Genomic DNA, 64,984 nt, shown 5'->3' on the forward strand with positions numbered 1-64,984 from the left:
TCTTGGTCTTGCTTGGCTGCCCCTTGCGACCTTTTAGCGCCGTCTTGAATCTCTTGATGATGAGAGCCATCTCTTCATCATTAAGTCCGGCCGCCCAATTTGTGCCACCTTGCTCGGTAGCGTCTCCTTGCTTCTTGTTGCCTTGAGAGCAAGAGGTTGAGGCTCATTGATTGGACCATTTAATGCGTCGTCCACGTATCTTGCTTCCTTGATCATCATTCGCCCGCTCACGAACTTTCCAAGTATCTCCTCGGGCGTCATCTTGGTGTACCTAGGATTCTCACGAATATTGTTTACAAGATGAGGATCAAGGACAGTAAAAGACCTTAGCATTAGGCGGACGACGTCGTGGTCCGTCCATCGTGTGCTTCCATAGCTTCTTATCTTGTTGACAAGGGTCTTTAGCCGGTTGTACGTTTGAGTTGGCTCTTCTCCCCTTATCATAGCGAATCTCCCAAGTTCGCCTTCCACCAACTCCATCTTGGTGAGCATTGTGACATCATTCCCCTCATGTGAGATCTTGAGGGTGTCCCAGATCTGCTTGGCATTGTCCAAGCCGCTCACTTTGTGGTACTCATCCCTGCACAATGAGGCTAGCAACACAGTAGTAGCTTGTGCGTTTTTATGAATTTGCTCATTGATAAACATGGGACTATCACTACTATCAAAATGCATTCCATTTTCTACTATCTCCCATATGCTAGGATGGAGAGAGAACAAGTGACTACGCATTTTGTGACTCCAAAATCCGTAGTCTTCTCCATCAAAATGAGGAGGTTTACCAAGTGGAATGGATAATAAATGAGCATTTGTACTTTGCGGAATACGAGAGTAGTCAAAAGAAAAGTTTGAATTAACCGGTTTCCTTCTCTCACAGTCGTTGTCGTCGTTGTCCTTTTGGGAAGAAGTGGACTCATCGTTGTCGTCGTAGTAGACGATCTCCTTGATGCGTCTTGTCTTCTTCTTCTTCCCATCTTTGCGTCTGTGGCCCGAGCCCGAGTCGGTAGGCTTGTCATCCTTCGGCTCGTTGACGAAGGACTCCTCCTTGTCGTTGATCATGATTCCCTTCCCCTTAGGATCCATCTCTTCGGGCGGTTAGTCCCTTTCTTGAAGAGAACGGCTCTGATACCAATTGAGAGCACCTAGAGGGGGGGGTGAATAGGTGATCCTATAAAACTTTAGACTTAAGCCACAAAACTTGGTTAGACGTTAGCACAGTAATCGCCAAGTGGCTAGAGAGAAGTCTTAGCAAAACACAATAACCACAAGAGAATAATCACATAGATGACACAGTGGTTTATCTCGTGGTTCGGCCAAGACCAACGCTTGCCTACTCCACGTTGTGGCGTCCCAACGGACGAGAGTTGCACTCAACTCCTCTCAAGTGATCCAATGATCAACTTGAATACCACGGTGTTTTGCTTTTCTTTTCTTATCCCGTTCGCGAGGAATCTCCACAACTTGGAGCCTCTCGCCCTTACACTTTTGATGTTCACAAAGAATCACAGAGTAAGGGAGGGATGAGCAACTCACACAAGACACAAAGATCACAGCAAATACGCACACACAAGACCCAGACTTGAGCTCAAAAAGACTAGCACACTAGAACGGGGCTCAAATCACTAGAATGTCGAACAAGTGCGCAAGAGTGGAGTGTGAGTGATCAAAAATGCTCAAAGGATGCTTGGTTATCTCCTCCATGCGCCTAGGGGTCCCTTTTATAGCCCCAAGGCATCTAGGAGCCGTTGAGAGCAATCTGGGAAGGCAATTCTTGCCTTCTGTCGCATGGCGCACCGGACAGTCCGGTGCACACCGGACACTGTCCGGTGCCCGATTTCTTTCCTTAACTGGCGCAGCCGACCGTTGGCAGCCAGAGAGCCGTTGGCGCACCGGACATGTCCGGTGCACACCGGACAGTCCGGTGCCCCCTTCTAGCCGTTGGCTCGGCCACGTGTCCCGCGCAGATCGCGCGGCCGACCGTTGGCCCGGCCGATCGTTGGCTCACCGGACAGTCCGGTGCACACCGGACAGTCCGGTGAATTATAGTCGTACGTCGCCGGTGAATTCCCGAGAGCGGCCACTTCGCTCGAACCAGCCTGGCGCACCGGACACTGTCCGGTGCACCACCTGACAGTCCGGTGCTCCCAGACTGAGCAGAGTCTTGGCTGCTCGAGCCAAGACAATTTCAATTGGATTTTTCCTGTTTCCAGCACTTAGACACAATACATTAGTCCGTAAAACAATGTACTAAGTCTGAGAAATATACCTTTATCCTTGGTTTGTACTTTGTCCACCATTTTACATTTTAGCACTTGTGTTAGACACTAAATCACCAAAATACTTAGAAATGGCCCAAGGGCACATTTCCCTTTCAGCACCGGACAGTGTCCGGTGCGCCAGGCTGGCTCGAGCGAACTGGCCGCTCTCGGGAATTCACCGGCGACGTACGACTATAATTCACCGGACTGTCCGGTGTGCACCGGACTGTCCGGTGAGCCAACGGTCGGCCGGGCCAACGGTCGGCCGCGCGATCTGCGTGGGACACGTGGCTGAGCCAACGACTAGAAGGGGCACCGGACTGTCCGGTGTGCACCGGACATGTCCGGTGCGCCAACGGCTCTCTGGCTGCCAACGGTCGGCCGCGCCATTTAAGGAAGGAAATTGGGCACCGGACAGTGTCCGGTGCGCCAGTCGACAGAAGGCAAGATCAGCCTTCCCAGATTGCTCTCAACAGCTCCTAGCTGCCTTGGGGCTATAAAAGGGACCCCTAGGCGTATGGAGGAGAAACCTAAGCATCCTTTGAGCATTCTTGATCCCTCACACTCCACTCTTGCACACTTGTTCGACATTCTAGTGATTTGAGCCCCGTTCTAGTGTGCTAGTCTTTTTGAGCTCAAGTCTGGGTCTTGTGTGTGCGTATTTGCTATGATCTTTGTGTCTTGTGTGAGTTGCTCATCCCTCCCTTACTCCGTGATTCTTTGTGAACATCAAAAGTGTAAGGGCGAGAGGCTCCAAGTTGTGGAGATTCCTCGCGAACGGGATAAGAAAAGAAAAGCAAAACTACGTGGTATTCAAGTTGATCATTGGATCACATGAGAGGAGTTGAGTGCAACTCTCGTCCGTTGGGACGCCACAACGTGGAGTAGGCAAGTGTTGTACTTGGCCGAACCACGGGATAAACCACTGTGTCATCTCTGTGTTGAACTCTTTGTGGTTATTGTTTTGTGCAAGATCTTCTCTCTAGCCACTTGGTGATTATTGTGCTAACACCTAACCAAGTTTTGTGGCTTAAGTTTTAAGTATTACAGGATCACCTATTCACCCCCCCTCTAGGTGCTCTCAATTGGTATCGGAGTCGTTCTCTTCAACAAAGGGACTAACTGCCCAAAGAGATGGATCCTAAGGGGAAGGGAATCGTGATCAACGACAAGGAGAAGGAGTCCTTCGTCAATGAGCCAAAGGATGACAAGCCTACCGACTCGGGCTCGGGCCACAGACGCAAAGATGGGAAGAAGAAGAAGACAAGACGCATCAAGGAGATTGTCTACTACGACGACAGCGATGAGTCCACTTCTTCCCAAAAGGACAACGACAACAACGACTGCGAGAGAAGGAAACCGGTTAATTCAAACTTTTCTTTTGACTACTCTCGTATTCCGCATAGTACAAATGCTCATTTATTATCCATTCCACTTGGTAAACCTCCTCACTTTGATGGAGAAGACTACGGATTTTGGAGTCACAAAATGCGTAGCCATTTGTTCTCTCTCCATCCAAGCATATGGGAGATAGTTGAGAATGGAATGCATTTTGATAGTAATGACAGTCCCATGTTTATCAATGAGCAAATTCATAAAAATGCACAAGCTACTACTGTTCTTCTAGCTTCCTTGTGCAGGGATGAATACCACAAAGTGAGCGGCTTGGATAACGCCAAGCAAATTTGGGATACCCTCAAGATCTCTCATGAGGGGAATGATGTCACAATGCTCACCAAGATGGAGTTGGTGGAAGGCGAACTCGGGAGATTTGCTATGATAAGGGGAGAAGAGCCAACTCAAACGTACAACCGGCTCAAGACCCTTGTCAACAAGATAAGAAGCTATGGAAGCACGCGATGGACGGACCACGACGTCGTCCACCTAATGCTAAGGTATTTTATTGTCCTTTATCCTCATCTTGTGAACAATATTCGTGAGAATCCTAGGTACACCAAGATGACGCCCGAGGAGATACTTGGAAAGTTCATGAGCGGGCGAATGATGATCAAGGAAGCAAGATACGTGGACGACGCATTGAATGGTCCAATCAATGAACCTCAACCTCTTGCTCTCAAGGCAACAAGAAGCAAGGAGACACTACCTAGCAAGGTGGCACAAATTGAGGCGGCCGGACTTAATGATGAAGAGATGGCTCTCATCATCAAGAGATTCAAGACGGCGCTAAAAGGTCGCAAGGGGCAGCCAAGCAAGACCAAGACAAAGGGGAAGCGCTCATGCTTCAAATGTGGTAAGCTTGGTCATTTTATTGCTAACTGTCCTGACAATGATAGTGATCAGGATCAAGGGAACAAGAGGGAGAAGAAGAAGAACTATAAGAAGGCAAAGGGCGAGGCGCATCTAGGCAAGGAATGGGATTCGGATTGCTCCTCTTCCGACTCCGACAATGAGGGACTCGCCGCCACCGCCTTCAACAAGTCATCCCTCTTCCCCAACGAGCGTGACACTTGCCTTATGGCAAGGGAGAAGAAGGTATATACTCGAAACTCTACCTATGCTTCTTCAAGTGAGGACGAATCTAGTGATGAGGATGAAATAGACTATCCATGTTTATTTAAGGGCCTAGATAGAACCAAGGTAGATAAAATTAATGAATTGATTGATGCCTTGAATGATAAGAATAGGCTTTTAGAAAAGCAAGAGGATTTGTTGTATGAAGAACATGACAAATTTGTAGAAGCACAAAAATCTCATGCTCTAGAAGTTAAAAGAAATGAAATGCTTTCTTGTGAATTATCTTCTTGCCATGAAACAATTTCTAACTTAAGAAGCATTAATGATGATTTGAATGCTAAGTTAGAAATAGCTAGTAAATCAACATCTTGTGTAGAAATTGTTGCAACTTGTAATAGGTGTAAAGATTTTGACATTGATGCTTGTAGTGAACACCTAGTTTCAATTTCCAAACTTAATGATGAATTGACTAGTCTTAGTGCTCAACTTAAGACTAGCAAGAGCGAATTTGATAAGCTAAAATTTGCAAGGGATGCCTACACAATTGGTAGACACCCCTCAATTAAGGATGGACTTGGCTTCAAGAGGGAAGTCAAGAACTTAACAAGCCATAAGGTTCCCATCCCCGCCAAGGAGAAAGGGAAGGCTCCTATGGCAAGTAGTACTAAAAAGAACCATGCTTTTATGTATCATAATAGGAGACATGCTAGAAATAACCATAGAAGTTATGATTCACATGCTTATGATTCACATGCTATGTTTGCTTCTAGTTCTTCTTATATGCATGATAGAGATATGTCTAGGAGTTATGTTCATCATGTGCCTAGAAAGAATAATGTTCATGTTTCTAGGAAAGCTATGGATGGTCCTTCTACAATATATCATGCTTTAAATGCTTCCTTTGCTATTTGTAGAAAGGATAGGAAGATAGTTGCTAGGAAATTAGGGGCAAAATGCAAGGGTGATAAAACTTGCATTTGGGTCCCTAAGACAATTGTGACTAACCTTGTAGGACCCAACAAGAGTTGGGTACCTAAGTCCCAAGCCTAAATTTGCCTTGCAGGTTTATGCATCCGGGGGTTCAAGCTGGATTATCGACAGCGGATGCACGAACCATATGACGGGGGAAAAGAAGATGTTCACCTCCTACGTCAAGAATAAGGATTCCCAAGATTCAATCATATTCGGTGATGGGAACCAAGGCAAGGTGAAAGGTTTAGGCAAGATTGCAATATCAAATGAGCACTCTATCTCTAATGTGTTTTTAGTTGAGTCTCTTGGATATAATTTACTATCTGTCAGTCAATTATGTAATATGGGATATAATTGTTTATTTACAAATGTAGATGTGTCTGTCTTTAGAAGATGTGATGGTTCACTAGCTTTTAAGGGTGTACTAGACGGCAAACTTTATTTAGTTGATTTTGCAAAAGAGGAGGCCGGTCTAGATGCATGCTTAATTGCTAAGACTAGCATGGGCTGGCTGTGGCATCGCCGCTTAGCACATGTGGGGATGAAGAACCTTCACAAGCTTCTAAAGGGAGAACACGTGATAGGTTTGACTAACGTGCAATTCGAAAAAGATAGACCTTGTGCAGCTTGTCAAGCAGGTAAACAAGTGGGAGGAGCACATCACAGCAAGAATGTGATGACCACTTCAAGACCTCTGGAGCTGATGCATATGGACCTCTTCGGACCTGTCGCCTATCTGAGCATAGGAGGAAGTAAGTATGGTCTAGTTATTGTTGATGACTTTTCCCGCTTCACTTGGGTGTTATTTTTGCAGGATAAGTCTGAAACCCAAGGGACCCTCAAGCGCTTTCTAAGGAGAGCTAAAAATGAGTTTGAGCTCAAGGTGAAGAAGATAAGAAGCGACAACGGGTCCGAATTCAAGAATCTTCAAGTGGAGGAGTTCCTTGAGGAGGAGGGGATCAAGCACGAGTTCTCCGCTCCCTACACACCTCAGCAAAATGGTGTGGTAGAGAGGAATAACAGGACGCTCATTGATATGGCAAGGACTATGCTTGGAGAGTTCAAGACCCCCGAGCGTTTTTGGTCGGAAGCCGTGAACACGGCTTGCCACACCATCAACAGGGTCTATCTTCACCGCCTCCTCAAGAAGACTTCATACGAACTGCTAACTGGTAACAAACCCAATGTATCGTACTTTCGTGCATTTGGGAGTAAATGCTACATTCTAGTGAAGAATGGTAGGAATTCCAAATTCGCTCCCAAAGCTGTAGAAGGGTTTTTATTAGGTTATGACTCAAATACAAAGGCGTATAGGGTCTTCAACAAATCATCGGGTTTGGTTGAAGTCTCTAGCGACGTTGTATTTGATGAGACTAATGGCTCTCCAAGAGAGCAAGTTGTTGATCTTGATGATGTAGATGAAGAAGATGTTCCAACGGCCGCGATACGCACCATGGCGATTGGTGAAGTACGACCACAGGAACAAAAGGAGCAAGATCAACCCTCTTCCTCAACTATGGTGATTCCCCCAACTCAAGACGATGAACAGGTTCATCAACAGGAGGCGTGTGATCAAGGGGGAGCACAAGATGATCATGTGATGGAGGAAGAAACTCAACCGGCACCTCCAACCCAAGTTCGAGCAATGATTCAAAGGGATCATCCTGTCGATCAAATTCTTGGTGATATTAGCAAGGGAGTAACTACTCGATCTCGATTAGTTAATTTTTGTGAGCATTACTCCTTTGTCTCTTCTATTGAGCCTTTCAGGGTAGAGGAGGCCTTGCTAGATCCGGACTGGGTGTTGGCCATGCAAGAGGAGCTCAACAACTTCAAGAGAAATGAAGTTTGGACGCTGGTGCCTCGTCCTAAGCAAAATGTTGTGGGAACCAAGTGGGTGTTCCGCAACAAACAAGACGAGCACGGAGTGGTGACAAGGAACAAGGCTCGACTTGTGGCAAAAGGTTATGCCCAAGTCGCAGGATTGGACTTTGAGGAGACTTTTGCTCCTATGGCTAGGCTAGAGTCCATTCGTATTTTGCTAGCATATGCCGCTCACCATTCTTTCAGGTTGTTCCAAATGGATGTGAAGAGTGTGTTCCTCAATGGGCCAATCAAGGAGGAGGTGTACGTAGAGCAACCCCCTGGCTTCGAGGATGAACAGTACCCCGACCACGTGTGTAAGCTCTCTAAGGCGCTCTATGGACTTAAGCAAGCCCCAAGAGCATGGTATGAATGCCTTAGAGATTTCTTAATTGATAACGCTTTCAAGGTTGGGAAAGCCGATCCAACTCTTTTCACTAAGACTTGTGACGGTGATCTTTTTGTGTGCCAAATTTATGTCGATGACATAATATTTGGTTCTACTAATAAAAAGTCTTGTGAAGAGTTTAGCAGGGTGATGACGCAGAAATTCGAGATGTCGATGATGGGAGAGTTGAACTACTTCCTTGGGTTCCAAGTGAAGCAACTCAAGAACGGCACCTTCATCTCCCAAACGAAGTACACGCAAGACTTGCTAAAGCGGTTTGGGATGAAGGACGCCAAGCCCGCAAAGACTCCGATGGGAACCGACGGACACACCGACCTAAACAAAGGAGGTAAGTCCGTTGATCAAAAGGCATACCGGTCAATGATAGGGTCATTACTTTACTTATGTGCTAGTAGACCGGATATTATGCTTAGCGTATGCATGTGTGCTAGATTTCAATCCGATCCTAAGGAGTGTCACTTAGTGGCAGTGAAGCGAATCCTTATATATTTAGTTGCTACGCCTTGCTTCGGGCTCTGGTATCCAAAGGGGTCTACTTTTGACTTGATTGGATATTCAGATTCCGACTATACTAGATGTAAGGTCGATAGGAAGAGTACATCGGGGACGTGCCAATTCTTAGGAAGGTCCCTGGTGTCATGGAATTCTAAGAAACAAACCTCCGTTGCCCTATCCACCGATGAGGCCGAGTATGTTGCCGCAGGACAGTGTTGCGTGCAACTACTTTGGATGAGGCAAACCCTCAGGGACTTTGGCTACAATCTGAGCAAAGTCCCACTCCTATGTGATAATGAGAGTGCTATCCGCATGGCGGACAATCCTGTTGAACACAGCCGCACAAAGCACATAGACATCCGGCATCACTTTTTGAGAGACCACCAGCAAAAGGGAGATATCGAAGTGTTTCATGTTAGCACCGAGAACCAGCTAGCCGATATCTTTACCAAGCCTCTAGATGAGAAGACCTTTTGCAGGTTGTGTAGTGAGCTAAATGTCTTAGATTCGCGGAACTTGGATTGATTTATAGCATACATGTGTTTATGCCCTTGATCATGTTCCTTATGCATTTTGTTGCTTAATAATGGTGCTCAAGTTGTACAAACACTCCCTGGACCTCACAAGTCCGTTGCAAAGTGATGCACATATTTAGGGGGAGCTGTGCTACAACTTGACCCTTTGAGACTAACCATGTGCTTGAGTTTACTTGTTTTAGTCTCAAAGGAGGTTTGAAAGGGAAAAGGTGGACTTGGACCATGCAAGACTTCCACTGCACTCCGATGAAAGAGTAACTTCTTCCAAGTTCATCTTCGTACTCTTATTGCCTTTTTACTCTTAGTTGAAGATTTTGGTGAAGCAATGGGGTTAAAAGGGCCAAGATTGATCCCGTTTTGGTGCTTGATGCCAAAGGGGGAGAAAATAAAGGCCAAAGCAATAGATGGATCAGCTACCACTTGAGAATTTTGAAAATAGTAGATTGGAGCTTTAGGTTTGTCAAAACTCTTTTATTATCTCTTATGCCAAAAGTTGGCCTCTTGTGGGGAGAAGTGTTGATTATGGGAAAAAGGGGGAGTTTTTTTTGAAATCCTTTATCAAATTTCTTTGGAAAACCTCTCTTTATGTCTCTACAAGTGAATTTGACTTAGAGATAGGAATTTGAGTTTGATTTGCAAAAACAAACCAAGTGGTGGCATAGAGTGATCCATATATGTCAAATTTGAATCAAAACAATTTTGAGTTCTTAGTTGAATTGATTTTGTACTTGTTCTACTTGCTTTATGTTGTGTTGGCATAAATCACCAAAAAGGGGGAGATTGAAAGGGAAATGGTCCCTTGGGCCATTTCTAAGTATTTTGGTGATTTAGTGTCCAACACAAGTGCCTAAGTGTAAAAGGTGGACAAAGTACAAATCAAGAATAAAGGTACGTTTCTCAGACTTAGTACATTGTTTTATGGACTAATGTATTGTGTCTAAGTGCTGGAAACAGGAAAAATCCAATTGAAAATGCCTTGGCTCGAGTAGCCAAGACTTTGCTCAGTCTGGAGCACCGGACTGTCCGGTGGTGCACCGAACAGTGTCCGGTGCGCCAGGCTGGCTCGAGCGAACTGGCCGCTCTCGGGAATTCACCGGCGACGTATGGCTATAATTCACCGGACTGTCCGGTGTGCACCGGACTGTCCGGTGAGCCAAAGGTCGGCCGCGCGATCTGCGCGGAACACGTGGCTGAGCCAACGGCTAGAAGGGGGCACCGGACTGTCCGGTGTGCACCGGACATGTCCGGTGCGCCAACGGCTCTCTGGCTGCCAACGGTCGGCCGCGCCATTTAAGGAAGGAAATTAGGCACCGGACAGTGTCCGGTGTGCACCGGACTGTCCGGTGCGCCAGTCGACAGAAAGCAAGATCAGCCTTCCCAGATTGCTCTCAACGGTTCCTAGCTGCCTTGGGGCTATAAAAGGGACCCCTAGGCGCATGGAGGAGAAACCTAAGCATCCTTTGAGCATTCTTGATCACTCACACTCCACTCTTGCGCACTTGTTCGACATTCTAGTGATTTGAGCCCCGTTCTAGTGTGCTAGTCTTTTTGAGCTCAAGTCTGGGTCTTGTGTGTGCGTATTTGCTGTGATCTTTGTGTCTTGTGTGAGTTGCTCATCCCTCCCTTACTCTGTGATTCTTTGTGAACATCAAAAGTGTAAGGGCGAGAGGCTCCAAGTTGTGGAGATTCCTCGCGAACGGGATAAGAAAAGAAAAGCAAAACACCGTGGTATTCAAGTTGATCATTGGATCACTTGAGAGGAGTTGAGTGCAACTCTCGTCCGTTGGGACGCCACAACGTGGAGTAGGCAAGTGTTGTACTTGGCCGAACCACGGGATAAACCACTGTGTCATCTCTGTGTTGAACTCTTTGTGGTTATCGTTTTGTGCAAGATCTTCTCTCTAGCCACTTGGTGATTATTGTGCTAACACCTAACCAAGTTTTGTGGCTTAAGTTTTAAGTATTACAGGATCACCTATTCACCCCCCCTCTAGGTGCTCTCAGAAACAATAACATATAGATTATTCCCATCATAGTAGTGCATAAAATGGTCTCAAACGTTTAATCCATAAATTGGCTCGTTATGTTTTTGTCCAATGGCAATTGCGGGTAATTTCGATCAAACTTTAAGGGGAGGTCCATATTTGGTTGGTTGAGGAGCTGTTTTAAGGGAGGGTGGAGCAGGTTTTTTTAGATCCCACCTTTCTTCACAAAAACGACTCCCGATCTTTCGGCTCCACACGAGAATCAGTTTAAAAAAATACCCGTTTGACACGGCTCCTCCAGATCCTCGCTTAGAATCAGGAGCTGGAGCTGTGCCAAACGGGCCCAAAGTCTAATCCCCGTCCTCTGAACGGCCAAGGCTTGATGATAGGATGTAATTCGGCTCCAGGGACCAACTGTAGGTCGCCGAATTTTTGACATACTTGGCAACCCTTGTAGTACTTGAAACAATCAGCTATCATACTAGGCCAATAAAAATCAGACCTTCGCAACAACCACTTCATCTTTGGAGCTGATTGATGAGTACCACAAATTCCTTCATGTACTTCGGCCATGGCTAATATAGCATCATCTGGGCCCAAGCACTTAAGCAGGATGTCATTGACTGTTCGGCGGTAAAGTTCATCACTCATCAAAACATACTTGAAAGCTGTTCGTCGAATGTTCTTATCTGTCCTGATATTGGGATCTCGTAAATAATTAAGTATAGGTGTCCTCCAATCACTTACATCGGCTTCATTGTCAGCCGAATCAATTAAGAGAACATTTCTGGTAACCCCGGACGGTTCGGCGTCATCACGCGGACGGTCCGCGACCTAGGAATTTGGCTCTGCACTGGTCATCAGATTTTCAGTTTTGTGAAATTTCCCTCTCTTTATCCGATAACCTAATGCATCTTGTGCTAAATTGTTAGCTCTATGATTCTCAACTCTAGAGATATGCCGAATACTGAATTCGTCAAAAGAATGGATTATGCTCCAACATTTCTCAAGGTAACTATTTAGAGTACCATCAAAACATTGATATTCTTCTAACACTTGTTGGACAACCAGCTGAGAATCACCAAATATCTTCACATGTTTTACTCCCATACCATTTAAAAGTTCTAAGCCGAATAGGAGGGCCTCATAATCAGCTTGATTATTAGTGCAATAAGTTTTCAATCGGCTAGAGAAGTCAAAGGAGACATTACTTGGTGAAACAAGCACAATGCCAATTCCTTGCCCTTCATTGCAAACCGATCCATCAAAATATAAAGTCCAAGGAGTAATAGTGAGGTATGACATGTCTAGTTCATGAATATCATTAACCCGATGTTCTACAATGAAATCCGCTACGACTTGGCCTTTCATAGATTTCAATGGTTCATAGGCCAAATCATATTCTATGAGTGCATAAGCCCACTTACCAATTCTACCACTCATAATTGGGTTATGCAACATGTATTTGATCACATCGGCTTGACCAGAAACAGTGCAATGACTAGACAGTAAATAACATCTACATTTGGTGCATGCATAAAACAAGCATAAGCATAACTTTTCAATAAAAGTGTACCTTGTTTCAGCATCCACCAACCTTCGGCTTAGATATGTCACCACATGCTCCTTCCCCTCAGTTTCTTGTGTCAGAACAGCCCCAATGACCTTATCCTTAGCTGCAATGTATAATCGGAATGGTACTCCTGCTCGTGGTGCTTTTAATACGGGAGCCGAAGATAAGTATTTTTTGATGAGATCAAATGCTTCTTGTTGTTCTGCCCCCAAGCGAATTCGGCATCATTCTTAAGCCGAAGAATAGGGGTGAACGCATTAATCTTCTCGGCTAGGTTAGAAATAAACCTTCGTAAATAATTCACCTTGCCGAGAAACCTCTGTACCTCGACCTTACAAGTCGGAGGTCCCACATTCCGAATAGACTTGATTCGGTCAGGGTCTATCTCTATACCATGTTCATGTATGACAAATCCTAAAAACTTATCAGCCGACACTCCAAAGGCACATTTACGTGGGTTCATTTTCAAACCATACTGACGCATTTTATCAAAGGCTTTGCGCAAATCAGCTATATGAGAACTAAACTCAGTCGATTTGACTACAATATCATCAATGTAAACTTCCATAGTGTTTCCTAACAATTCATGGAAGATCAAATTCATAGCCCTCTGATAAGTAGCACCAGCATTTTTCAGACCAAATGTCATGACAACCCACTCAAATAAACCAATGAAGCCTGGACATATAAAGACCGTTTTAGACGCATCTTCTTCGGCCATGAAAATCTGATTATATCCGGCATTACCATCAAGGAAGCTAATAATTCTATTCCCTGATGCATTATTGATTAATGTGTCGGCTATGGGCGTGGGATATTCGTCTTTAGGAGTTGCTCTATTTAAATTGCAAAAATCAATGCATACTCTAAGCTTACCTAACTCCTTCTCCACCGGTACAATATTGGAGACCCACTCTGCATATCTGCAAGGTCTGATAAAATCAGCTTCTAGCAGCCGGTGGATTTCGTCCTTGATGCGTGGGAGAAGATCTGGACGAAATGTTCTAGCTCTTTGCTTGAAAGGTCTGAAACCAGACTTAATAGGTAGTCGATGCTCTACGATCTCTCGGCTTAATCCAGGCATTTCAGTGTAATTCCAAGCAAAGCAATCTGAATATTCCTTCAATAGACCGATCATCTCATCTCTAGGATCGGTCTCCAGGGTCTTGTTTACAAAAGTCGGCCTTGGAGTTTTACCATCTCCTATGTCAATCTCCTCCAAAGGATCGGCCGATGTAAACCCCTGTCCTAGTTTATCAAGATCTCTGAATTCCTCTATCATGTTCCCCACAGAGGAATTAGATGATCTTTGTATGACGACGGACTTTCCAGTCTCGGGGACCGGATCATCCATAATACTATCCTTTTGATGTGATATATGTTCGGTCTTAAAGTCCGAACCCTTCTGTGAAAGACCAGACCATCTGGCCTTGGAAGCCGAACTGTCCGTGACCAGGGACTCATGAACTTTGTGTGTATTCATCATTTAAACTTTATTTAGGATTTAGCCGATTCTCCATCGGCTCTAGCATTACATGAATGAAACCTTTCTTATCTATACTTATGAATTGATAGTCAGAAAAATCTACTCCTGTGAGACATGTAGCAGTCTCATAAGTCCAGAGTACAGGGGCATCGGCCACAGCGATGCAGGCCGATACATCAGCATGTACTTGTTCTATGTCATCGCCTACCCATTGTATTAGCATTTGATGTAATGTAGAAGGTATACATTGATTGGCGTGAATCCAATCTCTGCCTAGGATTAAACTGTAATTTCCTTCTACATCAGCAACGAAGAATGCAGCGGCAAGGGTCTTAGTCCCGATGGTTAATTCAACGGACGTGACTCCCCTGGCTTTGATCGAACTATCAGTTCCAACACCGTTGAGGGTCATGTTGGTTTTGACAAGTTCGTCATCTTATTTACCTAATTTTCTGTACAATGAATAAGGCATTAGATTTACAGCCGCCCCTCCATCTACCAACATCTTAGCAATCGGTATCCCATCAATGTGGCCGCGCACGAAGAGCGGCTTTAAATGATTTACCGATTCCTTTGGTTTAGTAAAGGCGGCTTCTTTAGGACCAAAATCAAACTGGGCAACAACATGTTCATCGTCGCCGATGATAGTACAATCGGCAGAAAATGTAATAATATTTACATCCATACCTGGGCGTTCTGGAGAAGCCTCGTAGTCGACCAGGTCTTCTCCCAGCAGGTCGTCCTCTTCCATTGATGTTGTCATGTCGTTGGAGGCTTCCTGGTGAACGGCGGACGGTCCGCGCCTGGTGCAGGTTGTCCAGAGGCTTCCTGGTGAACGGCGGACGGTCCGTGCGCGGGGGCCGGACGGTCCGCGCCTGGTGCAGGTTGACTTTCTATTTATGTGGCCGTTTGTTTTTTTCTCAACGGCCTTCGGTCTCCATTTCTTTTGCGGTGGCAGGTATAGTGGATGTGTGTCATTAAATGTCTTTTCCGCCTCCTTCTCCTGACTCTCCTTTGCTCTTAGGCGCTGTAATTTTCTCTTTTGGGATCGTGTCAATCCCGCTGGGCACCATCGAGGCATGGAGTATTTTGGATCGGCTGTTTTGATGGTAGTCGTATCCTTTTCGGTTGTGTTGGCCGATTCACCGAAAATCATCGGCCCTTTATTGTCTCCCTGTATGACAACATCTGCAGTGCCTATTTTGATGATGTCCTTTTTTGTTGTTCTTTGAGTTTCTACAGGCATATGCCCCCCTGCCGGATTGGTCGGCCTAGGAGGCCGAGTAGTCCGGCAATCTTGTTGGGCCTGTGCCTGGTGACCGGATTCAGCAGCGCTCAATCGGTCTTGCACTGGCGGCGCCAACCTATCAAAAACGGATGTTTGGGGTGCCCCCAGGCGGGGTACTGTGGCATCCCAAATGGATATGGTGGCATGCCCCACATTTGATTTGGGACATATGGTGGAGGTAAGTATGTGTATGGATATGGCATAGATGGATAAGGGGGTGGAGGTGTCCATGTCGGCATGTTAGGTCTCAATTGTACAATAGGACCTTTCATTTCATCCGATTGGTGAGGTGGTCCAATCGGCCTGACCTGACGTTGCTCATGAATGGGTGAGCGGGGTCGCTTTGGTGGCCGATCACTGGGGCCGGCCTTCTTTTTCACGTATTTAGACAACAATTGATCGAAAGTCGGGCCAGGCTTGATCAGCCGACCAGCTGCTTTAAATGTATTTGTTTTCCACGTACCTATCTCGGGTCGTCGTGGTTTGAAGGTACATGGTCGCTGTGGGTCCTGAGCATGGCCGGACCGTCCGCTAGAGTCCTCCAGACTGTCCGGAGAAGCGTCGGACCGTCCGCGTTTGGACGGCGGACTATCCGTGATGCGCAGCACGGGTTCCCGCAACTGTCTCCCTGTCTGCGCTTGCCCCCCAGTGCTAGAGGCTGTGATGGTCACCTTCAGGGTCTCCCCCCCATCGGGAGTCTTCTCGGCCACCACTTTCCTGCAAGAAACTTTACAATCCCCATCGGCTTTTTAGCATTGCCGATGATTGTTTCCTTGCCTTTGCCTTTATCGGCTGTATTTGACCGAACCAGGACTTTCTTGCCCTCGAAGTCAATCATGTTCATCGGAAAGGGCTCTGTATCCACCTGCATTTCCTGAAATTTCAATCGTACTTCGTTAATGGACGATTGAATCTGTCGCCGAAATACATTACAATCATTAGTGGCATGAGAAAATGAGTTATGCCACTTGCAGTATGCACGAGTTTTAGCTCGTCGACGGATGGAACAGTGTGATTTATTTTAATATTGTCATTTTGAGTAATTCGTCAAATATTTTATCACACTTACCAACATTAAACGTAAACTTAACCTCCTCTTGCCGTTTCTTTTGAACCGGCTGTAAGGAGGAACAAGCCGAAGATTTGGCCTGTTTTGGCCAAACCATTTCAGCAACATACACTTCTGCTGATTCATCATCTGAGCTACTTTGGTCGCATTCTACTATATGTACGTTGTGACGCATTGTTTTAGCGGTTTCTTTGCTCCGGCTTTCGCAAGCCAAAGCCCTCTGGTGTAACTGTGCTAGTGTAAAAAATTGGATGCCTTCTAATCTTTCTTTTAAATAATATCGTAGACCATTAAAGGCTAATCCTACTAGCTGTTTTTCTGCTAAATGAATTTGAAAGCATCGATTTCTTGTATCGCGGAATCTCCGGATGTAATCATTAACCGATTCGTCTTTTGTCTGTCGCAATGACACTAAATCTACCAAATCCAACTCATAGTCACCGGAGAAAAAATGATCATGAAATTTTTGTTCTAGATCCCCCCATGATGAAATGGAATTAGGAGGTAAAGTGGCATACCATGCAAACGTGGTTCCTGTTAGAGATATTGAAAATAAACGCACGCGAAATGCCTCTGTGTCGGCCAATTCTCCCAATTGTGCTAAGAACTGGCCTATATGTTCACGCGTGTTTTTCCCTTGATCACCCGAAAATTTTGGGAATTCGGGTATTCTAGTTCCCTGTGGGTACGGGTGGTGATCAAATCGGCTGTCATAAGGTTTCCGATATGATTGCCCCCCAGGGACCATGCTTACTCCGAGCTTATCTCGGAACGCCCCGGCTATTTCTTCCCTCACTATATCAATGGCAGCCGGTGCAAGACCACCGACTTTTTGGTCAAACATAGGTGGGGTTGGTTGTATGTTAGTAGGTTGTCTTTCCCCCCATTGGTTTGAGCTACGCGGTGCATTCCCATTTGCCCTATATGGCTCATAGGTTTGATCGTTTCTTTCTGGCCTTCTAGGTGGGGCCGGAAAGCTTTCCTGGGCTCTGGATCCTGAATTAATGGGCTGGTGCATTGCATAGTGTGATGGGAAGTGTTGCTGGGACGGGCGAGGATTCATGTAATAATCCTTCTCAAAAGACTCATGCGCGGACTGTACGGATACGTACCCGGACCGTCCGTGGTTATATGCGGACCGTCCGTAGTTGTATGCGGACCGTCCGACTGGGTAGTTTGGGTTCTGTGTCATATGTGGTGGCTCGGGTGCATGTCTGGGTACTTCATTAAAAATGGGCCCGACCGTGGCTGGCCCGGACTGTCCGCGCTCACGTGCGGACGGTCCGGACATGTGCAGATCGGCTGTTTTTGCTGCCGATTTGCGGTTGCTCAGGGTACGTGTCCATCGGCATCCCATAAAGGGGTTGTGACTGGTCGTGACAACCTACAGCCGATGTATTACGCGTGTTACCCCCTAATTCTACCTCGTGTGATGGAAAATTTGCAATGCTAGATTTGTCAAATGCACGCGCTAATCTCCTATAGTCGTTTTGCATATCCCCTATGATGTTTTGCATTTGTTCACGCTGTTCATCTACATAATTCTTAAGAGATTGCAGCTCGTTTGTATTACTTACATTGGGGATGTCTGGCGTGGGTCGCAGTGAAGCCGGATCTGTCGCCCGATGTCGGACGACTTTGTTGTTCCTGTCCACTTTGAAGTTGGCCAAGAACCTCGCTTTTGCCTCCTGAATCATCTGCTCCTTGTGCTCCTCAAATTGGAGTTGTTCGTCAGCCGGCAATGTGTCCCAAGTCGGCTCTATGATATTGCTTGGGGAAATATCAGAGCTATCCCTTGAACCGGCCATTGAGGGCCGATTTGATGACTCTGTATTTGTCTTCCCCAGCGGAGTCGCCAAAAAGTATATTGACGCTTTTTCGGAGCGCCAAATACTCAAGAAGAACTGGCGGCGGCGCTCTCTGGTCAGGCGCGGACGGTCCGCGGCACAGGGCCGGACGGTCCGCGACCTGGTGCAGGAGCTCGGGTTCCCTGCCTGACAGCCGGACGGTCCGCGCGTGCGCAGGGGCGGCGGAAGATCACCGGCGGCGCCTGGATCTCGCTCCCGGGAGGGACCCCGTCGGGGAGGAGAGATCTTAGGAGTTGTCTAGGCTCGGGCAGGCCGACCTAGACTCCTCTAATCGACGTAGAGTCGAGGAGAGGCGGAGAATTTGGGGATTGAGAGGCTAAACCTAAACTAGACTAGAACTACTCCTAGGATAAAATGCGAAATAGAAGTGTTTGATTCGATTGATGATGATTACAAATCGGCCGTAGACCTCTCTTTTTATAGAGGAGGGGGGCTGGACCCTTTACACGACTGGATTCCGAGCTAATTCCGCAAATCTAGCCAACAAACATAGCACAAAACTCGGAACCCTAAACTGCTCTGCGCATGCGCGGACCGTCCGGCCCACAGACGCGGACTGTCCGGACCGCGGACCGTCCGGCCTCAGGGCCGGACCGTCCGCCAGACTCAAAATGGTGCTCAACACATATTTATCAACATGCACATGTGCGAGCTGCTGGATGCGGTCTAAAGTGGAAATTTTCGCTGCCCTGTTTGAAACTGTACATTGGTAAAAAAAATCAGACAATGGATTTTCTCTTCAAGAGCCTGCAGGTTGGAATGCTCTAGAAAAATGTGCTCTAGAAAAAAAAATCAGACAATGGATTTTCTCTTCAATGCCTTATATTTTTAGGAATCATTCTAATCTTGTTTTTATGGAAAAAATGGTGCGACTATAGTTCCTCATTATGGGCTGGAATGCTCTAGAAAAAGGTTTCTTGAGCCGGGAGTGGTTTGCAGGCCAGAAACGTCCTCCCAGCCCACCTGAGCCTTCTGGCCCGTCTTAATGGAGGGAACGCGAAGCTTTCTGCCGAAACAGTGGGGTTTGGGCGCTTGTCCACGGCCGCCGCCAACAACGAGTTCCTGACCTCCGCCGTCTCTTCCCCGCTCCCTCGCGCTCGCAGTCGCAGCTCCGGCCGCCCTATTTTGCGGAATTCGGTAGATTTGTTTCCTTCATGGGTCGCACCATCAAGAAGGCCAGGAAAGCGAAACCCAAGAAGTCTAAGAAGGTACCTTACCTGATAGATAGTGATAGGATTATTGCTGGAGCTCTGATTGCTGCTGTTTCATGTTTTTCCTGATCTCTTCAGCATGTTCTTTGGCTCAATTCATTCTTCTGTATTTCTGTGCTGCAGAAAACTGAAGCGTCTTCATCGTCCAATCATGCGGTTGCCTCTGGTCCGGCTAAGGTGAGGAAGGATTTAAGTTTTCCCATTCGTACAGACGAGATAGTGGCGTTTACTTATAAAGTTGCGTTTAAATGAATCTCCTTTTCTGCTTAGAGTTTTCGGACTGTCCCTTTTGTAGATGGTGCATACTGTTTCGGTGTGTGAACTATAATGAAGCGGTTAGTTCTTTATTTTAGGTCTGGCAACCGGGTGTAGATGCACTGGAAGATGGGGAGGAGCTTCAGTTTGATCCTGAGGCTTATAATTATCTCCGAGGTTTTGGCATTGGCTGGTCTTGCTTGAGGTATTGTTTATCTTCATAGGGCTTTCCCACCTCTTTTTGGTGCTTATTTCAGGAGTTAGGACAATATATGATCTGTTTTCAATTACTAAAACCTTCTGTTGCAGTTTTGATGTTGTGCGCGATCAACTTAGACTCGTCCGATCAGAGTTCCCTCATACATTATATGGTGTTGCTGGGACGCAGGTTGCGCTAGTCTTTACACCTTCAAAATCTAGGCATTGTTTTTTTTGCAAAAACTAACTATTGTTACTATTGAAAGTTGAATTGCTTTTGATGTCTATCACATAGTTCTTTAATGCCTTTTGTTATCTAAATTAGAACCTGTACAGGAATTGATTTTGTACTGCTGTTCCTGTTTATGTGTTTTGGATTAAAAAAGCGCACCATTGCTGATTTTAAGCTCAGAAAAGCCATGCCAAAAACGTTTTGTGAGCTCTCGCTTGCATTTATATCATTCCTGTTGCCAGAAATTGTGATGGATTGCAAGTGAGTGAATTTGGTAAAGATTAATACAAGCATAAATGCGACAACTTTGTTTGATGTATCAACCTTACTCTTTCTGGACATTTCAGCTCAAAGGAATGGCATAAGATATGGTGTAATTGTAAATATCATTTCTGACAATAAAATTCATTTCTGACAATAAAATTTAGTTTCTCCCTCCCTCCCTCTCTCTCTCTCCCTCGTTTAATCTCGATTAGTCGGACTACTTGGCGATTAATCGCGATTGGTCCAAAACGATGATTAATCGCGATTAATCGGACGGCTTGAAAACATTGTGTACCAATCTTACTCTGTTGACATTTCAGCCTAAACGAATAACATAATATTTGGTGGAATTGTAAATAATCATTTTGGAGAGTGTACTCTAGTTTGCCTGAGTCAAAGAGTGAAACTCATGTTGTTCAGGCGGAGAAAGCTTCATTGAATTATATCGGTGTTTTCAAGCTTTCTAACATAAATGGGAAAAAGCGGGAACCTATACCAGCTTCAGCAGTTGATGGTGACACTGATGTGGATAGTGACAGCAGCAGTGATGAAGAAGATGAAGAAATTAACGAGGATACAAAGCCCATCCTACATGTACGTTTTTATTACCGAAATCACAACTCGAGACTTAGCCACAAAAAACTTTTTTTTTCAATGTCAGCAAGCTATGTTGATGTAGTGATGTTTTCTGTTGCTATATTTCAATGTACCAGCTAAAAAAGGTGGCTCATGCGGGGTGTGTAAATCGGATACGCTCAATGACTCAAAAGCCACATATATGTGCTACTTGGGGAGATACTGGTCATGTTCAGGTGATTCAGACCTCAGATTTCTTTTTCATTTTATGTGATCGTTGGTTGCCTAAACCTGTACATTTACCTTGTACATCATTTTTCCTTTTCTAGTTGCCTAGTAAAAGAATGGATCTTATATGCATTATTCTATTTCCTTATTGAAAATCTTTGTCCAGAAACAGAATGCACCATGTTGTGTGCATTGCTAACTGTTCTCTGATTGCGAAATATGCAGGTGTGGGACTTGAGCTCCTTCCTTAATTCTTTAGCAGAGTCAGGGGCATCTGCACCCAAAGAAGACGATATAATCCACAAACACTTACCCATGAAAGTTTTTAGTGGCCATAAAGATGAGGGATATGCCATTGATTGGAGTCCACTTGTTACTGGAAGACTTGTTTCTGGTTTGTATCGGATCTTGTCCATTTCACAATGTTTGTCATCTGCTATGATGTTTAAAATATTTCCATAGTAGAGAATTCATGTAGTTCCCTCTGTTTCATATCCAAAATAAATCATCAATACCATTTAATTTGGTATATGGACATTCTCAATTCCACATGGATTAATGCCTTTTCTATGCAGGTGACTGCAATAAGTGCATTCACCTATGGGAACCGACTTCAAATAACTGGAACGTAGATGCAAACCCATTTGTTGGACACACTGCTAGTGTTGAAGATCTACAGGCATGCCACTGGATGATGTATCTACCTATTCATATGTTTCGTTGAATGTGATTGTCTCAACTTTAATCACTATATCCTTGCAGTGGAGTCCCACGGAAGCCGACATATTTGCCTCGTGTTCTGTGGATGGTACGATATCAATATGGGATGTACGTACAGGGAAGAAACCTTCTATTTCTGTCAAAGCTCATAAAGCAGATGTGAATGTTATCTCATGGAACAGGTGTGTCGAGTGGGAAACTTTATTGATTTTAGTAGTACTATAACCTCTGCTGCATAATATTTTACACGCGTTTTGACCTGCATTGTCAGGCTTGCTAGCTGCATGATAGCTTCTGGGTGCGACGATGGCAGTTTCTCAGTTCATGATCTTAGATCAATTCAGGTATTTCTTTCCTGATAAATCTCAATTTCCTATGCTTCTGAGTTCTGAGTTTCAGGGATGTAGCCAACTTATGGCATTTCCGCGAATTTGTGCTTTTATAATTAATTTCAAGTTGGGTTTCTATTTGACTGTTATATATGGGAAGAATTACCCATGACTGGGTGTTCTTAAGCTATTAGTAAATGGCTAAAGCCATCTCATATTTTTTTTTTTAAAAAAAGACAAACTATGCTTTTGCTACTATATTTTGAAGTTAGACATATCCTACTGTAGATATTGTTTGGTTACTGTTAGTATGTAAGCGGTGCACCGTGCACAAAATCATTGCAGCTGGCTTCCACCCTAATGCCCTTGTTGTAATCCCCAGATTACGTTGACGTGTTCGGCAATTCATCCTGCTGATCGTACTTTTGGTTTTGTACTTCCGTAGTATATCATCACGTGAATCTTTTTTCTGTTCTTTCTGTCATACTGCCAGGACTCGTTGGTAGCACATTTTGAGTACCACAAGAAAGCAATTACATCCATCGAGTGGAGCCCACACGAAGCATCATCATTAGCTGTAACATCTGAAGACCACCAGCTCACGTAACTCACTCACTCACTCTTTACCATCTCCCATGCATGTTTTAGATGTGCACTGAAACGTCATGTCTAGTATTTGCTGACGCTTCTCCTGAATTTGGCTGGGTTTAGAATCTGGGACCTTTCATTGGAACGGGACACCGAGGAGGAGGCTGAGTTCAGAGCGAAGATGAAAGAGCAGGCAAACGCCCCTGACGATTTGCCGCCTCAGCTTCTCTTTGCTCATCAGGTAGTACTCCATATGTTGGCATTGGAATGGCTTTCATCTTTTTTGGCTGTATCATTTTTCTTGCACAATTGTGTTGCTTGTAAACTGTGAAGAGTGGACCACATGATGCTGACTGTTTGGTGTGAGCAGGGTCAGAGAGACTTGAAAGAAGTGCACTGGCACCCACAGATACCGTCGATGATCATATCGACGGCAATCGACGGCTTCAACGTGTTGATGCCTAGCAACATCGATACAACCATTCCTGGCAGCACAGATACAGCAATGCCGCCTGCTGAGCCATAGGTTAGGTGTTTCTGGTAGCTCATGATTCCAGGTTCATGCGGTGGTGAGTGTAGTTGCCATTTGTCATGTGTCGACAGTGCTATGCTGTCGTGTTGGAGCATGATGGGAAAATTTTGATTGGCTGGCGTTCTATGATAATATGATTAGGATTTAATATGTGCATGCTTTTTTTAGTTTTACCAGCATCTTTGATGGTTGTGGGCCCCATCATATGTCAAATTATCAACCGATGTTTTCGTTGCATTTAAGCATTTAAGAACAGCGTACAGGGGGGAGCTTAAGGCTTCCAATTTACAGGGTTTAAATATTCACTGTTGCAAAACAATCTCAAATGCTAAAATAAAACGCGGCATTGCGAAGAGCTTGTTGAGTCAAAGTAGATATATTCTTTATCTAATTTTAAGCTCATTTGCAAAAAAAAAAAACCTTGAGAAAGTGCTGAAATCAGTTGGCGCCAGCGCCAACACTACCAAAAGTCATCATAGCATACCCACCGGCTAGCATCATGCTCATGCGGGCTAAGATTTGTATGCAAACTTAGCCTCTGTTTGCTCCTTATAAGATTATATATAATCCAACTTATAAATTATATGAACACTTATGCATTATTCTAATAACTTGCTTATAGATTATCATAATCTAGGTATCTAAATTATATAATTCATTTGATAATCTATGTTGTTTGTTTGTCTCTTAATTTATTTGAGCTGAATTATATAATCTGGTAAAAAAACAGAACCTTAGAAAGATGAGGATTGTAAAAAAATCTTACAACGATAGAGGGGTCATGCACAGATGGAGAGGCGATTTATTAATGATGACCAAATACAAATATCAATGAGTTAGCCACTATTTTTTTCTTCAAAATGCATGGAAACTGCCGGGAAATGGGGCAGCATAGAAAGAACATACTTGGCTGCTTCTACACTTCACGGATCATAGTGTCGTTACAGCTTGCAACATGACTCATCAATAGGCATATACAGAGCTCACCACATCCACAAAACCTACTGCATCGCCTTCATCCCGGGCTGCAACGAGCAACGCGGTCTCTGAAAATGCCAAGCCACGCGCCCACCGGACCATGCAGAGTGCAGTGAACAGAAACGGCTGACGACACATCATGCTACGGGAATGGAATCTGACACGTACGAACATCTCGCCATCTAGTGGATGCTAAGAAGCAGCTCGCATTTGCAGGTCTTCAGATTTCCAGACAACGTCCTTTAAGGTCTTGGAAAGGTTCTTGTAGAACTGCAGTAAATACCAGTTATTTACACATTGAGTAGTAACAGTAGATATTGTTCAGAGGAAAGGTGTTTAATTTCCTCTGTTGTGATCTTTGCATGCATGTTTTTTTTTTACCTTTTGGAACTCCAGAGTGTCGCCTTTTGCTTTCCGGACTTGTACCATATGAAGGGAGGGCGCAACCTGTAGTATCTGGATGAAAAACACATTAGTAAATGCTAGGCACAAGAAAGTTTGCTTGGATTATTGTTTACAGTTGATGAGTTGTTTTTTACTACCTCCGTAGCAACATTCAGGTTTCCCTTCCTCCCTGCTTTTACTTTCTCTAGCCTCAACTAGTCACACAATAAAAGAGAACTTCAGAAAGATCTTTTTAAAGCTTTTTCTGATTATCACCAAGTCAGGACTTCAAGAAAATTTCAGAACAACCAGTTATTGTAGATAGAGTTGCAGGGAGGAGTAACCTTGTAGTTTTTCTTCTGGACACCAAATCCTAGAGGTTTTGCAGCTTCCTCAATCTTGCGAATGATTTCTTTCGGTGGACATTTTGACGTGAACCTCGTTTCTCTTTTGAATTCCTGCAAAAGCCATGATTACAAATGTAGGCTGGAAGTATACAAGGGCTAAAGTTGCAGAAGCATGGCAACTACAAAAAAGAAAAGCTAAGTTGAGAAGGAAAAAACTATATAAAACTTCCATAATCAATTTATAATCATACAAGCATATAGAAGCTTGTAGCATTCATTATAATACTTGTCATTCACTAGCTGTAACAAAGGAAATTCAAGCGCACATGACAGCCATGAGGCTATGTCCTTACAAAATCATGGCGGCTCAAGCTTATCACGCATTGCAATTTCAACATCCCAGGCTACTATAGTGGAGTCAGGAGCGTCCCATACCTGCTCCGAGTCAAATAGGTTCCCAAGATTTAGGCCTGCTGACCTTGAAATCAGTTCAAATGCATTGAGAGCTACGGGTTCTTCTTCTTTCTTCTCTGTCACGTGGTGCTCCTGAATGAGTTCAAACGGCAATTGCAAAAGTAGCAAATCAGTGACATATTGCATGGGGATAGAAAACAGAAATGCACCATTCACTCACTTCTGAGTCATTGAAGACAGCATCCACATCATCCAATGGCGTGTCATATTTCTCGTCAAACTCCGGGCGCTTGTAGCCCTTTTTGAACCACTCATCCTCCAGTATTTCAGGGATTGTTATTCTCTGACATGGTTTTACCAAAACATTAGTCTGATGTTATGGAGCAAGATAGGATTATGAAGGCTCGTCCTTCTTCAGACCATACTCAGGACATCCTCATGGCGAGGATGAACAACAATCTAGTTGCAGCTTTGCCTCCTTGACTGGAGGTGCGTTGCAACTCTTTCCTCACACAAATAGTTTCATTTTGATATATGCATGTTGTCTATACTTCCTAAGGCCTCGTTCGTTTTCAGCCGATGAGCCCATTCCAGACCTTGTTTCGGGTGGAACGAATGGACCTAGTTTGGAATTTGGTACAACTCATTGAAATTGTTCGTTTCGGCCCGAATTGGAATTGAAACTGGCCCAGATTAAAATTTCCCTTCACCCCACGGCCCGGAACCAACCCTTGTGTCGTACCCTCCGGATCGAAGCCTGGACACGACGCGACTGGCGCGACGGCGGCTTGACGCGACCGGCACGGCGGCAGCGCACAGCCCGACGACAACCCTCCCCGCTGCCTTCTCCCCGGTGAGGATCTGCTCTCTTCCTTCCCTCTCCTATCCTCTACTCTCGCTGCCCCAAACTCTCGCCCTCGATCTCGCTCCTCTCCGCTCTCGCACCGCGACGCTGCGACTCCGCTCCCGTCCTCGTGCTCACTGCTACGGAGTCGGATCCAGTTGGGGTCATCACAAGCCGTCGGGCCCTCCGTCGCGGTTACAGGAGGGTGATGGGAAGGGCTCGTGCTTCCACTTCCTCTGCTCCATCCGGCACCGATGGCGGCAGGCCAAGGCTTCCTGCTGGTGGCGTTGGCGATCCTGACAGTGCAGGGGTGTTCATGAGCCTGGGGTCGGGGCCTAGGATCAGGTGGTGTTGGAGGCCAGATGCGTGCGCGGTGCGTGCCAGCCATCGGCACCGGTCGGTGTGTCGTGACGTGTGGACGCGTGATCTCGGAAGACCTCACACATGAGACACACGCATCTGATGTGGATCGCGGCAGCTAAACCATGTAGAAACAATCCAATCACAATGAGGTTATTGGGATTCTTCTCCGATTCATTCCATAAGTGCAGCAGTTTAGGAAAGAAAATTGGTCAACGGGAAAAGAAAAAAGCCCTACTGTTGTACAGCTAGGAAAAAAGTGTTAGCTCCACTTTCGCATATTGTTTGTACTGCTATTTGATTTATTAGTTCAATACATATTGTTTGTCCTGCTATTTGATTTATTAAAGAATTTGCAGCTCATAGTTTCTTGTTCGTGCTCAGGGTAGATTTTGTGTCCACATTATAGCTGAGCAACTCTTTCATCCCTAGCAGATTCATCTATCCGGTAAGTACTAATTAGTTGTACTCTGTTGTGCTTTTTAGAAATTTTCTCATTTTCATGATCCGATTTCTAGCAAGGTAGATTTCATGTATCAATTGACTAGAATAAAGAAAGAAACTAATTGGGTAATTCTAACCGGCCTGGTGGCTAAACCAACTGATAACAAGGGCCTATGGTGTAATCAAGTAGCTAAAAATTCATACTAACTGCACTTACGAAGTCACACGAATTTTCTTCTGCTTTGTTCGACCAATCTAGTCAGCAAATTTAACTGTATTTGGAACCTGCGAAGAAACAATTAGGGTTAGACACTTCAACTCCCTAGTAAATTTGAACAAGAGAAATAATATAGAGTTCTCAAACTTTAGTTATAGCAAGAAAAAGAAATTTCAATGCATTCAAATGGTAATTTTTGTATTAGATTATTATATTAACCCTAGCTCATATATAGAGGACCAATTTTCAGTTATACTGTTTCCATGCAGTAGTATTCAATTTTTAATTGAATACAAGCATTTGAATTTTGGATGAATAACATTAGCGAACATATCATTTTATTGCATGATGATCAGTTAAAATAATTTCAACAGCTACAAATGCACTTCCTAGCAAAATTTACCTAAGATTAGAGTTATGCATTCCAGCGCCGTTTAAAAAAGCATATAGATCTATTGGTTGGACCGTTTAAATTAGTATCTGATCCTAATGTTAAATTAGTGCCAGTTCTTTACGTCATTGATCCTATGTTACTTACAGTACGCCCGAGATCCCAAAGCTTCCCAGCGTCGGTCCTCGCCGCTCGCTCGGCTGAGATGACGGCTTTAGGTCGCCTTTCACGTTTGCTTAGTTCTATCGTCCACCGCTCTGGAGGCCTTGTGCGCGCCTTCTCCATGTTGGTCGAGGTCGTCGATGTTGCCGATGTCTCCGATCTATACGTGCCACGTGACGCCCATTGCTACTACATCTTGTATGTGTACCATTTCATATTTCTTGTGAGATTGTCTCTGTTCATATATTTTGGTCTGCTTAAATCATAAACATAGTTTATGTGTAGTTCGGTATATAATTTTTGTTTTAGCTTGTGGTCCTTCAAATTTAGTACATTGTTTGAATTTGGAATGCATCTTTCTTTGTGTTTGGACAAAGCTTTAGCCAATGATTACTTAATTAATATGCAGATATGCTTTTGTGATACAAAACATAAGTTTCTTGTCATATGAACCTAGTAACATTCAATACATCTTTTTTGTGCTCTTCTAAATGTGATTTCTTTTAAACTAACTCAATTAAATCTTCCAGTGGAAAGCATGGGCCTCTGAAGTTATCCTCTACCAGAGTGATCAGCATTTCAGAGTATTTCAAGGAAGTGTCTTTGCTGGACAGGGCACCTAGGAACCGTTTCATTGAAGATATTGACGATGACCTCCCGTTCTTAACTCATGATAGGGTTCACAAGCTACTGAGATCTGGATTACCCCCTTGTATTTCAGCAAGACCTGTGGCTTATCGATTCTTGACACCGATTTCATTGAAGAAAACCTTGGTGTGCTGCCTGAGTTGGATTTACTGGTATTCAGATCACTGAACATGAGTCGCTCTGAGTCTGAAATAGATAATTGCTACAAACCATTCGTGAAGCTCTTCAAGGCTCTTGAGGGTAAGTATGCTGGAAGGGATGCAATCTTCAAGCTACCCAAGTCACTTGATCTGCATTTGTAGTACCTTGAGTTGCCTATTGTCAAGGACTATCGTGTGATATGGTCCAACCCTCTTCCCTAAGCTTTTGATCTCTATAATGTACTGCAAAGTGCATCGACTTTTGAGGGAGAAGTGCCCGGCACGTGGACAGGGTGCTGCAGCCAATGCAATCATGGTGACGATTGAAGAGAAAATCTTTGACTTCATGAAGTCATGCAGTACAAATGCTATGCTAATTAGTTATTCTGGTGCTCATGGTGAGAGGACAAAGAAGCACATTGTGGGCAGTGAAGATAGAGGAGATGAGGCGCTGATATCTGAAGTTAGTGATGTCACTAAAGATCTCAAAGCGTCGAATGTCCCACTGAAAGTTAGAAATTTTATGGGCAACAAGGAGCTCAGTGTTGAGGGCAAAACAACCACCGCAGAAGGAAACGTTGAGATTGTTCCAGGAGATGAGCTGACAGCTACTCTCTTGGACGCTGTGAATACTATTCAGCGCACTACTACTGGATATGATCAGATTCGTTCAGCAAAGAAAAAAGTGATGTCACACGTCAAACAGATGAGGATGTACCAGATTCGGCTTTTTAAGCTGCTACAAGAGAAAGTTATGCACAAAGATCTGGAAATTGATCTTGAGGGTCCAAAGAATGCCTCTGTGAAGTTAAAAGCTGTGAATGCTTCTGCTATTGTTGACACACACAGACATGGAATGGCTCATGCTATGCAGCCTGATAATGTAAATCTTGTGGAGCATCTGCCTGAAGGCAATCAAGAGAGCCTCTCCAAAGAGCCATATGACGTGAATGATGTAGTAGATCTGTTTCAGTACAAGTGTTCAGAGTATTTGACTATTGCTGTTGCTGAATTTGATGAGCGGGAAATTTGAAATCTACTGCACAGTCATATGAGAACTGGGTAGGCAGATCGAGTAGATTCCACATTTCTCGCTCATCAAATTCAGCAACAGCAACAGTCAAATACTCTGAGCACTTGTACTGAAACAGATCTACTACATCATTCACGTCATATGACTCTTTGGAGAGGCTCTCTTGATTGCCTTTAGGCAGATGCTCCACAAGATTTACATTATCAGGCTGCACAGCATGAGTCATTCCATGTCTGTGTGTGTCAACAATAGCAGAAGCATTCACAACTTTTAACTTCACAGAGGCATTCTTTGGGCCCTCAAGATCAATATCCAGATCTTTGTGCATACCTTTCTCTTGTAGCAGCTTAAGAAGCCGAATCTAGCACATCCTCATCTGTTTGACGTGTGACATCAATTTTTTCTTTGCTAAACGAATCTGATCATATCCAGTAGTAATGCACTGAATAGTATTCACAACGTCCAAGAGAGTAGCTGTCAGCTCATCTCCTGAAATAATCTCAATGTTTCCTTCTGCGGTAGTTCTTTTGCCCTCAACACTGAGCTTCTTGTTGCCCATAAAATTTCTAACTTTCAGTGGGACATTCGACGCTTTGAGATCTTTAGTGACATTACTAACTTCAGATGTCAGCGCCTCATCTCCTCCATCTTCACTGCACACAATTTGCTTATTTGCCCTCTCACCATGAGCACCAGAATAGCTAATTAGCATAACATTTGTACTGCATGACTTCATGAAGTCAAAGATTTTCTCTTCAATCGTCACCATGATTGCATTGGCTGCAGCACTCTGTCCACGTGCCGGGCACTGCTCCCTCAAAAGTCGATGCACTTCGCAGTACATTATAGAGATCAAAAGCTTCGGGAAGAGGGTTCGACCATATATCACACGATAATCCTTGACAATAGGCAACTCAAGATACTTCAAATGCAGATCAAGTGACTTGGGTAGCTTGAAGATTGCATCCCTTACAACATACTTACCCTCAAGAGCCTTGAAGAGCTTCACGAATGGTTTGTAGCAATTATCTATTTCAGACTCAGAGCGACTCATGTTCAGTGATCTGAATACCAGTAAATCCAACTCAGGCAGCACACCAAGGTTTTCTTCAATGAAATCGGTCTCAAGAATCGATAAGCCACAAGTCTTAATCTGAAATACAAGGGGGTAATCCAGATCTCAGTAGCTTGCAAACCCTATCATGGGTTAAGAACGGGAGGTCATCGTCAATATCTTCAATGAAACGGTTCCTACGTGCCCTGTCCAGCAAAGACACTTCCTTGAAATACTCTGAAATGCTGATCACTCTGGTATAGGATAACTTCAGAGGCTCATGCTTTCCACTGGGAGATTTAATTGAGTTAGTTTAAAAGAAATCACATTTAAAAGAGCACAAAAAAGATGCATTGAATGTTATTAGGTTCATATGACAAGAAACTTATGTTTTGTATCACAAAAACATATCTGCATATTAATTAAGTAATCATTTGCTAAAACTTTGTCCAAACACAATGAAAAATGCATTCTAAATTCAAATAATGTACTAAATTTGAAGGACCACAAGCTAAAACAAAAATTATATACCGAACTACACATAAACTATGTTTATAATTTAAGCAGACCAAAATATATGAACAGAGACAATCTCACAAGGAATATGAATACAGAAATGGTACACATACAAGATGTAGTAGCAATGGGCGTCACGTGGCAGATACAGATCGGAGACATCGGCAACATTGACGACCTCGGCCAACATGGAGAAGGCGCGCACAAGGCCTCCAGAGCGGTGGACGGTAGAACTAAGCAAACGTGAAAGGCGACCTAAAGCCGCCATCTCAGCCGAGCGAGCGGCGAGAACCGGCGCCGGGAAGCTTTGGGATCTCGGGCGTACTGTAAGTAACATAGGATCAATGACGTAAAGAACTGGCACTAATTTAACATTAGGATCAGATACTAATTTAAACGGTACAGCCAATAGATTTATATTCTTTTTTAAACGGTGCTGGGATGCATAACTCTAATCTTAGGTAAATTTTGCTAGGAAGTGCATTTGTAGCTGTTGAAATTATTTTAACTGATCATCATGCAATAAAATGATATGTTCGCTGATGTTATTCATTCAAAATTCAGATGCTTGTATTCAATTGAAAATTGAATACTGCATGAAAACAGTATAACTGAAAATTGACCCTCTATATATGAGGTAGGTTTAATATAATAATTTAGTACAAAAATTACTATTTGAATGCATTGCAATAATTGAAATTTATTTTTATTGCCATAACTAAAGTTTGAGAACTCTGTTATTTCTCTTGTTCAAATTTACTAGGCAGTTGAAGTGTCTAACCCTAATTGTTTCTTCGCAGGTTCCAAATACAGTTGAATTTGCTTACTGGATTGGTCGAACAAAGCAGAAGAAAATTCTTGTGACTTCGTAAGTGCAGTTAGTATGAATTTTTAGCTACTTAATTACACCATAGGCCCTTGTTATCAGTTGGTTTAGCCACCACCAGGCCGGTTAGAATTACCCAATTAGCTTCTTTCTCTATTCTAGTCAATTGATACATGAAATCTACCTTGCTAGAAATTGGATCATGAAAATGAGAAAATTTCTAAAAAGCACAACAGAGTACAACTAATTAGTACTTACTGGAGAGATGAATCTGCTAGGAATGAAAGAGTTGCTCAGCTATAATATGGACGCAAAATCAACCCTGCGCACAAACAAGAAACTGTGAGCTGCAAATTCTTTAATAAATCAAATAGCAGTACAAACAATATGTATTGAACTAATAAATCAAATAGCAGTACAAACAATATGTGAAAGTGGAGCTAACACTTTTTTCCTAGTTGTATAGCAGTAGGGCTTTTTTCTTTTCCCGTTGACCAATTTTCTTTCCTAAACTGCTGCACTTATGGAATGAATCGGAGAAGAATCCCAATAACCTCTTTGTGATTGATTGTTTCTACATGGTTTAGCTGCCGCGATCCACATTAGATGCGTGTGTCTCATGCGTGAGGTCTTCCGAGATCACGCGTCCACACGTCACGGCGCACCGACCGGTGCCAATGGCTGGGCGCACCGCGCACGCATCTGGCCTCTAACACCACCTGATCCTAGGCCCCGACCCCAGGCTCATGAACGCCCCTGCACTGTCAGGATCGCCAACGCCACCAGCAGGAAGCCTTGACCTGCTGCCGCCATCGGTGCCGGATGGAGCAGAGGAAGTGGAAGCACGAGCCCTTCCCATCACCCTCCTGTAACCACGACGGAGGGCCCGGTGGCCTGTGATGACCCCAACTGGATCCGACTCCGTAGCAGTGAGCACGAGGACGGGAGCGGAGTGGCAGCGTCGCGGTGCGAGAGCGGAGAGGAGCGAGATCGAGGGCGAGAGTTTGGGGCAGCGAGAGCAGAGGATAGGAGAGGGAAGGAAGAGAGCAGATCCTCACCAGGGAGAAGGCAGCGGGGAGGGTCGTCGTCGGGGCTGTGCGCCGCCGCCGTGCCGGTCGCATCAAGCCGCCGTCGCGCCGGTCGCGTCGAGCCGCCGCCGCGCCGTCGCTCCGGCCGCGTCGTGTCCAGGCTTCGATCCGGAGGGTACGACACAAGGTTTTGTTCCGGGCCATGGGGTGAAGGGAAATTTTAATCTGGGCCAGTTTCGATTCCAATTCGGGCCGAAACAAACAATTTCAATGAGTTGTACCAAATTCCAAACCAGGTCCATTCGTTCCACCCGGAACAGGAATGGGCTGATCGGCTGAAAACGAACGAGGCCTAAAAGAATCTTTCCCCCAAATACATCTATCGCTGGCTATGTGCTAGTAAGTGCAGTAGGAACTTTTAGACTTTCCAAAATTCCTACATTGTTTTGGGTAGTATTTTATTTCGAGCAGCTTCTGTGCTCTTGCATACCGTCATCGGATTTGGATCAAGGATTCTTGTCAACAACCTCTTGGCAGGGAAAGATGTCCATGGTGGAAATGTGTATTCTGCATTTGAGATCTGCAAGGAATAGAAGAATATAGTCAAATAAGAATGAATAGACAAGGCTACGTCAGTGATCTAAATAAAAGCAGTGCAGTGCTCACTTTCTTATACAGCGTCATAAGGTTAGAGTCCTCAAAAGGTAAATACCCAGCTAGCAGAACAAACAGGATAACTCCACATGACCACAGATCAGCCATTGCACCATCATAGCCCTGATCTTCTAGGACCTACAACAGTGGTGATCAGAAAATCTGAACTATCATAGTACGAACGAAAAATAACCGCAATAAAATCAGTCGTGGGTTCCCATTATATGGTTTTATGTGCATTATTACCTCTGGTGCCACATAGTTTGGAGTCCCACAAGTTGTGTGCAGCAATCCATCATCCTAAACAAGATAAAGGAGCATGCTTAAAAGTATGTAGTGGGGTCTAAAAACTTTCAAACATAAAATGCTATAACTAATTGTCTGTTCATACAAAGGTGTATGGCCTGTTGGTACTCAGTACTCGTTGGTAATTAACTTAAGTGGCATAATATGGGCAAGAGGCCATCACCTTGATTTGCTGGGACAGCGCGCTCAGCCCAAAGTCAGAGACATTCAGATTTCCATATGAGTCAAGCAGTAGATTTTCTGGCTGCAAGTATGACGGCTTTAGATTCTGAAATAGAGTTCTTAAATAGAAAGAGAAAATGGACGCACTTTTAAATCCCGGTGGTACACACCCCTGCTATGGCAATAATCAACTGCGTTGATTAATTGTTGGAAGTAACTCCTCGCCTCGCCTTCCCTCATTCGACCTTGGTTAGCCTTTATCACACACACACACACAAAAAGAAAGGGGGAAAAATCACCGTTGATGGATTTTTTTGGTGACAAGCTGAAATTTTATGGACACCTGAATGCATAATGTGCATGCCACTTACAATTGTGTCGAAAAGTTCGCCGCCGGTAACATACTCCAGCACAATGTAGACCTTTGTTTTACTTCCCATCACCTGAACATTATTGGAAACATTGCCTTTCTATAAGATCAGACTGGAATAATTAATATGTGGCGAACTTTTGCATTACCTCATATATGCGAACAACGTTAGGGTGCTTAATCAGCTTCATGGTCGAAATCTCCCTCTTAATCTGCATCGAACCATGTAGTAGTTTGTGTCATCGTCAGCGAAATGACTAGTTCCACCAAATCTACTGACTGAACTCTGAACAAGTATGCCAAAGCCCATATTGGGCCTGCAAGTAGTAAAAAAAAATAGTAAAGACACTAACACTAGAGGAGGAACAGACAGAATCTGAAAGGAAGGGGCCATGCACAATGTAGAAGACGTGAGAATACACCAAACCAAACATGGCACGATACTTCAGAGCTGGAAAAGTGACCTGCTCGGCCATCTTGTGCCTGAGGACCTTCTCCTTGTCGAGGATCTTGACGGCCACCGGCTCCCCGGTCTCGGTGTTCTTGGCGAACCTGACCTTGGCGAATGTGCCTTCGCCTATGGTTCGGCCGAGCTCGTACTTGCCCACACGTCTCTTCACCTTGGTTGCAGCTGCACTCATCCCCTGCCTTGTTGTCCCCCCCACTTTGATTTTTGAAGCCGATCTGAGGAGGATCCTACTACTCCTACACGCAGCCAAGTGGTTTCGCTTTCAGTGTCACGTGCGGGAATGGTTTTACAGAGATCGTTATACCACATCTCGCAATGGAAAAACATCATGTCAGAGAGTATTATTCACTAAAACAAAAGAAGAGGGATGTGCATTTTTAAAAGGAAAATGATAAAAAAAAACATTCTTTGGATCTGGATTCTGGACAGGGGCACCACGGAGCACAGGTCAACCGGCCACACGCGGCCTCCGAAGTTGCTACGCTACGCTAGTGTTGAATATTCGTGAAGGCTAGTGTTGTGCAGCTGATGGATGGGTCGCACAAGACGTTGGTTGGGAAATTCGGAGCTTTTCTTGGTACAGATACACGACGGTAAAGGAAATGGATATTCAATTGTGTAGTAGTCAGAAAGCCGTCTCTCGCTGGACTCGGGAAATAAAAAGGAGCAGAAGGAGAAGAGAACTTACAGGTAACTGTAGCTGTGATCTCGTTCCCAACCTCCCGGTTGGATGAGAATGAGATGAGGACTGCCTCAGGATCGGAAATGCAGGCAAGCGAGAGACGGCGGCTGGCGTCTGGCCCTGAAAAAGATCTCTGGAAAACGGCTTTTGGAGCGAGCAAGAGACGGCGGCGGCTGGACTTGGGATTGGGAGTGGGAGACGCCCCGCCCTTTGGCTCTGGATCTCACTGAGCTGTGAGATGTGACTGACTTGCTCCGATGCAAGTAGCCGCAAGCCTAGATAAAAGCTTATGTGATGACGACGACGGTGAATGTGATGAGGAGAACCAGAAGAAGAGAGCACGCAGTATTTTGCAGATGCAGATATGTGGCGGTGGAGCGTCTCGCGGAGAACAGACTATAAGACATGTCTGTTTGAGCTTTTTTTTTCAGATTCGGACCACCAAAAATTATTATGAACTATCAAACGCCATAGCTTTTCAGCCCACTTCTATAAGAATCGACTTAGTAAAAACTGTCTAAAATCAACATAAACACTGAATCGATTAAGTCGTCACAATAGTAGGAATCCATTGTGTTGACGCCTTTTCGGAGCGCCAAATACTTAAGAAGAACCGGCGGCGGTGCTCTCTGGTCAGGCGCGGACGGTCCGCGGCCTGGGGCCGGACGGTCCGCGACCTGGCGCAGGGGCTAGGTTTTCCTACCTGACGTCCGGACGGTCCGCGCCCTGTGGCCGGACGGTCCGCGCATGTGCAGGGGCGGCGGAAGATCGCCGGCGGCGCCTGGATCTCGCTCCCGGGAGGGACCCCGTCGGGGAGGAGAGGTCCTAGGGGTTGTCTAGGCTCGGGCCAGCCGAGCTAGACTCCTCTAATCGACGTAGAGTCGAGGAGAGGCGGAGAATTTGGGGATCGAGAGGCTAAACTAGAACTAGACTAGAACTACTCCTAATTGTACTGGAAATAAATGCGAATAGAAGTTGTATTGATTCGATTGTTGATTCCAAATCGGCCGTAGACCTCTCTATTTATAGAGGAGGGGGGCTGGACCCTTTACACAACTGATTCCGAGCTAATCCCGCGAATATAGCTAACAATCGTAGCACAAAACTCGGAACCCTAAACTGCTCTGCGCATGCGCGGACCGTCCGGCCCACAGGCACGGACTGTCCGGACCACGGACCGTCCGGCCTCAGGGCCGGACCGTCCGTCGGCTCAAAAGCGGGCTCAACATATGCCCCCTGCCTTTTGGTGGAGCTGAGCAAACCAAAAGCAACTAACTCGATGTGATTACATCGGTTCTCTTAGGCATCTTGCCACATACTAGGATGGTACTGTTTGAGGAAACGCCCATTCAAAGCCTTAGGCAAATCCTTGCCTTGTAATGTTTGTAGCAAATAGGCGTTGCTAGACATCACCTGTCTTACTTTATAAGGACCCTCCCAGCTTGGCGACCATTTTCCAAACTTCCGGTCTTTATTCCTTAGAGGCAGAATGGTCTTCCACACCAGGTCCCCTACTTGAAATGATTTTATTTTGACCTTCTTGTTGTAGGCCCTGGCTACCATGATCTTGTCCTTTTCTATTGCTTCCAAAGCTATCATCCTCTTGTCGGTCACCTCATCAATATTATCCATCATTGCATTATAATAGTCAGTAACAGTTAGATCATTTTGTCTGGCAAACCTGACAGCATTCAAACTTATTTCCACAGGCAACACTGCTTCCTGCCCATAGACAAGCTCAAAAGGAGATACTTTAGTAGCCCTATGTCTAGATATTCTATGAGCCCATAAAGCTTCAGACAAAATCTTATGCCAATGTTTAGGATTATCAGATATCTTCTTTTTTATTAAATTAATCAATGTCCTATTACTAGACTCGGCCTGTCCATTGGCCTGAGCATAATATGGAGATGAATTAAGTAGTTTAATCCTGTATGATTCGGCAAATTCACGTACCTCCTTTGACATAAAAGAAGTACCTTGATCTGTAGTCAAGGTCTGGGGAATGCCGAATCTATGAATAATATGCTCAGTTATGAACTCAATTACCTCCTTGTGTGTCATGTTCTTCAGAGCAACGGCTTCAGTCCATTTGGTGAAATAGTCAGTGGCAACTAACACAAACCGATGCCCCTTTGATGACGAAGGATGAATTTCTCCAATAAAGTCTAATCCCCATCCTCTGAAAGGCCAAGGCTTGATGATAGGATGTAATTCAGCTGCAGGGACCAACTGTAGGTCGCCGAATTTTTGACACACCTGGCAACCCTTGTAGTACTTGAAACAATCAGCTATCATGTTAGGCCAATAAAAACCAGATCTTCGCAACAGCCATTTCATCTTTGGAGCCGATTGGTGGGTACCACAAATTCCTTCATGTACTTCGGCCATGGCCAATATAGCATCATCTGGGCCCAAGCACTTAAGCAGGACGTCGTTGACTGTTCGGCGGTAGAGTTCATCACTCATCAAAACATACTTGAAAGTTGTTCGCCGAATGTTCTTATCTGTCCTGATATTGGGATTTCGCAAATAATTAAGTATAGGTGCCCTCCAATCACTTGCATCGGCTTCATTGTCAGCCGAATCAATTAAGAGAATATTTCTGGTAACTCCGGACGGTCCGGCGTCACCACGCGGACGGTCCGCGACCTGGGAATTTGGCTCTGCACCGGTTATCAGACTTTCAGTTTTGTGAAATCTCCCTCGCTTTATCCGATAACCTGATGCATCTTGTGCCAAATCGTTAGCTCTATGATTCTCAACTCTAGAGATATGCCGAATACTGAATTCGTCAAAAGAATGGATTATACTCCAGCATTTTTCAAGGTAACCATTTAGAGTACCATCAAAACATTGATATTCTTCTAACACTTGTTGGACAACCAGCTGAGAATCACCAAATGCCTTCACATATTTTACTCCCATATAATTTAAAAGTTCCAAGCTAAATAAGAGGGCCTCATATTCGGCTTGATTATTAGTGCAATAAGTTTCCAATCGGCTAGAGAAGTCGAAGGAGACATCACTTGGTGAAACAAGTACGATGCCAATTCCTTGCCCTTCATTACAAACCGATCCATCAAAATATAAAGTCCAAGGGGTAATAGTGAGATATGACATGTCTAATTTATGAATATCATTAGTCCGATGTTCTACAATAAAATCTGCTACGACCTGGCCTTTCATAGATTTCAATGGTTCATAGGCCAAATCATATTCTATAAGTGCATAAGCCCATTTACCAATCCTACCACTCATAATTGGGTTATGCAACATGTATTTGATTACATCGGCTTGACCAGAAACAGTGCAATGACTAGACAGTAAATAACATCTACATTTGGTGCATGCATAAAACAAGCATAAGCATAATTTCTCAATAAAAGTGTACCTTGTTTCAGCATCCACCAACCTCCTGCTTAGGTATGTCACCACATGTTCCTTTCCCTCAGTTTCTTGTGTCAAAACAGCCCCAATGACCTTTTCTTCAGCTGCAATGTACAATCGAAATAGTACTCCTGCACGTGGTGCTTTCAATACAGGAGCCGAAGACAAGTATTTTTTTAATGAGATCAAATGCTTCTTGCTGCTCTGCCCCCCAAGTGAATTCGGCATCATTCTTAAGCCGAAGGATAGGGGTGAAGGCATCAATCTTCCCGGCTAGGTTAGAAATAAATCTTCGCAAATAATTCACCTTGCCGAGAAACTTCTGCACTTCGACCTTACAAGTCGGAGATCCCACATTTCGAATAGACTTGATTCGGTCAGGGTCTATTTCTATACCATGTTCATGTATGACAAATCCTAAAAACTTACCAGCCGACACCCCAAAAGCACATTTACGTGGGTTCATTTTCAAACCATACCGACGCATTTTATCAAAGGCTTTGCGCAAATCAGCTATATGAGAACTAAACTCAGCCGATTTGACTACAATATCATCAATGTAGACCTCCACAGCGTTTCCTAACAACTCATGGAAGATCATATTCATAGCCCTTTGATAAGTAGCACCAACATTTTTAAGACCGAATGTCATGACAACCCATTCAAATAAACCAATGAAGCCTGGACATATAAAGGCCGTTTTAGACGCATCTTCTTCGGCCATGAAAATCTGATTATATCCGGCATTACCATCAAGGAAGCTAATAATTCTATTTCCTGATGCATTATTGATTAATGTGTCGGCTATGGGCATGGGATATTCATCTTTAGGAGTTGCTCTATTTAAATTGCGAAAATCAATGCATACTCTAAGTTTACCTGACTCCTTCTTCTCCACCGGCACAATATTGGAGACCCACTCTGCGTATCTGCAAGGTCTGATAAAACCAGCTTCTAGCAGCCGGTGGATTTCGTCCTTGATGCGTGGGAGAAGATCTGGACGAAATGTTCTAGCTATTTGCTTAAAAGGTCTGAAACCAGATTTAATAGGCAGCCGATGCTCTACGATCTCTCGGCTTAATCCAGGCATCTCAGTATAATTCCAAGCAAAGCAATCCGAATATTCCTTCAATAGACCGATCATCTTATCTCTAGGATCGGTCTCCAGGGTCTTGTTTACAAAAGTCGGCCTTTGAGTTTTACCATCTCCTATGTCAATCTCCTCCAAAGGATCGGCCGATGTAAACCCCTGTCCTAGTTTATCAAGATCTCTGAATTCCTCTATCATGCTCCCCACAGAGGAATTAGAAGATCTTTGTGTGGCGGCGGATTCTTCGGTCTCGGGGACCGGATCATCCGTAACACTGTCCTTTTGCTGTGACATATGTTCGGTCTTAAAGTCCGAACCTTTTTGTGAAAGACCAGACCATCCGACCTTGGCGGCCGAACTGTCCGTGACCAAAGACTCATGAACTTTATGTGTATTCATCATTTAGCTTTATTTAGGATTTAACCGATTCTCCATCGGCTCTAGCATTACAGGAATGAAACCTTTCTTATCTATACTTATGAATTGATAATCAGAAAAGTCTACTCCTGTGAGACATGTAGCAGTCTCATAAGTCCAGAGTACAGGGGCATCGGCCACAGTGATGCAGGCCGATACATCAGCATGTACTTGTTCTATGTCATCGCCTACCCATTGTATTAGCATTTGATGTAATGTAGAAGGTATACATTGATTGGCGTGAATCCAATCTCTGCCTAGAATTAAACTGTAATTTCCTTCTACATCAGCGACGAAGAATGCAGCAGCAAGGGTCTTAGTCCCGATGGTTAATTCAACGGACGTGACTCCCCTGGCTTTGATCGAACTATCAGTTCCAACACCGCTGAGGGTCATGTTGGTCTTGACAAGTTCGTCATCTTGTTTACCTAATTTTCTGTATAATGAATAAGGCATTAGATTTACAGCCGCCCCTCCGTCTACCAACATCTTAGCAATCGGTATCCCATCAATGTGACCGCGCACGAAGAGCGGCTTTAAATGATTTACCGATTCCTTTGGTTTAGTAAAGGCGGCTTCTTTAGGACCAAAATCAAACTGGGCAACAACAGGTTCATCGTCACCGATGATAGTACAATCGGCAGAAAATGTAATAATATTTACATCCATACCTGGGCGTTCTGGAGAAGCCTCGTAGTCGACCAGGTCTTCTCCCAGCAAGTCGTCCTCTTCCATTGATGTTGTCGTGTCGTTGGAGACCTCCTGGTGAACGGCGGACGGTCCGCACGCGGGGGCCGGACGGTCCGCGCCTGGTGCAGGTTGTCCAGAGGCTTCCTGGTGAACGGCGGACGGTCCGTGCGCGGGGGCCGGATGGTCCGCGCCTGGTGCAGATTGACTTTCTATTTCTGTGGCCGTTTGTTTTTTCTCAACGGCCTTCGGTCTCCATTTCTTTTGCGGTGTCGGGTATAGTGGATGTGTGTCATTAAATGTCTTTTCTGCCTCCTTCTCCTGGCTCTCCTTTGCTCTTAGGCGTTGTAATTTTCTCTTTTGGGATCGTGTCAATCCCGCTGGGCACCATCGAGGCATGGAGTATTTTGGATCGGCTGTTTTGATGGTAACTGTATCCTTTTCTGTTGTGTTGGCCGATTCGCCGAAAATCATCGGCCCTTTATTGTCTCCCTGTATGACAACATCTGCAGTACCTATTTTGATGATGACCTTTTTTGTTGTTCTTTGAGTTGCTACAGGCATATGCCCCCCTGCCGGATTGGTCGGCCTGGAAGGCCGAGTAGTCCGGCAATTCTGTTGGGTTTGTGCCTGGTGACCGGATTGAGCAGTGCTCAATCGGTCTTGTACTGGTGGCGTCAACCTGTCAAAAACAGATGTTTGGGGTGCCCCCCAGGCGGGGTACTGTGGCATCCCAAATGGATATGGTGGCATGCCCCACATTTGATTTGGGACATATGGCGGAGGTAAATATGTGTATGGATATGGCATAGGTGGATATGGAGGTGGAGGTGTCCATGCAGGTACGTTAGGTCTCACTTGTACAGTATGACCTTTCATTTCTTCCGATTGGTGGGGTGGTCCAATCGGCCTGACCTGACGCTACTCATGAATGGGTGAGCGGGGTCGCTTTGCTGGCCGGTCACTGGGGTCGGCCTTCTTTTTTACGTATTTAGACAATAATTGATCAAAAGTTGGGCCGGCTTTAACCAACCGACCAACTGCTTTGAATGTATTTGTTTTCCACGTACCTATCTCTGGTCGTCGTGGTTTGAAAGTACGTGGACGTTGTGAATCCTGAGTACGGCCGGACCGTCCGCCGGAGCTCTCCGGATCGTCCGGTGGGGTCCCGGACCGTCCGCGCCTACGTGCGGGACCGTCCGGGATACGCAGCACGGGCTCCTGCATCTGTCTCCCTGTCTGTGCTTGCCCCCCAGTACTGGAGGCTGTGATGGTCACCTTTAGGGTCTCCCTTCCATCGGGAGTCTTCTCGGCCACCACTTTCCTGCAAGAAACTTTACGATCCCCATCGGCCTCTTTAGCATTGCCGATGATTGTCTCTTTGCCTTTGTCTTTATCGGCTGTGTTTGGCCGAACTAGGACTTTCTTGCCCTCGAAGTCAATCATGTTCATCGGAAAGGGCTCTGTATCCACATGCATTTCCTGAAATTTCAATCGTCCTTCGTTAATGGCCGATTGAATCTGTCGACGGAATACATTACAATCATTAGTGGCATGAGAAAATGAGTTATGCCACTTGCAATATGCACGACGTTTTAGCTCGTCGGTGGATGGAATAGTGTGATTTATTTTAATGTTGCCATTTTTAAGTAATTCATCAAATATTCTATCACACTTACCAACATTAAATGTAAACTTAACCTCCTCTTGCCGTTTCTTTTGAACCGGCTGTAAGGAGGCACAAGCCGAAGATTTGGCCTGCTTTGGCCAAACCATTTCAGCAGCATACACCTCTGCTGATTCGTCTTCTGAGCTACTTTGGTCGCATTCTACTACATGTACGTTGTGACGAATTGTTTTAGCAGTTTCTTTGCTTCGGCTTTCACAAGCCAAAGCTCTCTGGTGTAATTGTGCTAGTGTAAAGAATTGGATGCCTTCTAATCTTTCTTTTAAATAATATCGCAGACCATTAAAGGCTAATCCTACTAGCTGTTTCTCTGCTAAATGAATTTGAAAGCATCGGTTTCTTGTATCTCGGAATCTCCGGATGTAATCATTAACCGATTCATCTTTTGTCTGTCGCAACGACACTAAATCTACCAAATCCAACTCATAGTCACCGGAGAAAAAATGATCATGAAATTTTTGCTCTAGATCCCCCCATGATGAAATGGAATTAGGAGGTAAAGTGGCATACCATGCAAACGCGGTTCCTGTCAGCGATAATGAAAATAAACGTACGCGAAATGCCTCTGTGTCGGCCAATTCTCCCAATTGTGCTAAGAACTGGCCTATATGTTCGTGTGTGTTCTTCCCTTGATCACCCGAAAATTTTGCGAATTCGGGTATCCTGGTTCCCTGTGGGTATGGGTGGTGATCAAATCGGCTGTCATAAGGTTTCCGATATGACTGCCCCCCAGGGACCATGCTTACTCCGAGCTTATCTCGGAACGCCCCGGCTATTTCTTCCCTTACTATATCAATGGCAGCCGGTGCAAGACCACCGGCTCTCTGGTCAAACATAGGTGGGGTTGGCTGGATATTAGCACGTTGTCTTTCCCCCCATTGGTTTGAGTTACGTGGTGCATTTTCATTTGCCCTATATGGGTCATAGGTTTGATCGTTTCTTTCCGGCCTCCTGGGTGGGGCCAGAAAGCTTTCCTGGGCTCTGGATCTTGAATTAATGGGTTGATGCATTGTATAGTGCGATGGGAAGTGCTGCTGGGACGGGTGAGGATTCCGGTAACAATCCTCCTCAAAAAGGTCATGTGCGGACTGTCCGGACATTGGTCCGGACCGTCCGTGATTATGTGCGGACCGGCCGTCGTTGTATGCGGATGGTCCGACTGGGTAGTTTAGATTCCGTGTCGTTTGTGGTTGTTCGGGCGCATATCTAGGTAACTCATGAAAAATAGGCCCGACTGTTGTTGGCCCGGACGGTCCGCGCTCACGTGCGAACGGTCCGGGCATGTGCAGATCGGCTGATTTGCTGCCGATTTGTGGTTGTTCAGGGTATGTGTCCATCGGCATCCCATAAAGGGGTTGTGACTGGTCGTGACAACCTGTAGCCGATGTGTTACGCGTGTTACCTCCTAACTCAACCTCGTGTGAAGGAAAATTTGCGATGTTAGACTTATCGAATGCACGTACTAGTCTCTTAACATCGCTTTGCATACCCCCTATGATGCTCTGCATTTGTTCATGCTGCTCTTCTACATAATTTCTAAGAGATTGTAGCTCGTTGGTATTACTTACATTGGGGATATCTGGCGTGGGTTGGAGCGAAGCCGGATCCGTCGCCCGATGTCGGACGACCTTGTTGTTCCTGTCCACTTTGAAGTTGGCCAAGAATTTTGCTTTCGCCTCCTGGATCATCCGCTCCTTGTGCTCCTCAAACTGGAGCTGCTCGTCAGCCGGCAAGGTTTCCCAAGTCGGCTCTATGATGTTGCTTGGAGAAATATCAGAGCTCTCCCTTGAACCGGCCATTGGGGCCGATTTGATGAGCCTAGATGTGTTTTCCCCAGCGGAGTCGCCAAAAAGTATGTTGACGCCTTTTCGGAGCGCCAAATACTCAAGAAGAACCGGCGGCGGTGCTCTCTGGTCAGGCGCGGACGGTCCGCGGCCTGGGGCCGGACGGTCCGTGACCTGGCGCAGGGGCTAGGTTTTCCTGCCTGACGTCCGGACGGTCCGCGCCCTGTGGCCGGACGGTCCGCGCGTGTGCAGGGGCGGCGGAAGATCGCCGGCGGCGCCTGGATCTCGCTCCCGGGAGGGACCCCGTCGGGGAGGAGAGGTCCTAGGGGTTGTCTAGGCTCGGGCCGGCCGAGCTGGACTCCTCTAATCGACGTAGAGTCGAGGAGAGGCAGAGAATTTGGGGATCGAGAGGCTAAACTAGAACTAGACTAGAACTACTCCTAATTGTACTGGAAATAAATGCGAATAGAAGTTGTATTGATTCGATTGTTGATTCCAAATCGGCCGTAGACCTCTCTATTTATAGAGGAGGGGGGCTGGACCCTTTACACAACTGATTCCGAGCTAATCCCGCGAATATAGCTAATAATCGTAGCACAAAACTCGGAACCCTAAACTGCTATGCGCATGCGCGGACCGTCCGGCCCACAGGCACGGACTGTCCGGACCACGGACCGTCCGGCCTCAGGGCCGGACCGTCCGCCGGCTCAAAAGCGGGCTCAACACATTGCTTTTTAGATTCCGAATACTTTGAATCACTTCGTCTTCCTCCACATTTAATTCACATGATACTTAGATTTTTCTCACAGACAGATTTTCTGTACAACCAGATTATCAGAAAAGCTGGTCAGAAAAAGGCTGAACCAAACAGGCCCATACATGTTCAAACCGGGCCAGCCCATCCTGCAGTCTGCGGCCCAGCACGCACGACCTACGGCCCAGCCCGACACGTAGGCCATCGTGCTCGTGCTTAGGGTCTGTTTGGTTGGACTGTGGCTGTGAAAAAAGTTGTTGTGGGCTGTGAGCTGTGGAAAAAAGCTGCTGTAGGCCGTGAGCTGTTAAAAAACTAAAAACTATTTGATGGAAACCACTAAAAGTCGTTAAAAATTCTTCGATATATATTTTCACAGTTTCATCCAAAAGCCACTAAAAGCAGATCCAAGGGTGCTTTCAGTTTTGCACTACGAGGAAGTCAGCTTTTAGAAAAAGCTGCTTGCTGAATCCAGCCCTTTGGTTGGCTTTTGGCTTTTAGAGGGCAAAAGCCAAAGCCAAAAGCTAAACCAAACACACTCTTAGCCCAGCCCGGTGTGCGTGCTTGCTTGTGCTGGTGGCCTGGCACGCAGTGCAGGCATGGGCAAGGCCCGATAAACTGCCCGTTGTCAGCCCAACATAAGGGGAGGAACCCTGCTCTGACACGGGCGTCGCGCGTCACAACCCTAGCTTTTGGTGTTTTCTTCTCTCTCGACCTCTGTCTCGGCTTGACGATTTCCGACCCAACATTATTAAACTCTTCAAATCAACGAATTGCTTCTTATAAACAGTATTGCATGAGTGTTGGTGTTAGACCACGTAGGTTTGGAGTAGATAAGGATGTTAAAATAGAATCCAACACTCCTGATGCTTAAACATTTAGTTCCTTATCATATCACTTTATCGGTGTGGATTATAACTACCTATCCTTGCAAAGATGATGGATCTTTTTTTGTTGAGTGATAATCATTGGGTTGTTGCAGAGAAGTTGTTGTCTTTCCTTCATGTTATTCTATGACTCAACGGTTGCACTATCTGGGGTATATTACCCTATATCACCCTTAATGTTGCACCGTATTTTTGAAATTTGCTAGACATTTAAATGCATATGAGAACCATGAACTTTTAAGAAATGTTGTTGTGCCTATAAAAACAAAAATTCTGAAATATTGGAGGTAACTAGTCATTCTTTATGCATTTGCTTTCATTTTTTATCCTAGAGCTAAAATGAGGGACTTTCATAAAGTTCTTCAAAGATTATCTTCTCTTAATGGGACTGATTGTAGTAGATACCCTTCATGTATTAGAAGCAAGTTAACTAATATGTATCGAATTTATGAGGACAAAATTAGAGGAGTTTGCTTGACTCCTCAACCACAGGTAGGTAGTGGTTCTAGTAAGGCCACAAAGGCATAGGATGATATATATGGTGACGATGAAACTTACAGCAATACTGGTACAACTCATACATCTAATGGTATATCTGAGTTAACTTTTTACCTTGATAGTGACACTGAAACTAAATTTAGGCCTGGTTTCAACATTCTTATTTGGTGGCAACGCCACAATCAAACTTATCATATTCTTTCTATACTAGCTAAAATGTTATGATTGTCCATGTTTCTACAGTATCTTTAGAATCTACTTTCAGTGTAGCTAGCAGGGTGCTCGAGGAGCGGCGACAAACATGTTGGAGGTGCTCTCTTGTATCAAGGATTGAGAGTTGGCTGACCAGCACAAGCAGCATACTGTTGAGAAGGAAATCAAAGACCTTGAAGCAACCTTTGAGGATATGTACCTAGATGTTGAGTAGCAAGTATCACCAGGGAGCAAAAGAAAAGGAACAAGGAGGAGGAGGAGATAAGAGAAAGGAAGCAACAACACAAAGTTCAAGAAACAAAGAACCTTAAACTTATTCTCTCTTTCTATTTGTACCTATTTATGTTCTCTTAATATAGACTTTGGACTGTGGACTGAACTATGAACTTATAAACTATTTAAGGAGTTGGTTGTACTCTTTTCTTTCCTAGAGTTTTGTCATGACGTGTGAGTTTTTACCTAGAAGGCCTAGTTTGGAAGACCCATTCCCTGGGGGAAATCTGGCCTTTTCCCTGTGGCGCCAACCAGCGTGGAGATGGGTCCCAGGGAAATTTTCTGGTTCGTTTGGAAGGCAACTCCCCTGGGCTAGCTCTCCCTGTTCCAACCAATCCACCTAGGGAAACTGAAAGTCGCCTAGAGGGGGGTGGATAGGCGAATCCTAAAAATTAAAACTTAATCCCCCAACTAGATCCCTTGATTAGTGGTTAGAACAAGATATACAAATATCGGAGAATAAAAACTAAGTTCTTGCTTGTAAAGAGTATTGCGCTTAAATAATGCGGAAGTGATAAATCAATACTACCAACAAGTTTATGAGAATAAGGCAAGAAGGCTTAGGTGGGAAGAGCAATGCTTTCTTGCGAAGTGTTGCTTCACTAAATGAGGATTTAACTTGAAGCAACACCAAATGATATTGACAAAGAATAGCGCAAGAAAACTTAGAGGAAGGGAGAACGAACAAATCACAAGCAATAAACACAATGGACACGGGTGATTTGTTTTACCGAGGTTCGGCCCTCGAAGGCCTAGTCCCCGTTGAGGAGTCCACTTAAGGACGGGTCTTTTCAACCCTTTCCCTCTCTCCACCGATCACCCAAGGATCGGCGAGCTCTTCTTCTCAAGGATCACTCTCGATCCCACAAGGACCACCACACTCTTTGGTGTCTCTTGCTAGCTTTTACAAGTCTCCAAAACTTTGGAGGAAGTTCAATGGGAGTCAAAACTCCACGCACAAATGAACACAAAGATGTAGCACACACTATCTCTCAATGAATCTCACAAGGCACTAGTGCTAAACTCAAATGAGTAGCTCTCTTTTGCTTGCTCTCTCTTTTGTGGCACTTGTGTTGGTTGGAGTGGTCTAAATCTTGTGTATAGGATGGATTGAAAGTTCCCTTTGCCCGGGAACAGGATCTGGATGTCGCTTAGAGGGGGGGTGAATAGGCGAATAAAAAATTATCACTTTAAAACTTTAGTTCTTACTCTACTCAAAGACCAGATCGCAGTGGAATGAAAGATCCTTCGAGTAGGTTGCAGCGGAATAGAAGATCCTGTCTCAAAATGCCCTGCACTTCAAATATAACTTGTACCACAGATAAGTGTTGAAGTGCAAATATAAAAAGTGAGTAAGACAGAGAGTCAGCACACAATACAGAGCGAAGCACACAGACGCAGGAATTTATCCCGAGGTTCGGCCAAGCCTGAAATGCTTGCCTAGTCCTCGTTGGAGTTAGCCACACATGGGCTTGGAGTCTATTTCAACTCCTTCCTCCGTTTGCTCAGATCTGTCAGTATGACAGATAGAGCCTTCCACTATGTTGAGTTGGGTTACAACAAAGCCGCGGCTGCTTACAATCTTCTTGACAGCACTCCGGCGGAGTAACAATGCGCTCAAGACTTTGCTCTAGCTCTTTGCAGCACCTCTCCACTCTCTAAAGGCTTATAACTTTGCCTTCACACAAACTAGAGAGATTTACACAAGAGGGAGAGAGAGAATCGATCCGAGTGATGTATACAATTGTTGGCTGCACTTGTGTTTTTGTTTGAGGCGCCTAGGGGTCCCTTTTATAGCCCCAAATGGCCTAGGAGCCGTTAGAGCTTCATTTGGAAGCTCCCAGCCTTCCCTGGTTGCGGGTGCACCGGACTGTCCGGTGGCGCACCGGACAGTGAACAGTAACAGATCTGATTGACAGTTTCCTTCTCTGGAACAGCTAGCCGTTGGTGCACCGGACAGGTTACTATTCACTGTCCTGTGCACCGGACAGGTCACTATTCACTGTCGTGTGCACCGGACACAGCTACTATTCACTGTCCTGTGCACCGGACGCTGTGACTATTCACTGTCCTGTGCACCGGACACAGTTACTATTCACTGTCCTGTGCACCGGACAACTACTATTCACTGTCCTGTGCACCAGCCAACAACACACTAAGTGCTTTTTCCTCCGTTCTTTCTCCGTTTGACTTCAACTTTTGGGAGGATTTTCCTGAGACTTAAACAAACACATTTAGAGTATAATCCAATTGATTTAGTCCTAGAAACTTACATCTTTCTTGTTCTTCTCCTAGCTTTTCTGTTTCTCCTCCAGCAGAGCTCAGAATGGTACTTTCTCTACAGAAAGAGTTAGAGAGCAAACCAAAGCACCAAACTTGTAGTAAGAGGTGTATGCAAAATGGTTGAACACTCAAACCTTACATACTTAACCTTTTTCATCGTTTTACCCAATTTGGCTTGTTTGAGGTCGATGTTGGACTCTAAACCATCAAGTCAACTTGACTTGATCTAGATTGACATATCTGAGCCCCAACCCCCGTTCACTTCTCGAGCTTGATCTTGAGCCTTATGACTTACACCACATAATTGTAGATGTTACCTCATTGGTTGTAAGTCATGTCCTTATGTAGTGATCCTTGATGCACCATAACTCTTCTTAACTCGATCAACCTTGACTTTGCAAGTCTTCTTCTTCACCCCTGGCTTTGGGTTCCTGGTCTCCTTGACCTTCTCCCATGCACTCGGTACCTCGAACCTCTTCTTGCCTCTATCCTTGGCTTGATCGATTGTCTCTGAGTTACGCACACCGAGTCTCACTTAAGCAATGTCCATCTTACTTGTGATGTCCATTATCTATAGATAATCCAGTCTTTGGACCATCACACTTGTTCACTTGTGTTGAACCCTGTTAGCTTTGCATTAAGCACCTGTTCAACACTTAGCACACTTGTTAGTCCTTTAATTGGGTTGTCATCCAAACCACCAAAACCCAGAAGAGAGCTTTCAATCTCCCCCTTTTTGGTGATTGATGGCAACACAATTAAAGCTTACACAACAATAAGATTTAAAGCACAAATTTTGAATTCTAAGTTTATAGAATGCTCCCCCTAAATATGTGCTTACATTAAAATCTTAACTTTGGCCTTAAATGCCAACATGCACATACTTAGGCTAATTCGAAGCATTGCTACACCTTAGCACCTGTGGGATGCATTGTGTGAAGAATCAAATCGTGATGCGTATAACACACAAATGCACAGAATCAGAGTTAAACACCAATTAAATAAATATACCATAGGAATATCAACCTACCACTATTCACCATTAAGATACCGATTTTAAAGCGCGAGAACCACATGAATATCTATCACAGGATAAACACAGTAGATACCAATTGATTCATATCAACGGAAGCACTAATTTTGCATTATCACCATATAATACAACAAGAAGCATATGATAAGTATTATCAACAAACTAACACATTTTTCTTTAAGATCAAATGAACTCAAGGAAACCCCTTTGAGTCATTTAGCACACAAAAAATTAATCTTCACCCTTAAGATAAGCTTTCCTCTCAGGTCGAGGTAAGCTTTAATGCACAAATTCTCCCCCTTTGACATCAAACACTGATAGTCGCCTAGAGGGGGGGGTGAATAGGGCGAAACTGAAATTTACAAATATAAACACAACTACAAGCCGGGGTTAGCGTTAGTAATAATAAATGAGTCCGCAAGAGAGGGCGCAAAACAAATCCCAAGCGAATAAGCAAATGAGACACGGAGATTTGTTTTACCGAGGTTCGGTTCTTGCAAACCTACTCCCCGTTGAGGAGGCCACAAAGGCCGGGTCTCTTTCAACCCTTCCCTCTCTCAAACGGTCCCTCGGACCGAGTGAGCTTCTCTTCTCAAATCAAAGCCGGGAACAAAACTTCCCCGCAAGGGCCACCACACAATTGGTGCCTCTTGCCTTGATTACAATGGAGTTGTGATCTCAAGAACAAGTGAGAAAGAAAAGAAGCAATCCAAGCGCAAGAGCTCAAATGAACACGGCAAATCACTCTCTCTAGTCACTAGGGTTTTGTGTGGAATTGGAGAGGATTTGATCTCTTTGAATGTGTCTAGAATTGAATGCCTAGAGCTCTTGTAGTAGTTGAGAAGTGGAAAACTTGGATAGCAATGAATGTGGGGTGGTTGGGGTATTTATAGCCCCAACCACCAAATGTGGCCGTTGCTGGGAGCTCTCTGTTCGATGGCGCACCGGACAGTCCGGTGCACACCGGACAGTCCGGTGCCCCTGCCACGTCATCACTGCCGTTGGATTCTAGCCGTTGGAGCTTCTGACTTGTGGGCCCGCCTGGGTGTCCGGTGCACACCGGACATGCACTGTTTGATGTCCGGTGCATCGGTATGGGCGGCCCTGACGTCTGCGCGCGCTGCGCGCGCATTTAATGCTGTGCAGGGAGCCGTTGGCGCCGCAGAGAGCCGTTGCTCCGCTGGCACACCGGACAGTCCGGTGCACACCGGACAGTCCGGTGAATTATAGCGGAGCGGCTGCCGCGCGAACCCGAGGCTGGCGAGTTCCGGAGGCCGCGGTTCGTTGGCGCACCGGACATGTCCGGTGCACACCGGACAGTCCGGTGAATTATAGCGCGCCGGCTTCCGAGAAATCCCGAGGGTGAAGAGTTTGAGTCTGAGTTCCCTGGTGCACCGGACAGGTACTGTTCACTGTCCGGTGGCACACCGGACAGTCCGGTGCGCCAGACCAGGGGTGCCCTCGGTTGCCCCTTTGCTCCTTTATTGAATCCAACATTTGATCTTTTTATTGGCTAGATGTGAACCTTTTGCACCTGTATAACTTATACACTAGAGCAAACTAGTCAGTCCAATATTTGTGTTGGGCAATTCAACCACCAAAATTAATTAGGAACTAGGTGTAAGCCTAATTCCCTTTCAATCTCCCCCTTTTTGGTGATTGATGCCAACACAAACCAAAGCAAATATAGAAGTGCATAATTGAACTAGTTTGCATAATATAAGTGAAAAGGTTACTTGGAATTGAGCCAATATAACTACTTACAAGATATGCAAGGAATGTTTCTTTCTTATATAACATTTTGGACCACGTTTGCACCACATGTTTTGTTTTTGCAAATTCTTTTTGTAAATCCATTTCAAAGATCTTTTGCAAATAGTCAAAGGTACATGAATAAGAGTTTGCAAAGCATTTTCAAGATTTGAAATTGTCTCCCCCTATTTCAAATGCTTTTCCTTTGACTAAACAAAACTCCCCCTAAAAGAGATCCACCTCTTAGTGTTCAAGAGGGTTTTGATATACCATTTTTGAAATACTACTTTCTCCCCCTTTTGAACACAATAGGATACCAAATGATAAAGACTTTTAGAAAGCACTAAGTTTTTGAATTTGGTGGTGGTGGTGCGGTCCTTTTGCTTTGGGCTCATTTCTCCCCCTTTTTGGCATGAATCGCCAAAAACGGAATCATTAGAGCCCTCGAAGTAAGTTCCTCCCCTTTGGTCATAAGTAAATGAGTTAAGATTATACCAAAGACGAGGTCCGGTTCTTTTGCGTTTGAGCTTTTACTCTCTCTCCCCCAAGGATGAAGTCCTTTTCCTTGATGCTCATTTCTCCCCCAAAGAAGAGAGAGTTGCTCGGAGTGGTGGCGAAGCATGAGTTACGGAGTGGAAGCCTTTGTCTTCGCCGAAGACTCCAATTCCCTTTCAATATGCCTATGACTTGGTTTGAAATAAACTTGAAAACACATTAGTCATAGCATATAAAAGAGATATGATCAAAGGTATTCAAAAGAGCTATGTGTGCAAGCTTAGCAAAAGAAATTTCTAGAATCAAGAATATTGAGCTCATGCCTAAGTCTGGTAAAAGATTGTTCATCAAGTGGCTTGGTAAAGATATCGGCTAATTGATCTTTAGTATTAATGTAAGAAATCTCGATATCCCCCTTTTGTTGGTGATCCCTAAGAAAATGATACCGAATGGCTATGTGCTTAGTGCGGCTATGCTCGACGGGATTGTTGGCCATTTTGATTGCACTCTCATTATCACATAGCAAAGGGACTTTGGTTAATTTGTAACCGTAGTCCCGCAGGGTTTGCCTCATCCAAAGCAATTGCGCGCAACAATGTCCTGCGGCAATGTACTCGGCTTCGGCGGTGGAAAGAGCGACCGAATTTTGCTTCTTTGAAGCCCAAGACACCAAGGATCTTCCCAAGAACTGGCAAGTCCCTGATGTGCTCTTCCTATTAATTTTGCACCCCGCCCAATCGGCATCCGAATAACCAATCAAATCAAATGTGGATCCCCGAGGGTACCAAAGCCCAAACTTAGGGGTATAAGCCAAATATCTCAAGATTCGTTTTACGGCCGTAAGGTGGGATTCCTTAGGGTCGGATTGGAATCTTGCACACATGCAGACGGAAAGCATAATGTCCGGTCGAGATGCACATAAATAAAGCAATGAACCAATCATCGACCGGTATACCTTTTGATCCACGGACTTACCTCCCGTGTCGAGGTCGAGATGCCCATTAGTTCCCATGGGTGTCTTGATGGGTTTGGCATCCTTCATCCCAAACTTAGCAAGAATGTCTTGAGTATACTTCGTTTGGCTGATGAAGGTGCCCTCTTGGAGTTGCTTGACTTGAAATCCTAGGAAATATTTCAACTCCCCCATCATCGACATCTCGAATTTTTGTGTCATGATCCTACTAAATTCTTCACATGTAGATTTGTTAGTAGACCCAAATATGATATCGTCAACATAAATTTGGCATACAAACAAATCATTGTCAAGAGTCTTAGTGAATAACGTAGGATCGGCCTTGCCGACTTTGAAGCCATTTGCAATAAGGAAATCTCTAAGGCATTCATACCATGCTCTTGGGGCTTGCTTGAGCCCATAAAGCGCCTTAGAGAGCCTATAAACATGGTTAGGATACTCACTGTCTTCAAAGCCGGGAGGTTGCTCAACATAGACCTCTTCCTTGATTGGTCCATTGAGGAAGGCACTCTTCACGTCCATTTGATAAAGCTTGAAGCCATGGTAAGTAGCATAGGCTAATAATATGCGAATTGACTCAAGCCTAGCTACGGGTGCATAGGTTTCACCGAAATCCAAACCTTCGACTTGTGAATACCCCTTGGCCACGAGTCGAGCTTTGTTCCTTGTCACCACACCATGCTCATCTTGCTTGTTGCGGAAGACCCACTTGGTTCCTACAACATTTTGATTAGGACGTGGAACTAAATGCCATACCTCATTCCTTGTGAAATTGTTGAGCTCCTCTTGCATCGCCATCACCCAATCCGAATCTTGAAGTGCTTCCTCTACCCTGTGTGGCTCAATAGAGGAAACAAACGAGTAATGTTCACAAAAATGTGCAACCCGAGATCGAGTAGTTACCCCCTTATGAATGTCGCCGAGGATGGTGTCGACGGGGTGATCTCGTTGTATTGCTTGGTGGACTCTTGGGTGTGGCGGTCTTGGTTCTTCCTCATCCTCCTTTTCTTGATCATTTGCATCTCCCCCTTGATCATTGCTATCATCTTGAGGTGGCTCGTCTTCTTGATTTTGCTCTTCATCATTTTGAGCCTCATCCTCATTTTGAGTTGGTGGAGATGCTTGCATGGAGGAGGATGGTTGATCTTGTGTACTTGGAGGCTCTTCGGATTCCTTAGGACACACATCCCCGATGGACATGTTCCTTAGCGCGATGCATGGAGCCTGTTCTTCACCTATCTCATCAAGATCAACTTGCTCTACTTGAGAGCCGTTAGTTTCATCAAACACAACGTCACAAGAGACTTCAACTAGTCCAGTGGACTTGTTAAAGACCCTGTATGCCCTTGTGTTTGAGTCATAACCAAGTAAAAAGCCTTCTACAGTTTTAGGAGCAAATTTAGATTTTCTACCTCTTTTAATAAGAATGAAGCATTTGCTACCAAAAACTCTAAAATATGAAATGTTGGGCTTTTACCGGTTAGGAGTTCATATGATGTCTTCTTGAGGATTCGGTGAAGATATAACCGGTTGATGGCGTAGCAGGCGGTGTTGACCGCTTCGGCCCAAAACCGGTCCGGTGTCTTGTACTCATCAAGCATGGTTCTTGCCATGTCCAATAGAGTTCGATTCTTCCTCTCCACTACACCATTTTGTTGTGGAGTGTAGGGAGAAGAGAACTCATGCTTGATGCCCTCCTCCTCAAGGAAGCCCTCAATTTGAGAGTTCTTGAACTCCGTCCCGTTGTCGCTTCTAATTTTCTTGATCCTCAAGCCGAACTCATTTTGAGCCCGTCTCAAGAATCCCTTTAAGGTCTCTTGGGTTTGAGATTTTTCCTGCAAAAAGAATACCCAAGTGAAGCGAGAATAATCATCCACTATTACAAGACAATACTTACTCCCGCCGATGCTTATGTAAGCGATCGGGCCGAATAGATCCATGTGGAGTAGCTCAAGCGGCCTGTCGGTCGTCATGATGTTCTTGTGTGGATGATGGACTCCAACTTGCTTCCCTGCCTGGCATGCGCTACAAATCCTGTCTTTCTCAAAATGAACATTTGTTAATCCTAAAATGTGCTCTCCCTTTAGAAGCTTATGAAGATTCTTCATCCCAACATGGGCTAGTCGACGATGCCAGAGCCAACCCATGTTAGTCTTAGCAATTAAGCAAGTGTCGAGTTCAGCTCTATTAAAATCCACTAAGTATAGCTGACCCTCTAACACACCCTTAAATGCTATTGAATCATCACTTCTTCTAAAGACAGTGACACCTGTATCAGTGAATAGACAGTTGTAGCCCATTTGACATAATTGAGAAACGGAAAGCAAGTTGTAATCTAAGGAATCTACAAGAAAAACATTGGAAATGGAATGGTCAGGAGATATAGCAATTTTACCAAGACCTTTGACCAAACCTTGATTTCCATCCCCGAATGTGATAGCTCGTTGGGGATCTTGGTTTTTCTCATATGAGGAGAACATCCTTTTCTCCCCTGTCATGTGGTTTGTGCACCCGCTGTCGAGTATCCAACTTGAGCCCCCGGATGCATAAACCTACAAAACAATTTTAGTTCTTGACTTTAGGTACCCAAACGGTTTTGGGTCCTTTGGCATTAGAAACAAGAACTTTGGGTACCCAAACACAAGTCTTGGAGCCCTTGTGTTTGCCCCCAACAAATTTGGCAACTACCTTGCCGGATTTGCTAGTAAGCACATAAGATGCATCAAAAGTTTTAAATGAAATGCTATGTTCATTTGATGCATTAGGAATTTTCTTCTTAGGCAACTTGGCACGGGTTGGTTGCCTAGAACTAGATGTCTCACCCTTATACATGAAAGCATGATTGGGGCCAGAGTGAGACTTCCTAGAGTGAATTCTCCTAATTTTGCTCTCAGGATAGCCGGCAGGGTACAAAATGTAACCCTCGTTATCCTGAGGCATGGGAGCCTTGCCCTTAACAAAGTTAGATAAGTTCTTTGGAGGAGCATTAAGTTTGACATTGTCTCCCCTTTGGAAGCCAATGCCATCCTTAATGCCAGGGCGTCTCCCATTATAAAGCATGCTACGAGCAAATTTAAATTTCTCATTTTCTAGATTGTGCTCGGCAATTTTAGCATCTAATTTTGCTATATGATCATTTTGTTGTTTAATTAAAGCCATATGATCAAGAATAGCATTAACATCAATATCTCTACATCTAGTGCAAATAGAAACATGCTCAAGATTAGATGTAGAGGGTTTGCAAGATTTAAGTTCTACAACCTTAGCATGCAACATTTCATTCTTAGTTCTAAGGTCGGAAATAGTAGCATTGCAAACATTAAAATCTTTAGCCTTAGCAATTAAATTTTCATTCTCTAATCTAAGGCTAGCAAGAGATGCATTCAATTCATCAATCTTAGCAAGCAAGTCAATGTTATCATCTCTAAGATTGGGAATTGAAACATTACAAACATGTGAATCAACCTTAGCATTTAAAATAGCATTTTCATTTCTAAGGTTGTTAATCATCTCACGGCAAGTGCTTAGCTCACTAGACAATTTTTCACATTTTTCTACTTCTAGAGCATAAGCCTTTTTAACCTTAACATGTTTCTTGTTTTCTTTAATTAGACAATCCTCTTGGGAGTCCAAAAGGTCATCCTTTTCATGAATAGCACTAACTAATTCATTTAACTTTTCTTTTTGAGCTATGTTAAGGTTGGCAAAAAGGGAACGCAAATTATCCTCCTCATCACTAGCATTATCATCACTAGAAGATTCATATTTAGTGGAGGAGTTGGATTTAACCTTCTTCTTTTTGCCGTCCTTTGCCATGAGGCACTTGTGGCCGACGTTGGGGAAGAGGAGTCCCTTGGTGACGGCGATGTTGGCGGCGTCCTCGTCGGAGGAGGAGTCGCTTGAGCTTTCGTCGGAATCCCATTCCCGACAAACATGGGCATCGCCACCCTTCTTCTTGTAGTACCTTTTCTTCTCCTTTCTTCTCCCCTTCTTGTCGTCGCCTCGGTCACTGTCACTAGATATAGGACATTTAGCAATAAAATGACCGGGCTTACCACACTTGTAGCAAACCTTCTTGGAGCGGGACTTGTAGTCCTTCCCCCTCCTTTGCTTGAGGATTTGGCGGAAGCTCTTGATGACGAGCGCCATTTCCTCATTGTCGAGCTTGGAGGCGTCGATTGGTTGTCGACTTGGTGTAGCCTCCTCCTTCTTCTCCTCCGTTGCCTTGAATGCAACGGGTTGGGCTTCGGATGAGTCGCCAAGCTCGTTGATTTTCCTCGAGCCTTCTATCATGCACTCAAAACTTACAAAATGCCCGATAACTTCCTCGGGGGTCATTTTAGTATATCTAGGATTACCACGAATCAATTGAACTTGAGTGGGATTAAGAAAAATGAGAGATCTTAAAATAACATTTACCACTTCGTGGTCATCCCACTTCTTGCTCCCGAGGTTGCGCACTTGGTTCACCAAAGTCTTGAGCCGGTTGTACATGTGTTGTGGCTCCTCCCCTTTTTGAAGCCGGAACCGACCGAGCTCCCCCTCGATCGTTTCCCGCTTGGTGATTTTGGTGAGCTCATCTCCCTCGTGCGCAGTTTTGAGCACATCCCAAATCTCCTTTGCATTTTTCAACCCTTGCACTTTGTTGTATTCTTCCTTGCTTAGAGAGGCAAGGAGTATGGTTGTGGCTTGAGAGTTGAAGTGCTCGATTTGGGCCACCTCATCCTCATCATAGTTTTCATCCCCTACGGATGGTACCTGCGCACCAAACTCAACAACATCCCATATGCTTTTGTGGAGCGAGATTAGATGAAATCGCATTAAATCGCTCCACCTAGCGTAATCTTCACCATCAAAAGTTGGTGGTTTGCCTAGTGGGACGGAAAGTAAAGGTGTATGTTTGGAAATGCGAGGGTAGCGTAGAGGGATCTTACTATACTTCTTGCGCTCTTGGCGCTTAGAAGTGACGGAGGGCGCATCGGAGTCGGAGGTCGATGTTGATGAAGTGTCGGTCTCGTAGTAGACCACCTTCCTCATCCTCTTGTGCTTGTCGCCTTTCCGATGCGGCTTGTGGGAAGAAGATTTTTCCTTCTTCTCTTTGTGGTGAGAAGAAGATTTCTTCTCCTTCCCTTTGTTGGAGGAGCTCTTCTTCTTCTCCCTCCTTTTGGTGCGGGACTCTTCCGATGAAGTGCTCCCATAGCTTGTAGTGGGCTTTTCGCCGGTCTCCATCTCCTTCTTGGCGTGATCTCCCGACATCACTTCGAGCGGTTAGGCTCTAATGAAGCACCGGGCTCTGATACCAATTGATAGTCGCCTAGAGGGGGGGGTGAATAGGGCGAAACTGAAATTTACAAATATAAACACAACTACAAGCCGGGGTTAGCGTTAGTAATAATAAATGAGTCCGCAAGAGAGGGCGCAAAACAAATCCCAAGCGAATAAGCAAATGAGACACGGAGATTTGTTTTACCGAGGTTCGGTTCTTGCAAACCTACTCCCCGTTGAGGAGGCCACAAAGGCCGGGTCTCTTTCAACCCTTCCCTCTCTCAAACGGTCCCTCGGACCGAGTGAGCTTCTCTTCTCAAATCAAAGCCGGGAACAAAACTTCCCCGCAAGGGCCACCACACAATTGGTGCCTCTTGCCTTGATTACAATGGAGTTGTGATCTCAAGAACAAGTGAGAAAGAAAAGAAGCAATCCAAGCGCAAGAGCTCAAATGAACACGGCAAATCACTCTCTCTAGTCACTAGGGTTTTGTGTGGAATTGGAGAGGATTTGATCTCTTTGAATGTGTCTAGAATTGAATGCCTAGAGCTCTTGTAGTAGTTGAGAAGTGGAAAACTTGGATAGCAATGAATATGGGGTGGTTGGGGTATTTATAGCCCCAACCACCAAATGTGGCCGTTGCTGGGAGCTCTCTGTTCGATGGCGCACCGGACAGTCCGGTGCACACCGGACAGTCCGGTGCCCCTGCCACGTCATCACTGCCGTTGGATTCTAGCCGTTGGAGCTTCTGACTTGTGGGCCCGCCTGGGTGTCCGGTGCACACCGGACATGCACTGTTTGATGTCCGGTGCATCGGTATGGGCGGCCCTGACGTCTGCGCGCGCTGCGCGCGCATTTAATGCTGTGCAGGGAGCCGTTGGCGCCGCAGAGAGCCGTTGCTCCGCTGGCACACCGGACAGTCCGGTGCACACCGGACAGTCCGGTGAATTATAGCGGAGCGGCTGCCGCGCGAACCCGAGGCTGGCGAGTTCCGGAGGCCGCGGTTCGTTGGCGCACCGGACAGTCCGGTGAATTATAGCGCGCCGGCTTCCGAGAAATCCCGAGGGTGAAGAGTTTGAGTCTGAGTTCCCTGGTGCAAACTAGTCAGTCCAATATTTGTGTTGGGCAATTCAACCACCAAAATTAATTAGGAACTAGGTGTAAGCCTAATTCCCTTTCAAACACCAAAACCATATTCAAGCAAGAACATAGGATGATGTTAAGGGACAATAGGGTATTAAGCAGGGAAAATGCAACACACTAATATTACTCCCCCTTACACATTAAACATATGCAACACAAGCATTGGAGAAAAATTAAGGTACAAATATGCAAAAAGGTCAATACCTCCTTTTGTACCTTTACCATGTTATGGTGTACTTTCCATCTAAGTAGGCAGAGTTCCTTTTGTCATCAATTCAAGATTTCCATCTTGAAAGTTTTATCTCTAGGGAGCTCCTTTACACTTATGTCTGATCCTTTATCCTGACCTTTTCTTGTTGCTAAGATACAAAACTTAGAACAAGTTATAGTATTGTGGCACAAGATGAAGCTTCTATTCTAGTGATTACCAAAAGATACCAATTGAAGCACACTACCAAGGCTACCAATTGAAAAATCATCACTGTCATAGCTCCATGATATTTAAAGATAAGCATCTAGGATCACCAACTATTATAGAGCACGAGCAACCTTTAAATACGTAATTACTCACAACTTTAGATACCAATTACTCGACTTGTGGAGGTACCCAAGTCCTGATCGCTCCATTTCTTGCTCATCTTCCCTTTTCCACCTTGAGACTATATAGGATCACTCAAAAAACAGTTAGTCTCAAAAGACACAAGTTATGTGTGCTCCCCCTAAAGTTGTGCATCAAGTATTTGAATGACTTGCACCTTGCACATTCTAGCATCCTCAGAAGTAAAGGGGAAACATACCTTGGTCTAGGCATAATATATCAATTACATCACAAAAAGATACCAATTGAATAGATGAGATAATACAACTTATGACTAGTGGAAACAATGCATGCCTCATGATATATAACATTTAAAAACACCAAGGCACGCTTCACACATGATGATCATTGCAACACATATACCAATTGAAAAACGACAAGATCATGCATATAAAGCACAATGTCTAAGCACACCATGATTAAGAAGTATTTTCTTAGGTACACCAAAGGAAACAACATTTTAAAGCATAAAGCACCTAAGCCAAGATACTACCAATTGAAAGGCAAGAACATAGCTATGATCACAATCAACGGAACTTCAAGATATTCAATGAAATTGCATAGTTCCATTCTCCATACCTTTGCCTTTTACCTGAATGCCATGAGATTCATTCTTTTAGGTAGTGTGTAGTGAGAGCACCTGTTGTCACCAATTTAGGGCTCCTTTTGCTCATGCACCTCATAGCTCGAGAGGGTGCATTAGAGACACAACATGGATTTCTTGTTTTGGTATACATAGAGTACCAAGACAAAGTAATCATGTGAACATGGACTTAACAAAACTATCATGCTTGCACATAGGTTAATCATTAAAAACCACATAGCATGACTTACAAAAAGATACATGTTTATCCACATACACCAAGAGAGTTAATCATGGTGGATATATCAAATGAAAAGCTACCCATTGAATGATTCATGAGATATAACCTATAAAACACACAGTCACGATTAAGCAAGCATGATTATGATCTTGGAAATCATGGATCATTAATTGAAAGATATTCAACACAAGCAATCTAAAAAGCATAACTACTCCAAGGATAGGTATAGCACGACAATCCAACTTAAAAGCAATGCTGATTAGAAATAATGCACTTAAGATACACGGGTACCATCCTTTGGAGAGCAAGTTGCAGATTCTCATCAAAGTCCTTTGCTTGATTCACCAATAATGATCAAGGACATGTACAACTTATTTAACTCGAGATGAACATGGGATTAGTATTGCACAATAATTCAACCTTGGGTCAATAAATAGACATTAAAATTGATAGCCTAAGCATAGAGTTTGAATTAACCATCTTAAGCTCTCCCAGGGTCTCCAGTCCATCTCGAGGCACCTGCATGGTCTAGTTGGCAAGGTTTGGTACCCATCTCGAGATGGGTCCATAACGTTCATCTAAAAGGGCCTTTGGTACCCAAATAGCAGTTGTGCTAGTTCTAGGTGATCTCATTACTGATCTAGCACAAGTGTATGATTGGGGTCTCCTAAGCGAATAAGATTGAGATAAATTTACTTGTTTAGGAACCTTACCCTTCTTACATACCTTAGGTAGATGACCATGCTCACCACACATGTAGCAGAAGCGTCGCTCAACCTGACTTGACACTTGTTGTTTGTCTTTTTGCTTAGTGAGGGTCATCTTGGAGGGTGCACGTCTTTGATTCTTCATGAGCGGACATGAAGTGATCATATGGTCCTTATCGTTGCATCCAAAGCATCTCCTCATTCCTTCATCCTTGTCTTTGTGTGGACAAGACGCAATGAAGTGACCTAATTCCTTGCACTTGAAGCACCTCCTTTTTCCTCTTCCCTTTTTGCTCTTGGATGACATAGAGAGATGATCAGTGCAAACAACAGGACTAATTGAATTTTTACCTTTTTCCTTGTTCATGTTGATTTCTTCATTTATTGCTTTAGGAACATCCTTCTTATGGAGTTTAACACTTGCTGCGGTTTCTCCCGTCTCAAGCTTCTTCACCACGCGTCCGTGGATATCTTGAGGAGGTTGAGCAATGCGTCTTCTCCTTAGTTGCTTTGCTTTCTTGTTCCTTTCTTTTGATCCTGCAGCTTGATGCTCATTCAAAAATTTGCTTTCTTTTGAGCAACAGGGGTTAGCACATGGTGATATATTATCTACATGTGCACATGTGCAAGAATGAGGTTCACATGAATTTAAGTTTGAAATTACAACCTCATGAGCAACATTAAGCATGATATGGTCATCAACTAATTCATTATGAGAATAAGATAGCATATCATATTTTTCACTTAGAGCAAGTTTTTCTAAATTTATCATTTCTACTTGACTCTTAAGCATAGAATTCTCAGTTTTAAGTTGAGCAACATCAGATAATACATCATGATTATTTCTTTGCTCAAATAAAATAGATTCATACCGTTGGACCAAATTATCATGAGAGCACTTTAGCTCCTCATGTTCTTTGGTCATCTTCTCCAGGCTGTCGTTGGTTTTGATGAGAGTCTCCTCTAGCCTGAGAAGCGTCTCGCCTTGTTCCTTGTTCCTCCTCAACAACTTAACCAAGAGCACTTTGTCTTCTTGGTTGAGATGGGTGTAGAACCGGCGAATCTCCTCTTCTTCCACATCACCGGTCTCATTTTCCCTGTCATTATTATTAGTGGAAGCAATACAGGAAAATGTACCTTGTGGTGATGAAGACTCATCCTCGCTATCATCCTCATATTCCTCCTCATCATCGCTTTCGTCTCCACTATCATTGTTAGCAACAAGACATTTATAACTAGTGGAAGACAAACTTGTCGGTGAGGTGGATTCATCGTTTGGTTGCCATCGTTTTTCTTCTCCCTTTGAAAGGTTAGTACCACAAGCAACATAGGGGGTAGAAGTAGTACAATTGGACTCAGAATATTTTATTTTAATTCTAGTCCATAGATCATGAGCATCAACAAATAAATCACTATCACTACTCATAATGGCAAAATAAGCACCTCTAGAAAGAGAGTCAACTAAGATGTTGCAAGCATGGTGATTAAGAGATAGACATCTTAGTTCAGTATTAGAAGGGTTTTTACTAATATTAGAGGGGAAAATACTTCTACTAAAGATCTGTCTCAAATCAGGATCAATATGCATGAAAGCATTATAAATAGAGACAGACCAAGATTTATAATTAGAACCATCGCCTAAAAGAAGTTCTAGAGTTACCTCTTGTGACAACATCGTCATCTCCGGACGGCTAAGCCCACACTGGAGAGGCCTAGCTCCGATACCAATTGAAAGTTCCCTTTGCCCGGGAACAGGATCTGGATGTCGCCTAGAGGGGGGTGAATAGGCGAATAAAAAATTATCACTTTAAAACTTTAGTTCTTACTCTACTCAAAGACCAGATCGCAGTGGAATGAAAGATCCTTCGAGTAGGTTGCAGCGGAATAGAAGATCCTGTCTCAAAATGCCCTGCACTTCAAATATAACTTGTACCACAGATAAGTGTTGAAGTGCAGATATAAAAAGTGAGTAAGACAGAGAGTCAGCACACAATACAGAGCGAAGCACACAGACGCAGGAATTTATCCCGAGGTTCGGCCAAGCCTGAAATGCTTGCCTAGTCCTCGTTGGAGTTAGCCACACCTGGGCTTGGAGTCTATTTCAACTCCTTCCTCTGTTTGCTCAGATCTGTCAGTATGACAGATAGAGCCTTCCACTATGTTGAGTTGGGTTACAACAAAGCCGCGGCCGCTTACAATCTTCTTGACAGCACTCCGGCGGAGTAACAATGCGCTCAAGACTTTGCTCTAGCTCTTTGCAGCACCTCTCCACTCTATAAAGGCTTATAACTTTGCCTTCACACAAACTAGAGAGATTTACACAAGAGGGAGAGAGAGAATCGATCCGAGTGATGTATACAATTGTTGGCTGCACTTGTGTTTTTGTTTGAGGCGC

The 64,984-nt window shown here is 44.6% G+C and overlaps 3 protein-coding genes and 1 long non-coding RNA gene across 9 annotated transcripts; 2 read left to right on the forward strand and 2 right to left on the reverse strand.

The window, feature by feature from the left end:
* The first annotated feature begins 19,219 nt into the window (after window positions 1-19,219).
* On the forward strand, window positions 19,220-23,660 carry LOC103651663 (glutamate-rich WD repeat-containing protein 1). Its single transcript, XM_008677352.4, has 13 exons — window positions 19,220-19,485; window positions 19,612-19,665; window positions 19,842-19,948; window positions 20,053-20,131; window positions 20,858-21,031; window positions 21,151-21,249; window positions 21,467-21,635; window positions 21,817-21,920; window positions 22,004-22,143; window positions 22,233-22,305; window positions 22,784-22,893; window positions 23,002-23,119; window positions 23,249-23,660. The coding sequence occupies exons 1-13, from the start codon at window positions 19,432-19,434 to the stop codon at window positions 23,402-23,404; spliced, it is 1,437 nt and encodes a 478-aa protein (XP_008675574.1). The 5' UTR covers window positions 19,220-19,431; the 3' UTR covers window positions 23,405-23,660.
* Window positions 23,661-24,183: 523 nt separating this feature from the next.
* On the reverse strand, window positions 24,184-36,215 carry LOC100281727 (uncharacterized). Of its 6 annotated transcripts, none has more exons than NM_001154647.3 (15): window positions 35,846-36,131; window positions 35,153-35,393; window positions 34,838-34,900; window positions 34,690-34,761; window positions 34,466-34,573; window positions 34,320-34,400; window positions 34,097-34,150; window positions 33,863-33,988; window positions 33,687-33,776; window positions 25,754-25,876; window positions 25,555-25,665; window positions 25,117-25,230; window positions 24,931-24,987; window positions 24,770-24,844; window positions 24,184-24,658 (listed from the first exon to the last, which is right to left on the reverse strand). In NM_001154647.3, the coding sequence occupies exons 2-15, from the start codon at window positions 35,327-35,329 to the stop codon at window positions 24,581-24,583; spliced, it is 1,329 nt and encodes a 442-aa protein (NP_001148119.1). In that variant the 5' UTR covers window positions 35,330-35,393; window positions 35,846-36,131; the 3' UTR covers window positions 24,184-24,580. The 6 variants fall into 6 exon arrangements, with proteins under 6 accessions (NP_001148119.1, XP_008672843.1, XP_008672845.1 ...); XM_008674621.4 differs by having other exon boundaries at window positions 24,193-24,658; window positions 24,770-24,835; window positions 35,846-36,215; XM_008674623.4 differs by having other exon boundaries at window positions 24,193-24,658; window positions 34,838-35,005; window positions 35,846-36,214.
* Window positions 27,009-47,656, forward strand: LOC118476780 (uncharacterized). The gene is made up of 3 exons (XR_004857428.1): window positions 27,009-27,185; window positions 32,143-32,210; window positions 47,296-47,656. It is a non-coding gene; the product is annotated as an uncharacterized lncRNA (long non-coding RNA).
* LOC118476779 (uncharacterized) lies at window positions 30,027-31,664 on the reverse strand. Its single transcript, XM_035966545.1, has 2 exons — window positions 31,456-31,664; window positions 30,027-31,116 (listed from the first exon to the last, which is right to left on the reverse strand). Exon 2 carries the CDS (start codon window positions 30,824-30,826, stop codon window positions 30,134-30,136), a length of 693 nt encoding a protein of 230 aa, XP_035822438.1. The 5' UTR covers window positions 30,827-31,116; window positions 31,456-31,664; the 3' UTR covers window positions 30,027-30,133.
* Window positions 47,657-64,984: the final 17,328 nt, after the last annotated feature.

This window comes from Zea mays, chromosome 3 (assembly GCF_902167145.1).
Source record: "Zea mays cultivar B73 chromosome 3, Zm-B73-REFERENCE-NAM-5.0, whole genome shotgun sequence".
In the NCBI taxonomy this organism is placed as follows: Eukaryota; Viridiplantae; Streptophyta; class Magnoliopsida; order Poales; family Poaceae; genus Zea; species Zea mays.

What these genes read in the sequence shown, in the direction of transcription:
- LOC100281727 (NM_001154647.3), bottom strand. Translation starts at nt 35,329, where the DNA reads ATGAGTGCAGCTGCAACCAAGGTGAAGAGACGTGTGGGCAAGTACGAG. An exon ending in ACGTTGTTCGCATATATGAG is followed by an intron (nt 34,762 to 34,837) that starts GTAATGCAAAAG and finishes AATAATGTTCAG; the next exon opens with GTGATGGGAAGTAAAACAAA. An exon ending in ACCTATTTGACTCGGAGCAG is followed by an intron (nt 25,231 to 25,554) that starts GTATGGGACGCT and finishes TGGCTTTTGCAG; the next exon opens with GAATTCAAAAGAGAAACGAG.
- LOC118476779 (XM_035966545.1), bottom strand. Translation starts at nt 30,826, where the DNA reads ATGAGTCGCTCTGAGTCTGAAATAGATAATTGCTACAAACCATTCGTG.
- LOC103651663 (XM_008677352.4), top strand. Translation starts at nt 19,432, where the DNA reads ATGGGTCGCACCATCAAGAAGGCCAGGAAAGCGAAACCCAAGAAGTCT. An exon ending in AACCCAAGAAGTCTAAGAAG is followed by an intron (nt 19,486 to 19,611) that starts GTACCTTACCTG and finishes TCTGTGCTGCAG; the next exon opens with AAAACTGAAGCGTCTTCATC. An exon ending in ATGATCTTAGATCAATTCAG is followed by an intron (nt 22,306 to 22,783) that starts GTATTTCTTTCC and finishes TCATACTGCCAG; the next exon opens with GACTCGTTGGTAGCACATTT.